General features: G+C 37.4%; 1 protein-coding gene and 3 non-coding genes across 5 annotated transcripts; all 4 read right to left on the bottom strand.

Annotated features, from left to right (window-relative positions):
- Window positions 1-17,512: 17,512 nt before the first annotated feature.
- On the bottom strand, window positions 17,513-62,169 carry WDR43 (WD repeat domain 43). Of its 2 annotated transcripts, XM_063078239.1 has the most exons (18): window positions 61,916-62,169; window positions 54,626-54,763; window positions 50,764-50,885; window positions 45,857-45,977; window positions 44,806-44,945; window positions 41,257-41,359; window positions 38,693-38,757; window positions 36,539-36,710; window positions 35,105-35,191; window positions 34,067-34,198; window positions 32,490-32,618; window positions 26,453-26,539; window positions 25,665-25,696; window positions 24,673-24,736; window positions 22,732-22,845; window positions 22,150-22,219; window positions 18,037-18,086; window positions 17,513-17,934 (listed from the first exon to the last, which is right to left on the bottom strand). In XM_063078239.1, the coding sequence occupies exons 1-18, from the start codon at window positions 62,138-62,140 to the stop codon at window positions 17,743-17,745; spliced, it is 2,043 nt and encodes a 680-aa protein (XP_062934309.1). In that variant the 5' UTR covers window positions 62,141-62,169; the 3' UTR covers window positions 17,513-17,742. The 2 variants fall into 2 exon arrangements, with proteins under 2 accessions (XP_062934309.1, XP_062934310.1); XM_063078240.1 differs by lacking the exon at window positions 35,105-35,191.
- LOC134363466 (small nucleolar RNA SNORD53/SNORD92) lies at window positions 33,686-33,763 on the bottom strand. Its single transcript, XR_010021721.1, has one exon. It is a non-coding gene; the product is annotated as a small nucleolar RNA SNORD53/SNORD92 (small nucleolar RNA).
- On the bottom strand, window positions 34,506-34,582 carry LOC134363465 (small nucleolar RNA SNORD53/SNORD92). Its single transcript, XR_010021720.1, has one exon. It is a non-coding gene; the product is annotated as a small nucleolar RNA SNORD53/SNORD92 (small nucleolar RNA).
- LOC134363467 (small nucleolar RNA SNORD53/SNORD92) lies at window positions 45,273-45,358 on the bottom strand. The gene has a single exon (XR_010021722.1). It is a non-coding gene; the product is annotated as a small nucleolar RNA SNORD53/SNORD92 (small nucleolar RNA).
- Window positions 62,170-64,768: the final 2,599 nt, after the last annotated feature.

Here is a 64,768-nt window from a genome sequence, read left to right as displayed (position 1 = left end):
AACAGTAAGGAACTTATGAGGAAAGTAAGGTGTCAAAGACTTTGTAGTCAGGAAGCCTAAAAGTCTGTCCAACAGAGGTCTGTCTAGTTCTAAAACTTCGGTGTTTTTTGAACAATTTGTACTCCAAGATGTTATTGTACAAAAATGAATGAACGACCCATTGGCGTTAATGTACTAAGTCCCCTTGGGCCTGCTGTCTTCTGGAATCCTCATTAGTCCCACCAGCATGGGCATGTCCTGCCTCACTGGTCACACTTGGGCGAGGTGCCGCCCTGGACCAAAGCCCCTGCCTCGGATCTGCTGTAGCACCATCTGCTGCTGTCCCACACCCTGCCAGGCAGTTACATGCTATGTGGCCTTAGGTAAAGCCCCTGACTCCTCGCACACCAATAATGTCATATTTAAATGGGGCTAAGGGCAGAACTGAAGATCTTCATGGCAAATGTTAATCCCCCAGTGGTGGCCTGTAATACAAACCCCGCAGAGCTCCTGAAGCAGCCCAGCTAGAATCCTCCCAAAACCCCTCTGTGCACAGGTTATCCTGACACTTCATCATAAGACACAGATGGACACCCGTCGTTCTCTCTATGAACAATGGAAGGATGGTGCAGTCTGCTGGTGAACCAAAGAGCAAATACCCCGTATTCCTCTCATCTGATCTCCCTGGAGCTCCAAGGCTGCCTGCAAATGGCCTCACCCATCCTAGAATCACGGGAGCTGCTTCTGAGATACTGACTGTGACCATGGCAGAAGGGATGGCTCTTTAGGGACTGTTGAAGGGCAACAGAGGGGAGCTCTTCCCCCAGAAGCACGTTCAGCAAGCACAGTGTTTTTAGGGTGCATATGGGTGGGAGGAGAAGGACAAAGGTATAAAGGACCAGGATGGCCTCAGAGCAACCAAATAGGGCACACTCAGACTGGGGGGAGGGTTAGCGGGGGAGGAGGAGAGACAGACAGAAGGAGAATCTCTCACAAGAGCAGATCACATCTGTGAGACTACAAGCCAAGACAGCCAAGTCTAGAATTTGCTGTTATGTGGGGGGAAAATAACAATTTAACTTTTAAAAAGAGAATCTCTAGCTGAGAAATAGATGAGGACAGAGGAAATAAATGTACTTAGGATTGGAAGAAGAAATGATGCTGTACTCGATGCTCTACTGGATCTATGGTCATAAGCTAGTCTGATAACATCTCTGAAGTTATGTACCGAACACGTGTGGTGCCGGTCCCTGGACACATTACAAACTATTTTATTTCGTCTTCACAGCCAACCCCAAGTTGTTCTTTTCTTCATACTTTAGACAAGGAAATTGTCCCTAGCAGAAGGTAAGTGCTTGCCAAAGGTCACAGAGTAAGCCCTGGAAGCTGGATCCTCACCACTCTAACTCCAAAGCTTCTGCGAGACTCAATTTCTCTACAGGGAAAGCCACACTCGGTCAGCCTAGGGCCACCTCTGCTAGGGCCAGTGGAGGACATCTCATGGTAAGCGCTACAGAGCTTCAATGTGTATGTTTTTTAGTAGAGTGGCCTATTGATTTTTGTTGCCTTTTTTTTAATTTTAAAAACTCCAAATAAACAGTCGAGGCTTGGGCAATTTCTTGAAATCTGATAATCTATAAAAAAAAAGTTTTCTGTTTTTAAGCATTCACTTAAACAATGCATTTGATGAGAAGCACCTTGGGGGCCTAAAGATGTAATGTCAAAGCTACTGCTTTTCCTTTGTGTGTGTGTGTGTATAAGTAAAATAAAATTCTTCCTCTTGCAAACTTTCACATTTGCAGACTTGCAGACTTTTAAAAATAAAGCAAATATGGCTTTCTTTTACACATGAAGTTTCTCAAGTCCAGAGTCTTACAAATGTCTTTGAAATGCATTAGACTCCCCTGTGAAACTCATGAGCTGTCATAATGCAGACGAAAAATGGGTGCCATTTCTCCTGCACTCTTGGGGAGCAGGCAGCCCTTACATTACAAACCATCATTGTGGTGGATAGGTGTGTGACCTTATTTTTATATTTATAGATACATATGCACATAGGAAAGTCTGCAAGGTTATATGCTAAACCATTAATTTTGCTTACTTCAGGATGAAGAAGGTTTTGGGCGATTTTTACTTCAATTGGTATTTCAAGGTTTTCTACTGTGAACATGGATTATTTATACACATTCTTAAATTATTATAGTAAAGACTATGTAGTCATATAAACAAGATAGTCTATTAATATAATAATAATAAGTTAAGTAAGACTTCTCCTTCTGACATGATGGAATAACATGGACCAGAATTTACCTTCCCACCAGAAACAATTAGAAAAGACAGGATAAAATATATGAAACAATTATTTTCAGACACTGGACAAGAAGCAGCACTGTGATTCCTGAGAGAAGGGTAACAGACGAAGTGAGGCCCACAGGAGTCCTAGCTTTCTGCATGGAGACAGATTCCAGACCACAGAACAGAGAAGGGGAATCCTAAGCTAGCTGTGTTTAGGAGACAGAAGTTGGAGTTCAGAGAAGGTTAGGCAGCTGGAAGTCACAGGGCAGAGTTCTGGAGAAGAAAGAGGTAAGCAGAAAAACTGCTCCAAAAAAAAAAATCAGCACAGAAGTCCCCCAAAGTCTTTACTGAACAACAAGATGTATGCGAGTAGGGTGAAATTCCAGGAGGGCAGACAAAGAGCTAAAGAGAAACAGAGAGCTGAATGGCTCACAAAGCTTATATAGCATTTCAGTTCCAACTAATCAGAAAGAGGAGTCCTTGTTGATAACTCAGGGCATTCATTAGGGAACTCAGAGGGCCATGCATATTGTGAGGCATACTGTAAGCTCTAGAGCCATTAAAAAAAAAAAAAAAGAAGTAGAGCTAAAAAGCCAATGGTGGAGATACAGTGGAATTTTTAAAATAATCCAGAAGTCACAAAGAAAGGGGGTAAAGGGGGAACAAAGAACAGATGAGACAAGCAAAAAAGAATTAGCAAAATGGTACACTTAACTTCAATCATACTGATAATTACATTAAATATAAACAGTCTAAACATTCCAATCAAAAGGAAGAGAGATTAGATAAAAAGCAAGACCCAATTATGCGCTGCTTACAAGAAAAACACTTTGAAATTAAAAACACAGATAAAGACTAAAAGGATGAAAAAGGAAGATATATACAAACTATCGGGCCTTAAAAAGTAACTCCACCTTAAGTGACATTACAAGCGGTGCCATTATGGGCCCACAAGGGCATATTACGGGAGGAAGTAGGGTGGGAGTATCCGCAGGAACCTTGCCTTAGCCCTTATTGGCCAAACACGCGCTTCCGCGCTCCTGAACACTGCGTGATCGCAATAGCTAGGCACTGAGACAGGATGCATGCTCTCGTAACCTTTAAGCTGATTGGAGGATGTAAAAACCTCCCTTCCCCATTTGCCTTTAAAAGCAAGTGCTTGTGTGATAATAAATGGAACTGCTCGACAGAACCCCCGCCGCGTCTGAGTGTCCTTTAACCGGGCTGGTTGGGGCCGGCGGCTGTGCTCACCTCTCTTCATGGCTCTCTTCCCCTGTCTCCTTCCAAAGGGAACCGGAGGGAAAGAGAAATCCGGGCCATTCGCTTGCCCACCGAAAGAAACGAGGCTAGGGCTGTTCGGGTTGGCCCGCGGCGGACCTGACACAAACAATAAGCAACTCCAGAAAACTGGAGTGGCTCTATTAATAGTAAAGACAAAGTAGACATTACAACAAGAAATATTACCAGGTATAGAGACATTTCACAATGACAAAAGGGTCCATTCATCAAGAAGATTTAACCATCTTAATGCGTACATACCCTTTAGCAAAGCTTAATATACATGCAGCAAAAACTGGCAGAACTGAAGGAAAAACAGACAAATCCACATTTATATTGGAATACTTCAATAGACCTCTTTCAGTAATTAATCAGGTAAGTAGAAACGAAAAGTAGAAAACCAGTACAACACTATCAATTTGATCTGATTAATATTTATAGACCACTCCACCCAACAGCAGCAGATACACATTCTTTTCAAGTGCATAAGAAATATTCACCAAGATAGATCATATACCAAGCCATAAAACAAGTCTCAATAAATATAAAGGATTAAATCATAGAAAGTATGTTCTCTTACCACAACAGAATTAAATCAGAAATGTCAGAAAGATACTTGGAAAATCCCCAAATATTTGGAAATTAATAATCACATTTCTAAATAATCCATGATGTGTCAAAGGACAAATCACAAAAGAAAAGAGACATTGAGAATATTTTGAACTGATTGAAAATGAAAACATAGCATATCAAAATTTGTGGGGTGTAGCTAAAACCGTGCTTACAGGGAAGGTCTATCCTTCAGTGATAAACTGGAACAATCCAAATGTCCATGAAAAGAAGAAATAAATTGTTGCATATCCATACAATTGAAAGCCATTTGACAAAAAAAAGAACAAACTATCGATACATGCAACATCATCAATGAATCATCTCAAAAACAGAGTATCCTTCATTGGAAACCCAAAATCAAAAGTATATTTAGAAATATCCACAAATTCCCCAACTGTGAGACTTCACTCCCACCTTACATGTCCCAAAAAGATGGATACAAATCTTCCTCTTCCTTATCTTAATGATGATACTTTTTTTCAATTTGGGGGGGGAAAAAAAAAAAAACAGGCGCATCTTCCCTCTGACTGCAGTCATATTAAACAAACAGATCACATCAATGACACATATCACTACTGGAAACACTAGTTGACCCTTGAACAACACAAGGGTTAGGGGTGCCAACCCCTGCACAGTTGAAAATCCACACATACCCCTTGACTGCCCCCAAACTTAACTACTTAAGTACTATTTAGTTGCACACTTTCCCCGGGGTCACAGCCATGCCATATTGTGCACCACAAGCATATTAGGGGAGGGTGCCTCTTAATTTAAGTACTTAACTATGTAACTACTAAAAGTCTACTGTTAGGTCGGCTACTTAACTGTTTGGCTAAGTAGGTCATGCATTCATGCAATCAAAAATTTTCCAATTTTTTTTGAAATTTTATTGAAAAAAAAGTGGGTATAAATGAACCAGCACAGTTCAAACCCATGTTGTTCACAGGTTTATTGCACTTAACTTGTAAGGAAATTCATTTCAGAGATTAAAAATAATTGTGGTTGGAAAGGAAAGAAGTATATTTATATGATGTTATCTATGTGACACTCTAGGAAAGACACATATTCCATAGTGATAGGAAGCATGTCATTGGTTGCCTCAGACTCGTGGAGAGGGGGATTGTCTGGGGTTCACTGGGAAGGCACACAAGGGAAACTTTGGGGGTGATGGGAATTGTCTATATCCAGATTATGCAGTGACTATACAGGTTTATACATTTGTTGAAATTCATTAACATGTACATTTCAAGTGTGTTTTTTATCAATTATAAATTATACCTCAAAGTTTTTTAAAAACTTTTTTTTAAAAAAAACATCATTAATACAGGGACAATTTGTCATTATCTTGCCTCGATGTCTTGTCCAAACTGTTTAACCTAAATCTAATCAAGCCTTAAGATCTGTGCTGTTCCACACCACAGCCACCAGCCATACGTGGCTATTTAAATGTAAATTAATGAAAATGACACAAAATGAAAAATTCAGTTACTCAGGCATACTGGTACATTTTAAGTCCCATGTGGCCAGTGACTACTGTACTACACAGCACAGAGAACATGTCCATCATGACAGAAAGTTCTGTTAAATAGTGCTGAGATACAACTTCCAGTTTATAGAAAATACAGAGGACAGAGGAATGAGTTAAACCATGATAGGGAAACCATCAAATCCAGCATGTGGCTCATTCTACAACTGATCCGGTCTCCTCAGTGTGTCACTGTCACAGAAAAAACTAAGAGGGAGGGGAGAGAGAAGAGACTGAGAACAAAAGGAACTAAAGACTTAGTAACCAAATCCAGCAAGTAAACGTTGACTAGATCCTGATTTGACAGAAAAAAAAGCCAGCTATACAAGGCATTTTGGGAACAACTGGGAAAAATTGAATATGAACTGGATATTAGATGATATTAGATGATTATTACTGTTTGATTTTTTTTTTTTTTTTTGGTGTAATAATGGTATTGTGGTTATGTAAGAGGTCATAATTTTTAGGAACTTCACACTGAAGTATTTAAGAGTAAAGTGTCATTACATCTCCAATTTCCTTTCTGATAGATCAGCAAAAATAAATACACGCACACAAATACGGATGAAGTAAAATATTAACAATGGTTTACTCTAAGTGGTACGCGTACAGATGATTACACTACTAACTTCTCTGTATATTTGAAATTTTCATAAGTTGGGAAAAGAAGTGAAAAGCAAAATTCTACTGCCACCACCCCACCCCAAGTATCAGTGACACAATATAAAATCTTGGTTCTTATGGACAAAGTCTACAGGGAAAATGAATGCAGTTGGTGTATGGTGTGAGTGATTTTTCTCTTATTTTGGCTTTATTATCATTACTTCATTTTTTAAGAAAACAGGGAGGGGAAATATCCATTCAAGCTTCCTATGCTCAGCAACCGTTACAGACTAAAGAGCTGCTGCTGCTTTGTCTGCCAGGTGGTTAGTGTTTGCAGTCCAGTGGGGAGGGTGGCCAGTTCCAGGAAGGGTGTAGACAGACCAGCTGCCTGCTCGGAGGGTGGCTGGGGAATGGCCCAAATCAGTGAAGCTGGAGGTGTAGCCCACTACCTAGAGACTCAGTCTCCTCCAAATCAGGATTCACTCTGGGTCTCTCTCATGATGCACGCTGCTGCACTAGAGTCATTCAGGCTCTGCTTCAGGATCTGGACACCAGAAAAGAAAGGGTTGGAAGCACTCTGGAGTTTCTCTGAGCTGGTGTGCAGAAAATTCACATCCCCAATCTCCGTGGGACTTCACTCAGAAAGAGGTCAGAACCAGCAACTTTTCCCGAAGGCCCCTGGTTTTGGATAAGAAATTTGCACAAAGCAAGGCTGCCACCTAGTGGTTATTTTTTATATTGACATTTATACTTCTAACCAGAAAAAGTCACCAGGACAATCTGAATAGGCCTGGAGAGGATGAGAGAAAATGCAGCCGCAGCACCCTGGTTCGAAGTACTTCCACTAACATCAACAAATCCAGACAATAGCAGTGATCAACATGCACGTGCACACTCTAAAATCCAAACACAGAGTGTCTAGTGAAGGAATAAAGACCACCTGAGCATGCCTGAGAGAATTTTGCCATAGGCTTCTCCACTCGTCAAAACTCATTTTGGTTTCTTAAAACTAGATAATCTCCCACATTTAACCAAATCAAGGACCTCAGTTCTAAAATGTTCAAGTTGCAAGGTTTTTTGTGTGTGTTTGTGTTTGTTTGTTTTGCTTTTTGCAGCTGGCGGGTACAAGGATCTGAACACTTGACCTTGGTGTTGTGACAAAGTTGCAAGTTTTTAGAATGCACCTAGAAGCATCTATTTGTCCCTCCTTTTCACCGTTCTTGCTTTCTAGAAAGCCCTTCCTCAAGTCCTAAATTCATTCTGATCTCTGGTTGAAAGTAAATCAATCTCCTTTCTCATGGCTTCCACAGTACTTTGCTTGTAAAAGTTAATGACATTTACTTCTTCATATTGTAATTAGCTGATTGTATGGTTATGCTAATTGTCTGGGTAAGGCTATGGCTAAGGGCAATTGTCAGAATCCTACCAACATAGCCTATTGTATTGTCGGGCTAAAGCTAGGGCTGACAGACCCTTCAAACCCATTGTACAGGATGGGTCACCAGACCCCTCATATGCCTGGCTCAGTCACCAGACCCCTCACATGCAGGTCCATGAGCTAGGGAATTGGGAAAGATCCTGGGAGCCATTGGCAGATGACATGAACTCAGTCCTCAGCTTCCTCAGCAACGGCAGCAGCAGCGCGGTGACCTCTCGGAGGGTCCCAGGGGCAGCAAAAGCTTGCAGCAACAGCCTCCAGCAGCAGTAGTGGCCTCCCTGTGGCTCCCCCAGGGCATCCCGTGGGGTGGGGGGAGGAAGCGGCTGTGGTCAGAGCCACTTGTCCTTTATACTCAAGTCTTATAACCCAGGACACCTGGGTGTGAGTCACACAACCTGGGAAATCTGGGTGCACATGCACAATTACATTAGACAATAACCAAGGAACACCCAGGCACACGTGCATATTTACATCAAATGCTCAGCAAGATTCTGAACATCTAAGGGAGCCCTGACCATTGTCCTATATTTTCTCTACACTGCTCAACTGTATCTCCCTACTCATCCCCATGCCTAAATTATAAGTGCCACATCCCACTCGGGAACATTCCAATGCTGTGTTCAAATGCAATCAGCTATATACAGGGCACTGAGTATCCAGCTGTGAGAAGAGTGGCAATAATAATAATAATAATAAAAACCTTCCCACTGAAGAGATTCCCACCTACGTGGACCCCCAGTCCCTTCCCTATCCTATTGAACTGAAGTTCAAAATAAACACACAAAATCATTAATTCATGAGGCAGGAGCTTGGTAAATACTATGTGAAAGAATCTTTTCAGCTTTGCCTAAACTGGGCTATTCAGAAACACACACTCCTAAAGGAGCAAATAGGTCATTTCTTCCAACATAATTACCCCAGCCTGAGGAGACAGAAGCAAGAGATATAATTTCCCAATTAAAAAAAAATAATAATCATTATATTCCTATCAAACAAGAAAAGTAAATGTTAATGTTATAATATTCCATGATGAGATCAATTCTCATAAATTAACCTGATGGCTTATCACAAACCCAAGCAAAATTCCCATAGAGCTGGCTGTTTAGCTCGGTTGGTTAGAGCGCAGAACTGAGAACACCAAGGTCCAGGGTTGGATCCCTGCACCGGCAGCCGCCAAAGTATCTTTAACGTGGGGGAAAAATTATGTGAAAGTTCATCTGTAAATTGTGACGGCTGTACTGAGGGCAATTTGACAAAAATCTATTAAAATTTAAAGTACACGTAACCTGTGACCAGTTTTCCACCTCCAGATACCCACCTAGATTGATCTGACATGGGAGGACAAGCAGCAGAGACAAGATCACCGCAACTTTACTTCACTGAGAAACTGGAATATCCCAAATGTCTATTGATCCAGGAATGATTCAACAACCTAAAGCTGCGGCAGTGGTTCTCAAAAGTGTGGACGTAAAACAGCATCAACATCGCCTAGAGACTTGTTAGAAATGAATTCTCTGGCCTCACCCAGACTGAATCAGAAACTACCCCTGTGAAGAGGACAGCTTCATGCCAAAAGCCAGGACTGACCTACTGCCTGCCTACAAAGCAGTCTGTTTGAACCAGCCCTCCAGCTGATCCTGACACAGAATAATGAGGTAGTTCTGTATTATTAAGTTGGAAAGTTCTCCAAAATATATTGGGTTTAAAGAGAAAAAGAAAAAAAAAAGTTCAAGCTGCAGAATGTTGTATACAGTATGATACCAGCTGTGGGGGTGGAGGGAGACACTTATTTCTAAGAACACATCTGTATATATGTGAATTCATAGAAAAGATTTGGAAGAACCAAACTCTAAAATAATAGTGTTCATCTCAGCATATAATCATTGCAAGCTGGGAGAAAGGGGATCACAGGTGGGGAGCAATGAGTTAAGCCTTATCTGTAATGTTTTCATGCTTTTTTATAAAAATGTATTTCTATATTACTTGTCGAATTAAGATATATGTTCTAATGCGGTACCTAGAGTAGTCAAAGTCATAGAGACAGAAAATAGAAGTGGTTGCCGGGGGCTGGAGGAAGGGAAGAATGAGGAGTTGTTTAATGGGTCCGGAGTTTCAGTTTGGGAGGATGAAAAAGTTCTGGAGATGGATCAAAGTGACGGTTACACAACAACATGAATGTACTTACTGCCACTGAAGTGCATACTTAAAAAATAGTTAAAGTAGTAATTTTATATTATGTGTGTTTTACAACTTTAAAAAAGAAAAATAAATGCATTTTAAAATGCTTAAGCTACCCTGAGTTAGACACTAGCTCAGTCCACAATGAACCCAACTTTTGGCGTGAAGAATCCCCTCTTCACAGGGGTAGGCTCCTGGAAGTCACCAGTGTGGTGTGACCCTGCCCCAGGCATGGGTGATTTGACTAGGGTGGACACCTGAACCAAACTGCAGCCAGTCTCTCTCAGGAATTTGGAATTTGGATGGCCCAGACTCCAGCAGGAAACAGATGACACTTTCAAAGAGGCTATCAAAGATTTTCATAAAAGGACTACTTATGAAGGTGTGGATGGAGTTAAGGGAACCAACAGGGTGGCAGGAAAGAGAACAGTGACAAAGGGGAAGGAATTGTTACTGGACCCCAGCTAGAGATAATGCACAGGCAGAGGACCATGGCAGCCCCTGCCAAACCACAGCCTGGCAGAGCTCACCAGGGGAATGCAGACTCTGGCCTCCCACACTCCAATCTCTTGCAAGGAAGCTGGGCTGATGCCCTTGGTGGAACTCAACCTCCAAGGCACGGAGCAGATGGAGAAAGGTAGAAGGTGTATCTAAAGGGGCAGAGAATATTCAGCTTCTCTGAGAATCAGCAAGTCGCTGGATTATAACATCGTAACTTCAGGGACAGTAAGGCAGCCAAAGGACACCAAGAACTAGGAGGCAGCAGATAAGGGACCACATGAAGGGCCTAATGGTTTGCCCCCCTCCATGTAATCCCTCCCCTGCTGTCCATGCCTGGGTTCCCTGAGAGTCTTTGAAATTGTAATACACTTGTTTTGCTTAAGCTGCTTCCAGTTAGTTATTGTTTCTTACAACCAAAGGATCTTTACTTAATAATGTGGAAGAATGAAAAGGCAGAAAAATACTTAAGAAAATATTTCAGAGGTATAAAGACCCCCAACAATAAAAATGAATTCTGAAGCTACAAAAGTTTTAAAATGTTGTACTGGCACAAGAGAGATCAGTGGAACAGAATGGGTGGTGCTGAGACAGACTATACATAGGAACCGGCCACGACAAAGCAAGCATACATCTATAGGACAGAAGAGTACTCAACTGGCTATTTGTGGGCAGGGACCCCCAAGTTACAACTTCATGTCATAGATACACCGACAAGAATTTCATATGGATTAGAAGGGTGGCTTTCAACTTCCTTACCCACAACACACTTTGCAACCTAGTGTATATGCCCCTAAATCAAGTTACTCGTAACCATATGCAATGCACTATGTTCTATCTTAATCACTTCTTCTTCCCTAAAAACTGGTGGCTGCAACCCACTTGATTTCACAAGGCACTGGCAAATCACAACCATTTACTAGAGAATTACATGTGAAATATGTATATATACTCAAATATATATAAAATGACTGGAACAAAATGCAAGGAATACCTGCCTAGTTTCAGAAAGGGGGAGTACATAGGCTTAGAAGAAAAATGTAAAGAAAAATAGCATCATGAAAAAAATGTAAACTGTGGAAAACATTGGTGGCATATAGCTTGGCTAAGAATGAACATCTTTCCTAAAAAGACTTTACTGGTAAATAAGACAATCCCTTTAAGCATGGACAAGGATCTGAATCCACCATAGGTTAAAGATATGCCATACAAATGGCAATGAAATGGAAATACGAACATTGTGGAACTGAAAATTGATACAACCCTTCGGGAAAGGGATTTTGGCATATTTCTTAAGTCTTAAGAGAGCACTCATGTCATTTTACTCAGTAATACTACTAGAAATATCTCATTTTAAGAAAAATACAAAAAGTATCTTAAGAATGTTCACTGTAGCATTATTTGTAACAAATTAAAACAAGAGAATGGTTAAAGCATAACATGGGTGGAATACTAAGAACCACATTATTTCAAAGGATAATTAACAAAATATTATGTGAAAGGAGATAAAAAGAATAGATTATTCTAATTTTTCAAGAAAAATGTGTATTCATTAAAAAAGATTAAAGGGATCAATAACAAAACATTATAAATGGTTGTCTATGGTTTTATTTTCCCTCCTTATGCCACTATTTTCCAAAACTTCCTCAATGAACATGTCATTACTTTCAAAAACAGATTTTTAAAAACAGATTTTTAAAAAAGGAAAATTAAGTTCACTTGTTCACCTTTGGAAAAGGGGGACTGTGTCCACCATAAGATTGTCTACATTTCTTTAAAATGTGAGAGACAAAAAGGAATTTCCTTTAGAATTTATACCCCATCTCCCTTTCCCATATTGGAAAATTGTGTAGCAACCAATTGATCTGAAAATAATCCCTCAGCTAGGTGCTCTCCTCTGATACTCAAAGTATTCCCAGATACTGCTCCATTTGGTTCTTACAGCATCCATGAGACAGATGGCACTGTTGTCACTCTCCTGTCACACACTGGAAAAAGGAAGTAATTAAGTAGATTTATCATTGCCACACTGGGGTGTGGACCCAGAACTGGTGCTCAAGCTTCTGGTCCTAAATTTAGTCTCTCCCCACAACAGACTGAATTGTACTCCTGTTTGCCCTCCTTTTATTTCCTGTACTCAGTCTATCACAAAAGTCACCAATTCACTCTGCCAGTTGCACAATGTGACTGTACTTAATGACACAGAACAGTACACCTAAAAATGGTTAAAATGATAAATTTTATGTTATATACATTTTACTACAATGAAAAAAGAGGGAAACTTTGCCAGACTAAAAATAATTAACAAGGTCAATGTTTGGCTGAACCTATCAAGTTTGTTTCTTAGGTGTAACCATACTGTTGTGTACCTACGGTCACACCAGCAAGCTATCCCCTAAATGATTACAACACATCCTAAAAGCAGCATCAAATGGGTGCCTGAGGAGACTCATAACACCCAAATTCCAATCGGTCAGTGTGAAGTAAGAGGACCTAAGGCAGCACGCAGTGAAGGCAGGCACCCAGCCTCCATCAGTACAGACAGTCCACACACTGTCCACATCAGCCAAGAAAACCATCCGATTCACTTCTTACTCCAATTCCACGCTCTGGTTCAAAAGCAATCTTGCAATCATAAAACTGGCTCATTGTGCTACTTTCCTGCACAGAAAGATATGTGAACAACCAACATGAACATTCTACTCCACTTGAGAGGCATATTCCTCGCTTTAAATAAACACACCACATAAATACAATTTCTCTTGGAAGCCTGGTTAATGATTCGACTATGTGAAATCGCATCAGCTTTAGAGACAAAGACAAAATTAAGTTTCTAATTTTGCAAAGCTCTGGCCCAGCTTTGGAATATAATGACCACACAACACAAAGTCCTGTCTCTGCCTTCATGGCTGCATGTGCCAGGCAACAACACTTCTTGCACATTTTCCCCCACCAGCTCGGGATGCGGGAAGAGTTCAAGTTAAACTACAACAGGGCCACTGGTGAGCCTAAGACAAAATTCCTTCATCCCTATTGATTTCTATTAGAAACTCGTTTTTAAACTTTAGCACCCAGAAAGTACAGTACTTCCTCCCCTTTTGAGCCATTATTACCTGGAACATGCCAGGCAATTTTTAAAGTGGTAATTTTCAACTCCGGGATTTTGCTCTGACTTCCCTCACCTCCTAAAGAGCGATGAACAGACCGTATCCAAGCAAACCTCACTTTGCACCACCCTCTATACAATGATTTATAGTCATTTTGCCTCTCAGAAATATCGTCACATTAAAAATTACCCACACATGTATAAAAATCAATTGTAGTATTATGAATATAGCCAATCTAGTGTCCTCACACCCAGTCAGCACCATATAAAGACTGATATGTTCAAAGACCACCTCTCCTGTGCTTCTTCCACACCGTGTCACCTCGGTTTGAGTGGTGCCTACGAATCCCTTTACACTGCTGGGGCCCCTCATTCTGCCACTGCTTTGTGATCCAGTGCACAATTCTGTCAGCACGACGGATAGTGCTGAGGTGCCACAAAAGTCAAGACCACTACACTAGATTAAAAGAAAATCTAATTTTATGCCTGAGCTGCTATCAAAGAAAGGATCAACAAATGGTCACATGAAGGGCATCACAGAAGCCACTGCTGCCTGAATAGTCACCAGTAAGCATTACCAGTTACAGCTGAAAAAAACCATGGCTGAGAAATTCATGAATCCTCATCTGAAGAGGATGGAAGAACAAACGTCAATTCCTCCTACCTCATTGTCACTCTTCCTTGCTGTCCCGAGGTTTCTCCTCCTTTCCAGTGCTGAAGCACCAGGCATGGCTGCTCTTCTCTATTTATATCACCTCCTTGGGAAGCTCACCTCGTCTTCCGGCTTTAATGTCACATTCATGTCAATACCAAATTATTACCTCCACCCCGACCTCTCCCTGAGTGAACTGGGTACGTTTCTGCATGCCCGACATCCGAAACTCGACGTGTCCCAAACTCAATTCCTGATCTCCCCTCACAAAGCTGCTCCACCCATAGCAGCGTCCAGGTGCTCAAGCAAAAAACACCTGGGAACCGTACCTGACTCCTCCCTCTCACACCTTACAGGAAATCTCATTAGCTCTAACTTCAAAACAATGCCAGAAACCAACCAATTCTCACTAACTCCATTACTACCACCCTGGTCAAAAGCACCATCTCTCCCTTGGATTACTGCAAAAGCATCCTATCACTTTCTGCCTAATAAGAAACAGTCCTTCAGTCTGTTCTCAACACAGCAGCCAGTGTGATACTGAACTCTCAAGGCACAAAGCAGACCATGTCACTCCTCCCTATTTCAGTCGCATCATAGGCCAGTCCTTACAATGGTCTACAGGGCCCTATCCTGCTGCCCATTACCTTTCTGATCTAATCTCTTGATGCACTCTCCCTCTCACTCTGTTTGTAACACTGACCTCCTCTTGGTGTTTCTTCCACATGCCAGGCACATGCTGGCCTTAGGCCTTTGCTCAAGCTGTTCCAACTTCTGCCCAGAAGACTCTTCCCCAGATACCCACTTAGCGCACTCTCTCACCTCCTCCTAGTCTATGTTCAAATTTCTCGTTCTCAATAAACCCTACCCAACCATATACTTAATTCTGCACCTGCACCCTCCTACTCCATCTCCCAACCTCCTTACTTTTCCCCCCTAAAAGTTACCATCTTCTAACGCACTGTATAGAATTTACTTACTCATTATTCATTGCTTATTGCCATTACCTCCCTGTAGAATGCCAGCTCCTCGAAGGCATGTATCTTTTTTTGCTGTTGTTTAGTGATGTATATCAAGCAACTAAATAATCCCTGACACAGTAAGCAATCAAATCAGTATTTCTTAAATGAATGAACACCGAATGTTGGAATTACCTCTACAGGAATTGTAACCTTAGATATGTCAATGCACCCAATACTCCTATCAAGAATCCCATTCCTGACCTTCAACCACTCCACAGCACTAAGGCTTCAAAAACCCCAAGTCTAAAGCCTGATATCTACTTACATCAAAACTCATATATTCAGTATACTCATCTTACCCAAAGAATTCACTTTTACAAATTCATCTCAAATACCATCACCTATTAGTATTCTTGCCAAAATTTAAACCGGCATCTAATCATAAGGAAACAATCAGATAAATCCAGAGTGTGGGACATTCTTCAAAAAAACTTACGTGGATTCATTCAAATATCAACATCAAGATACACACAAGATGAGAGAAAATATTGTAGATGAATAGAGCAATATGACAACCAAAATATGACATATGATCATTGACCTGATCACAGTCAGAGTTGAAATTTTTCAACATAAGTTTGGAAGAAAAATTAATCTCAAAAAAGAAAACACACACACACAGACAAACCTTTGTGGTCTGGATTAGGAATGGTGCAAAATGGCAAAATATGCCCTAAAACTGGAAAATTGTTTTTGTAACAAGCCTAATTTAACTCTGGATTTTTCCAAACCAAGAAAATAATTAGTAAGAAATTACCACATAGGTGTCGTCATTTGCTTCCTTAAGTAGAGTCAGGTGCAGGGGAAATCTGAATCATAAACCGGTTGTTGGTTGCCATAACAGCATCTAATACATCAGCATACGTCTCTTCCTTACTGTCACTACAACCTTGGGTTGTGGTGTCACAACCCAGGCAAATGGCACTGCATCAAGAAACAACCAGCTAGAAATGACACTAGATTTAGACAAAATTCTTGGTTCTTTCACTTTGTTACAAATTCTAGGTTATCCAACTAGCCTTGGAAAGATTTACCTATTAATGCTAACGGAGCAAAATCACTTTTTACGAACCTTCACACCACAAGCCCAAACATCCTCTACACATACCACAAGACAAGCACTGGGTAAAGATGAATATTTATTCACTTTACAAAGAGAATGGTATTAAATTGCCATAAACAGCTCCATTTATAGACAAATATAACTGTACAATACCCCAGCAGGTGGCTCAAACTTGCCTTCCTAAGATGCTCATAGGGCTCCTGCTCTATTAGCTGAGCAAAGAAATCTCTGTTCTGCCACTAACGTTAAAAAGTCCCTCAGAGATAATGGTTTTGTTTTACATATTCACAGGTGGGAAAAAATAAATTCATCTGCCCAGCCCTTTCTTAGAGGTGAGCTTTCATCTGCATGCTCCCTAGTGAGCACAAAGCAAACACTGGCTCATTCTTTAAAAAAAAAAAATTACTGATAATTTGAAAAGGCTTTTGTGGGGCTCCAAAATACATATTTATACATACATAAAAAATCTTGTCAGATTTATTATTTTAAAGGTAAACAGATACCCTAACATTGCCAAGAGTGGGTAATGAAAAGGAAGGAAAACATTAAATTACTGAATTATAAAAATACTTTCTTTGGAAAAAAATTCCAACAAGGTTATTAATATCTAAAACCAAAGAGAAAAAATAAGCAATTGTTCTTTGATTCATTAGTAATTTAAATAAAAATGAAACCTCTTCAAAAGCAGCTATAACTGAATTTTTTTAAAAGTTGCAAGTAACGAGCACTTCTAAATCTATACACTGATGATTCTTTACAGGCAATTAGCAGTCAGGAAAAATCCTTAATAGAGCTAATTCTTTAGTTTTTTAATTACCATCATTTTTTTTGTTTTAAAAAAATATTTCACATGACAGCTTAAAAAATAAGTGGTTCTTTTTGGGAAGCACTCCAAATATTCAATCTGACTCAATGCAGATTACCACAGCTAAAAAGCTAGGGGCCACTGGTGATTTTTCTTTTTAAATCACAATCATTTTTACTTGTTTTTAGTTATCCCTTCATATTTTATGAAAATTTACCAAATTAAATGTACCAAATTCAAAAAACTGTCACTAGTGCTGCTCTGCATCTGGATTTGATGAAAGATACCAACCTGAGGTAAGAGCTGACTCCTTCACAAAAGTCCGGTTCTTGAACCCCTATGAGAAAGGTCTTTATCTTCGCTTAAGTCAATTCTTGATATAACCAATCATACTAGGATATTATATTATAAAAATATACCATATATTGGACACTCATGTTGGTACACTGCAGAAAATGTTGTCTATTTACTGTGTAAAGTTTATTAACATTTGAATGAAACACTCTTATTTACACAGTTAAGTCTGGGGTGCTCAGGACAGCAAGGTGGCATGGGCACCGCCTCTGAGAACTGGAAATGTGTAGCGTCCTTGGCATCCTGGCACAGAGACAACCCTCTGCAGGAGAACTCGGCAGCACTGGGCAAGGTGAGCCGGAGGTCACAGTCTGACTGGCTGGCTCTTCTGTCTTCATTCTTCCTCACTTTCATTTTCAGGATCTAAATCAGAATCGCCATTTAGTTCTTTTTCACTTGCTACGTCTCTGTCCTCACCATTTTCTTCATCTTTTTCTTCAGCTTTCTCATCTTCCTCTTCATTCTCTTCATCAACAACTTCTTCTTTTTCACTTTCTTTCTCTTCCTCATCTTCATCCCAATTATCCTGGTAGAAAAATCAAGCACAGAAAGCATTCGTGAAGGCCTTGTTCTTATTCAGTATGAGGATATAAAGGCAGATTTATGTACCAGGAAATAAATCACTCACATCAGAATCCATATCTGCTATTTCATCGTCAGACTCCTCTTCAGAAGACTCTGTAGGGGCATAAAAGAAATCCAGCCTTAATTCTGTGAACAAAGCAGAGGGCATAGCCCTGAAAACTAAACAGAACCAGACGCCTATGTTTACTAACAAATATTAACAACTGATATGTTAGATGTATGGATGTGGGAACAAAACATTCAAATGTAAAAGTAACATAGCTAGATTATTTTCTAAGCATTACGGGGAATCTATTTTACAATGAAGAGGAAAGACTGTTCACCGACCTTAGTTATCATTAAAGGATGAATGAGCAAAATGTGGCTGTTGCTGTGATGCAACATGAAAACCCATCATGGATACACAACTCCCACAAAAGTGTCTGACAAATTCTAACAAGCCTTTAGACATCACGTCCAGTTTAAAGTAATTACAGAATTTATAGGAACAAACTAAATGACACCAACAGAAGTGAATCCATGACCACAAAGTGGGGCATTTTATGAAAGAAACTGTCCAGTCTCTTCAGCAAGTCAATGTCATGAAAAGGGGAGTTTTTAAAGGCTATAAAGAGAAAACACAGCAAATAGATTCAATACCATAGTCCAAGACAGGAGCCTAGTTTGGATAAAACAATTTTAAAGAACATTTTAGAGGGGCTGGCCAGTTAGCTCAGTTGGTTATAACACCAAGGTCATGGGTTCAGATCCCTAAACAGGCCAGTCACAAAATTTTTTAAAAAAGAACATTTTAGGATTAACTGGGGAAAGAGAAAGGTGAGCTAAACTCTGGATAAAATTAAGGAATTAATTTTATTATTAGGTGTGCTCATGTTATCCAATAATATATAATAGTGTTCCCATTTTTTAGGATACTCTAACATTCTTTCTATATTTACTTTTTCTTAATAAGTAATTATGTACAGATGAAGTCTTCTTGCATGCTCATGTCCCTAAGTCCATTCCCCAAAATAAACCACTATGCTAAGCTTATCATTCCCTTGTATGCTGTTATACAATTATAATATGTATAGTCATATGTACCCATGAATTATACATGTACATATTCATGAAAAATACACTACTGTTTTGTGGGGTTTCAAACTTTTTTATGTGTGTACAAATACCTATATACAATTATATGGTACTATACAGAAGATATCTTGTGACTTAAGTTTGCCATCAAACTTACCCATGTTGATAATTTATACTTCTACTTCATGCACTCTCACTGATATATAGTGAGTGAAATGCTGAGAGAATAAGCCATTTTAAACACTGCTCCCACTAATAAAGGAATATGTTTACAAGTACTTTTTAAAATTATAAACAAGGTTACAATGAACTTACACAATTCTCCTTGCATATATGTTTAAAGCCATAGCTCTCAAAGCTTTTTGGTCTTAAAACCCTTTTACATTCTTAAAAATTTGAGGGCCCCAAGAAACTTTTGTTTATGTGTAGTAAGTTTATCAATATTTATTGTATTAAAAATTAAAATTTAATTTTAAAATATTTAACTCATTTACAAATAACAATGCCAACCCCATTACACGTTAATACAAATATGTTTTAATTTTTTAAATATTTTAATATTTTAATTTTAAAATATTTTTTTCCCCAAAACAAAAAAAATTTACTGTCAGTGTTTTACACTTTTACAAAATTTCTCATACTGCATTCAACTTTTTGGGTATGTTGTTTTATTTGAACTGTATGAAGAAAATATTCTCTCACACAGATGGTTAGAAAACGGAAGACGTCATACACCTCTGAAAGGGATCCCCACAAGTCCACTGGCCACACTTTGAGGAGTGCTGGTCACTAGGGTACACACCTAGAAGCACCCCTGATGAATGAATGGAAGGACATGCAAATTTTCAAATCTGCTTGGGATTAAGAAAGTTGTTCTCTGAAAAGAATACACACATACTCCCACAACAGCGTGAGTTTCCATTTCTCCAAATCCTCGCCAATACCTATTTTTAACATCTTTAAAATTTATCAACTTATCTTAGTATGAAATTTTATCTCACTGAGGTTTTAATCTGCATTTCCCTAAAGCAGTTACATTTTCATGTTTATTAGTCATTTGTATCCTCCCAGAAAATCATCTATAGATCCTATTGTTCATTTTACTGTTACTTTACTTTAAAAATAAAATTTTCCTTAAATATATAGAGATGTAAAAAGAAAACAAGGATGTGCAATGTGATACAGGCACAATTCTTTGTTTCATAGGAATTATCAGTTTTTCTAGCAGTTTAATGAACAGGCTACATTTACCACACAGATATAAAACATGCTATCAGTGTGGTAATATAAAAAGATTCCACAGATCTACGGGGTTTTAATGAGTAACTATGCCAGTCTATCGTTCTTGCGCTTCAATGTCTACTCTTGCGCTTCAATGTTTTAATTCTTGATACATAGTAGGGCAAGTTTCCCACCTTGTTCATCTAAATCACAGATATCCTGGGTTCTTTGTTCTCCCTAATAAACAAAATTCTAAATTTACAGAATAATTTGAAGATGACTGGCAACTTTATAATATGGAATTTTCCCTTTCATAATCACTGGCTTACCTTTCAATTTATTCAAGTATGCTTTTGTGTCCTTCAGTTATGTTTTACAATTTTCTCTATAGGAATTTTGTTTCATACTTTAGATGTATTCCAAAGTATTCACAGTTTTGATTGATGCTGTGAATGAGCACTTTTTTCCTGTGTATTTTCTGATTAGTTATTACAGATATATAATAATGCTACTGATTCCTTTTTGTTTATTTTGGTATCCAGCATACTTGCTTATTTACACAGCATCAATTATAATAGTGTGACTATAGATTCTATTGTATTTTCTATGTGAAGGATAGTATTTGCAAAGTCCAATGTTCTAGAATTTACTTCTTTCATACAGTAGTAGGCAAGATATCCAGAAGCAATAAAAAGTACATTACTATCTTATTCCTGACTTTAATAAGTATGCTTTTAAAGTTCCACTGTTATTTATAATGTATGATGTAGGTTTTTGAAATTAAGGAAATTCTCTTAACCTCCTTGGTTGCTTGTATTATTTGAGACTAAATACTAATAAATAATTTTTCTGTACTTAAGATATTATATAGTGTTCCCCAGTTAATCTGTTAATGTAGTGACATTAATAGATTTCTTGGTGCTAAATCACTTTAATCTTTAAATAAACTTTACTTGGTAATGGCATATTATTTTACTTACACACGTCTATAATTGATTTGCTACGTAGGATATTTGAGGATGGTCTAAGATGTTCTTTTTTTACTGTCCTAGTCTGGTTTTGTTAACAAGGTTATAAGATGGTTATATAACAAGGTTGACTCATAAAATGCTTAAATTGTTTGTATATGACAAAAATAATTACTTGATCTTTAGAGGCTTGACAAAATCACCTACAAAACCTCTGGGCCTGGTATCTTGTAAGAAGTTTTCATTAAGTCAATTTTAAAGCTTTTTCAAGTTTCCTATTTCTTTTTACATCAATTTTGGTCATTAAAAGTTTCCTAAGGGCCGACCCCGTGGCGCACTCGGGAGAGTGCGGCGCTGGGAGCGCAGCAGTGCTCCCGCCGCAGGTTCGGATCCTATATAAGGATGGCCGATGCGCTCACTGGCTGAGCGGTGGTGCAGCCGGTCCCCCCCACCCCCCAAAAAAAGTTTCCTAAGAAGTTACCTGTATCACCTAGATTTTTAAATGTATTAGCATACAGTCTGTTCATAGCTTTCTTCTATTTAAATCTCTTCCATACCTAATGCCCCTTTTAAAAAAAAAAAAAAAAAAATGACCAGTAAGGGGATCTTAATCCTTGACTTGGTGTTGTCAGCACCAGGCTCTCCCAAGTGAGCCAGAGGCCAGCCCTCCTAATGCCCTTTTTGTTACTGTATTACACTTGTGTCTTCTGTTTTCTTACTTGATCATGGTTATCTTATTTGCTTATTTTTGCCACAGGCCTGCCTATTTATTACAGGAGGCGTGCCAAAGCAAGATCTTACATTACTGTTTTACAAAATAAGATAACAAAACTGAGTCACTGTGAAAAACTGTATGTTCCAATTCTAGACTCTACCCCAACCCGAATCTTTACCTTCTTCATATACCAACTTTGCCTTCTGTCCAGGAGAAGTCATTCCCTTTGTTTTCTCTGAAGCTGTAACCTGAAAAATTATAAAGTGCTACTATGAAGTGGAGGACAAGCATATTCCAAGCATCACAACCACCACCACACCCACCCTTCCCCATCACTGGCAAACTCACCCTCCACCACTATTATGGATCACCTTAATAGAGTGTGGATCAAATATAGGGCAAATAAATTCTTCAAATACAATAAGGAAAGAATTACTCTATAAAAGTTGACAAATCCTCTGAGATGATTAGAATATCTTTCTGTGCCAACATTTTAACTGTATAAACCTGTAATTTGTTGTTCACAGTAACATGCCCAACCTAAATGTGTTAAGAACTGAACTATAAGGGTGAGAAAGAGTTTCAGTAGAAGTTGGAAGAAGCACAACTAAGCTTTCTTACAGAGAAACAGATATTTCCAAGTTCAAGACTGGATCCTAACATCAATTTCTTACTGAAAAAGGGAGCTCTCAATGCTCAGGTAAATAATCCTTATTCCTCACACCCAAAAGTTTTAGCCAAAACAATTTGACTTACTCACCTGTGTGATTAGAAGAATAAGTTTTCCATGAAGATGTGAGAGTTTCTGAAAAGTTTTGACTCTGCTTTCCATTAACTGGTAGAGTGTCCCCAGCTGGGCTACCAGATCAGGCAGCTAGGGGGGAAAAAAAACGATCATTTGATACTATTATCACATTACAGATGACAAACATACGAGTCACACTCATCTATGCCTCAGTAATTAGCCAGCACACCACAAGCATCTGCTCATAAGTACTTTCTGTGGCAGTAACTGCTTGAGACACAGCCTAGCAACATCACAAATTTTCACAGAAGGCCCTCAATGTCCTAAGAGGAAAAAATAACTTTTTAAAAACAATGATACAAGGTCAGGAAGGAGAAACTGCAAAGTAAGACATACTGCAGGGTGGGACTTCTTTGTATTGATTCAATTATTTCAGATTAGGTCAATATAAAGTAGACAATAAATAAAAAAAAATCCCTACCATATATCTCCAGGCTAAAAAGGGCTTTCCACTGACTCTTACCCTCTGATAACACATTATCTACCTTTACAATAAGGCCCCAGCCAGATAGAGGAAGCTTTTCCTAGCTCCCACAGATCAACAGGACAGAGTAACAAAGTACAAAGCTTACCTTATAGCATTTTAAACATACTCTGTTAATGAATCCTCTGAACCATGACCATGAAAGCAGGAAAGTCTTTTATTTGTCCCTCTAGAGCTACAAAAAAAGGGATCCAACTCTTTGCCCTGTGATTAGCTATAAGTGCCCTCCTATTTCTGATACTTTAGTGTAAATAAGTTTCATTCAAATGTTAATAAACTTTGAACACCAGATAGACACAAAAATGAATAAAATGAGGTTTAATGTAATTGCATTTTGATTTATCATCATCTCCTTTCATGTGTCCCCATTCAGACTGTGAGCTCCAAGATGGGGATCACAGTGCTCATGTGTCACCGAACCCCCACACATACCATAGCCCATGGCTTAGAAATGGCACTTAAAGATATCTGCTAAGGAAGGAAGAAATGAAGGAAAAGAGAGAGGAAAAGCACAAAGAACAAACTGTTGACCTCAAAGCAGGTCATCCAATAGTTTTCCCTATTTCAAACCATGAAAGGCAAAAGGAGCCTGAGACAGAGAACTAGGGACAGTGACAAGGTAGAAGTTGAGTGTAATCATTAAAAAAGGAAGAGCTGTTGTTTAAAAAGCAATTAAGCATTTTTTTTAAAACTATACATTAAAATCTTTTAAGAAAACATTGTAAAGTGTCAGACAAATAAAAGAAAAAAAGCTGTATAATTTTATTTCAAGCTTAAAATATAACTGATATAACGATATAGCAAAAAACATGACTCTCATATTGTGACATATAAAATTTTTTTCTCATGTTGCTTTACAATTTTATGCTCCCTCTCTTCCATTTGCATAAATAATCAAGAGCTGACAGCAGCCCCAGCAAAATGTAGGGGAATTAAATATTTATGCCAGCTTTATCATAAGCTGCTTTTCACCCTCCAGGGACAAGGTAAGACAGACATGTTAACATATACAAAAACTTTAAAATCCTGTTAAGGTTTCTAAAATGAAAGGTAAGGAAACATATGATATTAACACAATTTGCTGAGAAAGTTATTGTATTAAAAAAATCTGAAGGCTAACATCAGTATAACTTTTCTCCTTTCTGTATTTCTCAAAGTTCTCAATAAGATACATACTACTTTTAAAACCCAGGAGAAAAAAAAAAGATCAATTTATAAACAGCCACATAGTGACATTATGAAAGGGCTTATGTCACAGCACCTGGGGGAAAACTAAATCTCTAAAGGAAGTATCCAATGGTTGGCAGATGGGTGGAGAAAGGATGGTTCTGTTCAGCCATTCTTATCATAGTTTATAATCCTTATCAAAGTCAAACTATTCATACTCAGTAACTGTAGCTGAAAAGACTTACTGTGGATAGGTATGATGCATGGACCGTTAACACACACTTTAGCCACTGAACCATTATAACAGCACTGAAAGAAAAGAGAAAAAAATCCAAGTGAACTAATGTTCATAAACTCAAAACTAATACAAAAGTTATAAAATTAGAAAAATCCAGATAAGCAAGTGATCTATAAATTGTGCTCTGTGAAGAAGACTGTAGTAGTAAATCACTGTTAAGTATCACAGTCCTTTCATTCTTTTTCCTGAGATCAGTGTAATATACTAATCTCCTGGGGAGGGGAGAGGGACTGGAAAACAGGACAAAGATCCCTTCCTCCACACCTCATGATTAACTGATACCAGAAGAGTACTCTTCATTCAGACTGAGTTCAATGGACTTGCATGTGATGTTCATGGTATTTGCACCCATCTATTCACCGTCAGGAACAAACAACAAAGTCTTCCACACCAACATTAAAAGGCAAATACAGACCCAAAGGCAAGTCCTAAAGTTAATAAATTCTTTAGCTTTCCTCTTTTGTGAGCTCCAAAGGCTAAAGAAGTCTATAAGGAAAGAAAAACTATATATTGTAGATAGTGATAATATCATACCATAAACTTAGGATCTTCGAGATACAAACTTCCTATTTAAATGCTGAATCAAATTATCAAAGAAAAAAGATCCATAGAATTTAGTCTTTTAGCTAAAATATTTCTTAGTGTCTTAATCAGCTACCAGAGGTTGAGCAAGTTCTATAAATGGCAATTTCGTGATTAAGACTAAATCATTAAATAAGAGTAACTCATTAAATCACCTAATAATAAAACTGAAATACCTATATAGGAGTTTTCTAAAAGAAAAGAAAACTGTAATAAAGTATTAAGAAAAAGAATCATTCAACGTAAGGGGGAGGCGAATATTTGATACTTAAAGAGGTTTATTAGTTAGAATTTGGGGCTAATATCTAATTTCATACTGTCAAACATCGCTGTTTGTAAGTAACCTAAATGTCTTACCTATTAGGATGTCCTTGCAACCTCTTTGTGAGCTAAGGGGGAGAAAAGCACTATTAGCAACAGCACTACAGAGGCAACCAATCTCCATCAACTCCCACAATACGATGACTATATTAGGAAATCATTATTCCATTCAGTAGTCTATTTTCAACCAACATGGTATATCCTATGAATATATTCCCATAATAAGAGTTTCTTAACAATGTTATACAGAATTACTTAAGCACAAACAGGACGTCCACATGTCAGAAACAGTGAACGTTACTCTTGTACAGGTGAGAAGCTGGACTACTGCTAGATAATCTGAATACCCTCCACAATTCCATACTGCCAGGCATATAGATTAACAGCCCATCTGAAATAAAAAAAAAAACCAAAATGTTTAAAAATAGTTTCAATGTTAGGTTAGGGTACCTCACAAGACATAATGGGAAAAACCAAAATGAGAATTTGGGAGCTTTATGTTGAGGTTTCCACAACAATCATCCTCATGTAGATGACATCCTATACATAGAACATTCTATGGTTCTAAATGCCTTCCAGATAAATAGACACAAACTTGCCATTAGTGGAATAAAGGCAAAAATGCCAATGAAACTTCCTTTCATTGCCTCAGGAATTCATCAATTTTACTTTTTCTGTCTAAAGTACTTTCCTCCTATTCATCTATTATTCACTCTCTAAATGCCATGCATCCTTACATATTACAAATCTTTTTCTTTAAAATGCTGAATTTTCCCTTTAATTCAGAGCATCAGGACCTTGAAATGAAAAGAGCAGTCAGTTACCTCTTGCAACAATGGAATAACAGCATGCAGGGGCATCCTTAACACAGTCTTCTTTATTAAGTTTAAATTTCTAGTTTGAAGTACTTTCTGTGAGAAAATAAAATGATTATTAAGATAAGCATACTTATAAGCTAAGGACATTACAGGAAAAACTGTCTGTAAAAATGACTTTTAAAAGACCAAGGCAATGAACTGAATTTAGCAAATAAAGGTTGGAGGGATTATATGGAGATAACTTTTATCTTGAGGCTACCAGACAAATATGGTCTTCAGGAAATTTCCTTCATTAAACAGGTTTTTTTCTTACCAATTTTTTGTATAAAGCACAAAAGAACATCTCTACACATTTAAATACAGATATATACCATGTCAGAGAGGTCTCCAAACCTCCACTTTATGAAATTACAGCTGTATCCACATAAGAGTGAGCAAAACATAATAAAATCATACTTAGAAAGCAAGAGATCTTTTTAAATTGTCAACCTTTTGATAAAATTTTAAACCAATCAAAAGATCATCTAATTAGTGCTTGATCAAAACCCTTCAAGGGTAGATCTATGAGAGACCTGGTCTCCATCTTGGGTTACAGAGCAGGTAAACAGGGTAGATCAGTCTGGGTCCCGGCCCTAGAAGCTGCATCCTCTCGGGCAGGCCATTCAACCTCTCCAAGCTGCTTTATGTAAGCAGAGTATGGGAAAAAAAGAGTCCTTTCAGGTCTCTTGATTCTCCCTTCCTTTTGAACACTTTTAAATACTGTTTCTTTCAAAAGGGTTTACTCCTAGAGGATCTTCACTGATGGTGTATATATGTTCTGGTGCTTGTTGTTGCTATAAAAGTGATGCTTGGAATATAAACAGCAGAGGTACCAAAGTGCAAAAATACAGAAAAGAAGTTTCTGATCTATTTAACAGTTCCTAACATATCCTTTTAGAATTCCCTGTGGATTTTACTTGCTTGTAAAACTACCTTTACACCAAACCCTTCTAAATCTATCAAGTACTGTTTAAAAACCATCACTTACATAATTACACATAGTTTCTTATACAAAAGAAATAAAACATTTTATACATCATTACTGGGGAGCTGAGGATGGACTGTCCTAATTTAATAGTCTCCAATTAACCAAAATTTTCATTTTCAAGTAAGTGGAATACAGGATTCCAAGCAAAATATACTGATCAAAACTAACAATAATTCAGAAGGTGCTTGATGATACTAAATATTCCTCAAATCACCTCTTTATTATCACAAAATTCCAGTGATCTGGAAGCTACAGGAAATATTCTGTTTGAACTAGTCCACAAATTATTTTTTGAGATATGACATGCTTTTATTAAGGTCTTTAATTTTCACAAGATGTTCACCCAAACCACCAGGCTTCAACATCTTAAATAGCCAAGTTGGGCAGCAGCTCTTCAGATCAAGGAATAAGATCCTGAACTTGTTGTTCCTCACGCTCATTATTTACACCAAAAGCCTGGTTAAGAAGCATAATGCAGTACTAAGAACATAATGGAGGAATGAAAGATATGTGGTTTGTGAGATCCATTAGTGCTCTAAATATACAGTGATCATACAATTTGTTGTCCAAACTGGGACACTTCTGCGAATGAATGGAAAGAGTCACTATTAATAATTACACCAAGATACAAGGTGTAAACGAGAACCGTCAAAAAGGTATGGTCTAGCTATCTAGAAGCCTATACTATTGTCTAGCATGGCAAAATAGTATGGTCTAGCTATCTACAAGTTACCCAAACTGCTGGGCAGAAGAATTTTTAACAAACTCTTTGATGCTTCTTATGCCCACTAAAGACAGAGGCTCCGTGGCAACAATTTTCAAATTTAAAATAAGCAAATAAGTATGTTATTCCAAACCAAGTGAAATGATGAGTCAGCATCATTAACTTCTATGAAGGATGTACTTAAAGAAACAACCTATAAACCACACTTACAACTACCAAGATGATGATGTTGAAGATGAGATTTTTCTTTAACAACTTTACTACAGCACAACTGAAGCACAATAAACAGCACATATGTAAAGTGCATTTTTTGATCACTATGACATACACATTTATCCACGAAACAAACTGTGATAAAACTAAAACATTCCATTATCCTCAATTCTCCTTGAGCCCCTTTACAATGCATCCCTCCTTCTATCCCCATTCCCCAGGCAGCTACTGAACTATATACATTATCAGTCTGCATTTTCCAGAATTCTTATATAAATGGAATCATACTTTAGTACTTTTGGTTTGGCTTCTTTCTCACAGCGTAAGTTTGAGGTTCATCCATGTTGTTTGTCTATCAATAACACATTCCTTATATTGCTATGAACAATGTGTTTATCCATACATCTTTTGAGGGACACATGAGTTCCTTCCAGTTTGGGGCTATTACAAATAAAGTGGCTGTGAACACTTATGTACAAGTCTTTGTATGAACATATGTGTGTTATTCTCTTGGTAAATATCTAGGACTATGATGGCTGGGTCATATGGCAGATGTATCCTTAATTTTTAATAAACTGCCCAACTATTTTCAAAGTAGTTGTGCCACTTTACATTCCCACCAGCAAGACATGAGTTTCAGCTGCTCCTCATCCTCACCAACACATGGTACTATCTTCTTAATTTTAATGTACCATAGTGTTATCTCATTGTCGTTTTAATATGCATTTCTGTGATGATTAGTGATGTATAATAATACCATTACATGCACTTATCGGCCATTAGAATTCTTTTGTGAAGTATCTGTTCAAACCTTTACCAATGATTCTTTTATTTGAGTGAAAAGAGTTCTTTACATATTCTGGATACAAATTCTGTCTGATATTTAAGTTGCAAATATTTTTTACCAGTCTGCAGCTTGTCTTTTCATGCTCCTAACATTGTTTTTTCAAAAGCAGAAGTTTCTAATTTTGATGAAGTTCAAATAACCAATTATTCTTTAAATATTTCATGCTTTTTATGATGTATCTAAGAAACCTTTCCCCAGTCTTGTTCACATAGTTTTCTACTGTCTTCTAGAAGTCTTGTACTTTTAGATTTTATCTTTAGGTCTACTGTCTATTTTGCATTGATTTTTATATAAGGTCTAAGGTAAAACTGAGATTCATTTTTTTCTAATTATGTGTGGTCTATTTCTGAACTCTATTTTTGGTCCTTTAATCTGTATTTATTTTTTCACCAATAATGAACTATCCTGATTGCTATAGCTTTATCTTCAAATCAGGTAAAGTAATTCCACCAACTTGCTCTTTATTTTATAATTGCTATGGTTATTCCATGTCCTTTGCATTTCCATATAAATTTTAGGATCAGATTATCAATTTCTACAAAGGTGGTTGGTGGCAGCTGTTCGAATTTTAATTGGGAAAGGGTTGAACATAGATTAATTAGGGGACAATTCCTCATCTAAACAATACTGAATATTCTAATCCATAGATATGGTTTAGATCTCCATTTACTTAAGTCTTTGTTAATTTCTCTCAAGTATTATAATTTTTAATGTACAGATGTAGTCATCTTTTTTAGATTTATCCTAGGTATTTTTTGGCACTACTATAAATGGAACTTTTTAAAAAATTTAATTTAAATAAATTTTTACTTCTGTGGTTACCATGAATTACATACATAACTAGGCTTTTCTTTTTGCATAAGCTATAGACAATTTCATTGGATTACATTCCCACCTTCCTAAAAGCCATAAATTTTAATGTCAAGTTCACTATGACAAATTCTTAAACTCTTAGAAGGTCCCATGTTGTATCCCTTTCATTGCTCACTTTCTTCTTTCCCTCCTATTTTTAATGTCCTCCAAACAATGTATCATGTACCCTCATAAGGCAGCTTTTGGGAATGGTGAAGACTTTTTTAGGGGGCAAAAAAATGTATGTTTTTTACTTGCCTCTTTCTTTTTAGAGTAGAGGGCAGAACATGAAAATATGTAATCTACTACGTAATAAACTATGGGAACATTTCCATACTTTAAATTTTTTTTAAAAGGGTTAGTTTAAGCCTTTCACTGTAACTTTTACAGTTCTGTTTTAGCATACAATTTTTCATCATTCAACTACTTTACAATTATTTCTACCTAAGTAATATAAACCTTAACAATTTAAGAAGTAGTTTCATAAACAGCATTTCATTAGTCCTTCCAACAACCCTACGACAACTGATAAAAATTATACATTAATACATTTAAAGTGTTCTTGACAAAAAAAAGAGTATAAACATCTCTTCAAGCTTCTAGACCTAACTATCAGAATGCAGAATACAAACTGGACAGAGGAACATGTTAAATGTCACCAAAGAAATGCAGTAGGCAAAATCCGGATTGTGGGACTCTCTATTGGGCAAATAACCTAGCTTCTACAAAAAATAAATTGCAAGAGAGACGGAAGGGGTATTATTAACAAAATATAATATAGATTCTACTGCAATATTGTTTTGAAGAAAGCAAAAATAAAAACTTAAAAAGTTTATGAGATAATCAGGGAAATGTAAACACTAATGACATTTGATAATTTTAAAGAATTATTGTTTACTTTTTTAGGTGTGATTATGAATTGTGGGTGTTTTTTAAAGGAGGTATTAAGTTGAATAGGGATATGTTTATGGGTGAAATGATATCTGATCATTTCTGAGATCTGCTTCACCATAACCTGGGGAGACAAGTGGGCAAATAGATGAATTAATGATAGACTAGCTAGTGCTATTAATTTTTGAAACTGGGTGATGGGTTCATGGTGGTCCACTGTACTATTCTAAATGTTTTAAATGTTTCTTAATAAGAAAGAAAAAAAGAAAAAATTGGTACCTGCTTCACTTGTACCTACCAAGGAAGGTTTCAAAGCATAGGGCAGGTAAGTGACATTACATTTCAAAAACATTGTCAATTGTTTCCTACAGCTTCTTCTCACCTAGGTTTCTATGCCATGGTAAACTAATATTCACCTTCCTAAATACATACATTCAAAAACTATTTTAAAAGAAATTTGGAGAAAAAATATTTTAAATAAAGTAAAAAGGAAAAAAAAAAGTAATTTGGGGTTTTCAGACCTGGTCTCCTCTCTCATTTTGCAAAATCACCTTTGACACAAATATAAGATATAAAACAAGAGGGATGCTATTCATAGGTTACAGATCAAAGTTACATTTATGCTAACCAAAAACACAGTACATGGGCCGGCCCGTGGCTCACTCGGGAGAGTGCAGTGCTGATAACACCAAGGCCACGGGTTCAGATCCCATATAGGGATGGCCGGTTGCTCACTGGGTGAGCGTGGTGCTGACAAAAACACAGTACTGCTATGAGTCATTAAGAATAAATGCACTTAAATTTAAATTGCTTTACTCTGATAAGGCAGTGCTTAAATCCAGTTGCTTTTAACACTTAAATTTTCTATACTGACCACTGTCAAACTGTGGAATTTAAGAGGACCAAATTGAGTAACTTCATACAAGCAGTCACCAACTTACACAGAAATCATAAATGTCTCCCTTTATACAAAGTTTCTAGTACTTTTATCTCTAAATATTTTATAACATAACCCCCAACCCTCTTGAATTTTTTACCCCAAACCTCCTACCCATTGCCAAGGTTCCACCTCACTGCCCCCTCTCACGGCCAGGGGGTAATAAGTTCCTGGAATCCAGAGTAAAAACTCAGGAACGCATTTTCCTACAGAAAAAAATATAAATTGTGATCTAGAATGCCGAGTATTACGGTTCAGCTACACTATGTTTATAAAGGCTTTGGTGAACTAAAGCCTAAGAACCCAACAATTCAGAACATATTTCTATGAGAAAATGCATTCCAGGTTCAAAATAATTCAACACAATCCCTTTGTAGGTTGGTGACTGCCTGTATAACACCACCAAGAGATATGTACTTGACTTGTCTCAAAAAATATTAAATTTCAAACAGTTCTATAACATGACTATCCACTCTGAGAATGTGCTATGTCAGTCACTTTCTAAGAAAAATTAACCATCTTAATTCATTTAAAAACTGCTATCATACTTACATTTAGCATTTCAAAATCATTACTTTCTAAACCCTGTGCAAGAAGAACTGGAAAGCTATTTGTCTGTAGGTCATCCTTTCCTTTTTTTTGGTCTATATCCATTGCCCCCAGGCGTTCTTCAATGCTAACCTACAGAACAAAAATGATCCGTTAAAAGAAGTTTGGAGACAAAAAACACTGGTTGATTCACACCTCAATCCTGAAAAACACAATAGAATCTCAGTTCCATAATGTCTATGCTGGAGACAAGTGAAATGTTAGCAATCTAAGTTTCCAGATCCTGGTGAATAAAACACTGCCCAAGAAACACATGGTTTACAAATGTAATTCATAAAAATCCCTCTATATGAAGATCCAGAAAAGGCAAGGACATGGCATCTGAATACTAAAGCATTAGAAAAGAACTATTATCACAGAAGCTTCTTCCACTATAACAATCCCTTAGCATCAACCTCAGATCTGCAAAAGTAAACAAAATATTATCAAAAACACAGACAGTTATGTTCCCCCAAATTTTTTTTTCTATTTTTCTATTTTTTCTCCCTATTTTTTTTTTAATTAGTGAGCTCCAAATGACGGTTTATTACCTATGACAACCAAGCGTTCTTGATAAATATTTAAAATTTAAGTGTAAATAAACATGATGCAATTTGCTATACAAAAATTCATTTGTATTCAACTGATCCCTGTTTAAAATGAGCCAACAAACTATGTTCTGCCAGCCCCTTGGTAACTAAGTCAACATATAAATTTGTCCTATGACTAACAGAGCAACTGAAGTGCTCTGGTAAAGCCCCCTGCTACCCTAACATGAAAAACTAAAAAAAGGTAGGAGTAAATTCAAGAGTTGAATCTAGGCCAAGCTAAAGAAAGGTGGCACTTTATTTTAAAGTCAGATATCACATTATCAAGAAATAATTTTTATGAACAGCTATGTTATCCCCAACCTCCCAACCAATAAAGAAAGATATGTAAAATCAGCTAATGAAACAATCTTTCTTTAAGGATAAAACAGCTAAAAGTCTAGATTACTTAGACAAGAGTGAAAAATAAGAATGGAAGAAGAGAAAGAGGACTCTGCATAGACAAGTACAGTAACCACAGGAGGGTTTGAGGAGTTGGGGGGATAAATGAGCACCTTAAGCAGTTATAACAACGATCACTTTAAAGACCAACTGGCATTACATCAGCGAGGACTGCTCAGACAGCCAAGAGAAAAGAGGCATCACTGGAACTCAGCAACATGCGAAACCCAAAAAAAATCATCACAGCAAGTCCTGGCTTAATTTATTCAATTTTTTGTTATCCAGCTAACTATTATCAAATGGCCCAGACATCACCTCCTTTAGTTAATAGAAGTTTCATCCTCTCTATTTAACAGTGGCCAAATAAGTCTTACAAGGGTGACAATCTAGAATGTTGGGACCTATAATGCTGGGGAGAAAAGAGAGGGTAACAGCAACAATCTCACTAAATTTCTAAGGCTTCAACTTTGGCTCTCTCCAATATACATGTTAGAATCTCCCAAGCAATCCCTTATCTTAAACTCAAATACATGGTCCAAGTAGTTGCATTACCTCATTTCCCCCTAATTTCCTCTTGCTCTCTACTCCCTCAGTTTGTGGAGGAGCAGGCTTGATAGCTGCATGATGACCAGGAATCCCAGGCACCAGAACTTTTACTTCAGAATTCATCACTGGTGTTCTCACCTGTTTAACAGGAATAGCAGGGGTATGAAAAAGGAAATTACACCTTAGTCTTTATGTATCCTCAATGAGAAAAAGAAGCCTTTTAAAAGGCTTTTTTATTGGAAAACACAGTATAATTAACTTGATATAAATTAAAGATAAATTTTAATTGAATGTTGGCAAATAAGTTTTTACATGTTAATTTGAAAGTTCATGGTTTTAAAGCTTGTAATACCACATAAGAGTAAAAACCAGGAAAAACAAAATCTACAGATTACACAAGGACGGGTGATTTATGATTATCTCCAGAATTTGATCTTTGCCAGAAATGCTCAGACAGCCAAGAGAAGGTGTCATCTCTGAAACTCAGCCAGAAGCGAAACCATATGGATGTCATCATAGCATGTCTTGGCTTTTCTCTTCTCATGAAGCAGCCAAACATATGATATATACATGTGGACACCGAGTTATTTTCAAAATAAAGCACCACATGATGCTCTTTTATGTAGTATTAAATCCCAGCCCCAACATGGTTTTAGTTCACCCTGAAATACAGAATTCCTCTCAACAAAGTTATGCCCTTTTAAATACCAAGACTGATATCATTTATTGATAAATTTGATACTAATATTTATTCCTACAACTTCCTTGCCCACATGATCATGCATGGTGGGCAGGGAAGAACTAAATCCAAGGTCTTAACTGCCAGTCATCTATTCACACAATATTTCAACATACCAAGAGTACAGAAACGAAGAAAGTTTTAGACTCAATATATAAAATTATAATTGCACAAAATTTATGACAAAAATCATAAAGAGGATATAAGGAATAAAAAGATAAATGAAGTCAGTCTAAACATAATACTATATAATTCAATTCATCTAAGTCTCTCTTCTCTTAACTTCAAATTTGTAATGTGCTCACCTTTGTTATGGCTGTTTCTACTTTTGGGGCCCAGCAGTTTGAAATATCTCTTACTAAACACATATGAGTTTCTTTGGAGTTTAAAGCCTGGGAATATATTTTTAAAAGGGAGATGGGAGAGGGAAGAAAAAGAGAAAGTGTCAAACACAGCAACTGGGAATAAGAATAAAAAATAACTATTTGTGCATTTTTATAAACTGTTAGCCATGATCACCACTCGAACTGATGGCAGTTAAGGAAAATGGGTAAAACCTGAAGACTGGACACAATGTTCAAGCTCCTCAGTTATGAACTGCTTGAATTTTTTAAAAGTCATCAGATTTTTTAAATATAACTTATTTTAAAGAAAACATATCAGTTCATCAGCCTTGTAAAGAATAATCTGTGCTCAAAAATAAATGGTCCTACCCTAACATCTCCTACTGTTATTCATTCCACAAGCAAATCAAAGATAGCACTGCTGATTAATAAAACTCTCTGAAGTGGATCTATTTGTCCTGACATGATATTAAATGGGGGAAGGGGAAGTCAGATGCAGCAAATTACATAGGTGCCAAAAAGGTTTACGGTTATATAAAATTCTATATACTCATATGAGCAATTAATATCTGGAAGGGCACAAAACAAACAGGTAACAGTGGTTACATCCGGAGAGGGGGGGATTCACATATGACAAGGAGACACATTTACAGCTTAACGTTTCTCTTCTTTTTTTATTAAACCACTTGCATGTATTATATTTTAAAAAGTAGTTTTTAGGAAGCCCAACAAGAGCTTGCCTGGGCACATAATATTCCACTCATAGCCTTACTAAGTTAAAGTATTATAAATGCAAACTTAAGAAATCACCTATTAGACATGATCATAGTAACTTCACCAGAAGTCTTCAAAGAAGCTTCTGTAGTAAAAAATGTTAAGTCATTGCACTACCCATAACATTTCCACTTAGAAAACTCAATGAGTACTATTAATAAGGTCTCTTATTAAGATTTATGTTTTGTGTAACTGTTTTGTGTAAAATTCAACAGAAGTCATACCTGTCCTGACCAAAAGAGTAGTCACTAGAAACATGCAACTACCGAGCACTTGAAATGTGGCTAGTCCAAACTGAGATGGACTGTAAGTGTAAAATGCACACCACATTTCCAAAACATAATACCAAAAAAGGGAGTGGGCGTGATATTAAATATCTCAAACAATGTTTTATATCAACCAGGTACTAAAATGGCATTTTGAATATGCCAGGTTTAGTAAAACATAGAGTTCTCATAAATTAAAATAAACCATCCAGTGAATAGTCCTTTAATTAAAGGAAAATATATTACTTCTTTTTAAGTATTACAACAAGTAGACCAATGTATCATTTTTAAAATCATTCTTTTCCATGGACATGTTGGTGCTATACTATTTTACTCTAGGGCAGCATCTACGTACCACTCGCTCAATGGTAGGCTGAAACCAATTGCCATATACAAGCAACAATGACATTTTGTCTGAGCAAAAACCAGCTGCTAGAATAGGGATGGGTTTTGGTGTTGATTTCTTGCCTTTCCCGGGTGTTGCTATCTGAACTGTGCAGTTTGAAGTCAAAGGCTTCTTGCAGAATCTACAAATGAGAGGAAAATCAAATTAAAAGACGTGAAATAACATCTCATACTAATTCTTCAAAGATGGCACCAAGTCATTAAATGCAACCTTCCTCTAGCCTCCACACTACCATCAGGAGTGACCAGGGTCCCCAGAACTTGAGTGCTCCTTTCAAGACCTCACCCAATAACCCTCAAAACCTCACCACCAAAATCAGCTTTGACCCCCAACTGCCCCTTTCTCCCATTTTGTCAAACACCAAAAAGAGGCCCTATGCTCCTAAACGATCTCTCCCCACCCTAAGCTTCAGCCCTCACATGGCTCTGTATGTGCCCTATGCCAACCAGTTCCATCTCCAGCACTCCCAACCCCCCAAAACCTCACAGTCCCAGAAGCAAAATTATGCCCTCAATGTCTTCTTTAAGGGCTCTCTTCACCTTCTTGCTCTACCCTGGCTCATCCTTACAATTCTCCCAAGTTATAGTTGTTTTCTCTCCCACACCTTTTGTACCAGGGGTCTTGGACATGACTTCAGTGTGCACCTTGTTCTTTGCTAACACAATATTCTCTCCCTCTTTCGTCCCTAAAATCTTTGAAATTGTTGTCACCAAATACCAGCTACCTCTCCCACCTGCCACCATCCAATAATGTGGGTCATTCCCCCACAATTATTAAAGATTTTACTGGCCTGCTATCATTCTTTACAACACTACTCTTAAAAAATTCCTTTCTTAGTGGTTTCCATATCCAGTATCCAGGCAGATGATCCTTTTTCACTCTGGTCCCTCGGTTCCTACCTCCAATGACCATTCCCCCCACTATATCTCAGCCACACACTCCTTACACCCTAGACAACATATTACCACACATCCCCAGTAAGTACACACCCTCCATAATCTCAATTTTAAATATCCCACTATCCCTGTTTTTCCAACTCACCCCCCTTCTAGTATCCTGACTCCACAACTATCTCTAGACCCAGGATTTTTGGCCTTTACCCCTCTACAGTCTATTCTCAACATATCAGACAGAACGACTATCTTAAAACTTAGGTGAAATCCCATCATTCCTCTGCTTAAAATCCTTCAATTGCTTACCACTGCCCAAGAGAAATGCCCAAGTCCTCATCACGGCCCACTACTTCTATGCTCCTACTTCCTCTGGGCCTCAATTATACATTCCATGTATACACATCACTATGTCAATAAAAGTGTTACACACTAAAATGTTAACAGTTATCTCCAGGAACAGAACTCAGTGGAGGAAGACTCAGATTTTGTAATCAATTGTTTCTGCAATGTAATTAGTTTATACTTAAATAAACTGCTATACTAGTATTTTAAAAGAAGAGTATCAACTGACAATAAAAGATTGAAACCATTTTAAACTTTAACATAACTGTACACATAATTGAGTCTGAGACCATGTTTAAAGTATACAACAAGGTTTGGCAATAACTCTTCTATAAAGGGCTAGACAGCAAATAATTTCAAGTTTTTCAGGCCACATATAATCTCTACTGGATTTGGCCTACAGGCCATAGTTTGCTGACCCCCTGGTCTATGACTACTACACAACCTACAAACACTCCCCTTTCTGTCTACCAAACAAGAGCACTGCCACACTTTACTGATCTGTATGTGTATGGCAAGGGGAAGTAAAGCACTAGCCAAGACAAAAATTAAGGCCTCACCAAAGTTCAGAAGTAAATCTCTCTAACTGAGCCACTTTCTCTTAAGATTTATCATTGGAACAAGCAACATTTACTTAACATACATAATAAAAAGTCACTCTCCTAATCACAAATATACCTATGAAGAAATGATCCATGACTTCAAAAACTTGAGTTCTCACTGGGAATGTATGTAGTTATATGCATAAAGAAAAACGCTCCCACGACAATCTCAATGAATAGTAATATTATGCAAAGAACAATGAAATGGGAGTATTAAAAAGTAACAAGTCAGGGAAAGAGGAATTTCTTTCTTGAAAAATCCTTACCCATTTAATATGTGTTCAAAAAGATGAACTTGACCATCTCTGCAAACAACAGCTAACTTGACAGGCTAAAAGAAAAATGCAACTGATTAACTCTTATGGATAACACATTTCAGTCCCCCACTTAACTTATGAAAACTCCACTCTCCTCCCCACCCCTTTAAATAACCAGAAATAAAGATAGAAGAGCAAAGATACACTTAAAAATAATTATCTCTGTCAAAATAACAATTAGTGTTGTTGTTTTCATGATTCTAAAGAAATGCTTAGGCCAAGAAGATAACACAGTCAAGGAAAATGCAGACTGCAAGTTAGATGAACAAAGTTATTACCAAGTGTGGAGGCTGGCAACACAAAACTGACATGCCCCACCTGTCAGAGCAGTCACAATGGATGAAAATGCCATCTTGCAGCGATGGCTGGGAAGGGGTGGGGATGGAGTTCTCAGCCCTCACCACCTCTCTTCCTCCTCCGTCGACTGTCAATCTAGCAACCTAGCTGTCTGAACGCTCCTACTTCACCACACCCTTGATATCAGCCTCCTAACCCAAAGATTCTTACAGCGCATTTTTTTAAAGTTCTGAAACTTAGTTAAGAAAAGATTAAATGAATACTTATCACTTCCAAGAATTTGCTATCTCTATTCTAGTTATAAATGTAATGGAAGAATTCAGGCAGTAGCCAAAATATTGAAAGAAACAAATATATAAAAACGTTTTAAGACTTTCATTATGAAAGCACTTTGACTCTTTTAAAAGATATGTACTAGTGTTTTTAAAAGATAAGGAATCTCAGAAAGGAAAGATGTTACTAAAGAAAATTTAATTCTTTTTGAGGTTTAGTAGCACATGAAAATTGCCAGGGAAGAGATCATTTCTCCCACATCAAATCTTCTAGCTCACCGTTCCACAACTCCTACTGATGTAGATCCAAATCTAATCCTAAACTGTCTAGAGAGTTTGGTAACTTCTTAAGAAAACATAAGCAATACTATAATCAAGGTTTTGTTTTGGAATTTTAATTTTCAATTATTACTTTAACTACAATTTTATATCAAGTGCCAGAATTAGAACTTGGCTTCCTGATCCATCACTCTCACTTTATACCTTAAAAACAGCTTTTTTTAAAAAGTCCTCCTTTCTCCCTCCTTTATTTGATTATTGATAATTTTAAATATAATGCCAATATTATTCCAAGATAAACTCTAAATTAATTCTAAAATTAAATCTAAAGCAATAGAATTCAGTCATAAAAAGAGAAAGCAAAAAACTCAATCCATTCTCTATATAGATTAGGGGTAAGTTTTGCCAAGGCAAATGATTTTCCTTACACATATTACTTGCATTTAAACAACCTACCTCTAAAAATCATACATACACCAATAATAAAAGTTAAAAACTTTACAGAAAGCACTTAAAGTTAAATCAACCTCTTTGTTCAATAGTTATGGGGACAAACAACAAAGTGTTTCTCATTTAATCGGTTTCCTATAATCAGAACTTCAGATCATCATGAGACGATCAGTACACATCACACTGAATACACAAGCTTACTCAAAAATGATTTACTTTATAAAGCATTAAAGCATTATTGTGGCGAGTGTAGGATTCCTACTAGAGTTTTCTAAAAATACTAACTGATGGATCTCATTACTACTTGAACTTGATGCCTTAAGAAACAAAAATCCTTACAGGAAGTTAGCGATCTAATCATTATCACCCCCATCCCACACCCACTGCACATTAGAAAGCCATGTTGCTAGCAGCAGAATCAATATTTAAACCAGAATCTGAACTGGCTCAGCTGGTTAGAGCAGGGTGTATCTATCTATACCAGCCAGCCACCAAAAAACAAGCCGAAAAAAAACCCAGAATCTTTTAATTTTTAACATTAAAAGATTAAATGCTCTTTCCACTACAACACTTTTCAAAATTAAAACACAACGAAAATCTTCTAAGTCATCTCTAAATCCCAGTTAGAGGTTTATGCAACACATGCATTTCAAAACGTAGACTGTTAAAAGTGAAACATCCTTAGTTTTCATTGAAAAAGTAGGATTCTGTCACAATCAAAATCCTACATAGCCTTAGTCAAACAGAAACACTAATATAAAGTAATTCAATAACATCAGATTTATTTAAAGTTGAACATCTTATAATCATCAATCCCCAATACAGGAAAAATCATAAGAATTCTAAAATAAACAAACAAACAAGGAGACGTCACTCTTACAGCAAAATATACCCACAAGACCTACAAGAGAAAGATTTTATAATAAATGCACCCAATAGTATGTTTATATGATTCCTCTTCTTAACAAAACCCATCTCAATAACTGATTAATTCATGTGGTGAATTCTCAAATGCACTGCCTTATATACAAAATCTTCACTTCCTCTCATAAGAGCTTATCACAGTGATTTAATAGTTACTTCAGTTTAAGGTTGTTACATTTGTTGTTTCTCCTTCATGTCCCCTTACCCAAATCACTAAATCATCAAAATCCTGACTCTAAAACTAACGTTTGTGAAATGCAAAAACAAATTCTCAATAAACAAGCCATTTACCTCTTCTTTGTTTTCTGACAAAGTCAAGTCAATATAGACAGGTTCGTCTGTAACTGTAAAAGACATCACTGCAGTCTTTTCTTTATTTTCTGACCGGATCTGCCTAAATAACAAAACCAGCAATTAGATAAGACAGATTTAAAATAAAAATAAATAATAAAGGCAAACACCTAAAGCATTAAGATGCCCAATAGCTTTTTTATCTATTGAAAACTTAATAAGGTGACTAAAGATCAAAATAAAGGGAACATCTATGTCACTACCGTCTAATATGGCTGCTAGGGAAAAGAGAAAGCATTAACACATTAGTGGCAGATTTAAGCAATGAGTAACATTCTCTATTCTTTTTCATTGATCTATCTGCCTATTATGATACCAATACACACGTCTTAATTACTGTAGCTTGATAATAAGTCTTGAAATTGATGTTAGCCTTCCAGCTTTTTTCTTCCTCAAAATTATTTTGGCTATTCCATGTCTTTTCCGTTTCCATTTGAATTTTAGAATAAGTTTGTCAATTTCTACAAAAAAGCCTGCTGGGATTTTAACTGGGTTTGCACCGAATCTATCGATCAATGTGGAGAGAATTAACATCCTAATATTATCGAGAAAACAGGGTCCAGAAATAGACCTATATAAATGCATACATATGAGCACACAATAATCATCGTTGTTCACAGATTCTATGTTTACAAATTTGCCTACTTGCTAAAATGTATTTGTAACACCCAAATCACTGCTCATGGAATTTTCATGCTCAGTCAGTCATGCAGACCAGTGAAAAATTTGAGTTATGCACCATATAATGTTCCCAGCTAAGGTCAAACAAGGCTATGCTCTGCCTTATTTCAGTTCTCACACTATAAATAAGTGGTCTGTTTGGTGTCATTTTGTTGCATTTGCTTTTTGTTGGTGGTTTCACTGTTTAAAAGTGTTCCCAAGTATAGTGCTAAAGTTCTGTATAATGTTCCAAGTGCAAGAAGGCTGTGATGTGCCTTATGGCAAAAACGTGTTAGATAAGCTTCATTCAGGCATGAGTTATAGTGCTGTGAGTTCAAAATTAATGAATCAAAAATACATATATCAAAAATATACATATGAAATGAGGTGTCTTTAAACAGAAACACATAAAAGAAGGTTATGTATTGATTTAGATGACAAAAATGTTATGGCCAAAGACTCAAAGGAACCTAGCCCTGTATTTTCCCAAGGAATAATGGTTCAGTATTCACTAAATCAGTGTTCATGGGGACTTCACAGAACATAACAACAAATAACAAGAATCAACTGTGTGCAAAACTAATTAAGTGGACACAGTCTTTTCAACAAGTGGTACTGTGGGATCACTGGATACCCATACAAAAACATGAATCTCAACATCACAAGCCATTAGGGAAATGCACTCTAACTCAACAATGAGATACCACTACCCACCTACCAGAATGGCTAAAATTAAATGCCATACCAAGTTTTGGTGAGGATGTGAAGGAACTGGCACTATCATACAGTGCTGGTAGGAATGTAAAATGGTACAACCACTTTGAAAAAAATTTGGTGATGTCTTAAAAAGTTAAATGTACACCTGTCATATGATCCAGGCATTCCACTCCTAGGTTTTAATCCAAGAAAAATGAAATCTTATGTCTGTACAAAGACTTGTACACAAATAGCAACTTTATTTACAATGTTCTAAAGTTGGAAGGGGGACTACAAAAAGACATGAGGAAACTTTTGGAAGAAATGCACATGTTCATTATCTCAATTGTGGTGAAGGTTTCACAACATATACTTATAAATTTCTACACTCCAAATAAATGCAGTTTACATTACATCAATTACACTTCAATAGAGCTGTTTTTTAAAATTTAGGTACAAATTAAAAGATACATAAATAAGCAACAAAAGTGATTTACAAACTTGATTCAAAATCAGCCTATTTTTATCAACCAGTGAGACTTTATATATTTACCAATAAAAAATATTTCAATATTTTTGAGACCAGAAGAAAATTAAGAGTTGGTTTAATAAACTCTAAATGCTTTGATGCACAAATTCGTAATAAAATAACATTCATGACTTCTAACATTAAGTCATTCATACTATACACATTCAAAATCTCTGCCATCAGACCGCTATATATATAGAAAGAGAGAGAGGAAACTGCTATTTTAATCCATCAACAGGAGATAGCACTATCTCCTATAGTAACAAAAAAGGGGTTTTGTTTTTTTATTCAATCTTGATTCAGCAGCAAGAAGCCTTCAAATGTTATCTCCTTACAGAAATGTGTCCTTCAAAGGTAATTATAAGGGAACCATAAGCTTGCTTTATCTAGGAACACACAAAGTTCACAGAGCTTGTTGGGCAACCTTTTAATATGTGTTTTAATGATTTTCTTTTATTTGGTGAACTTTAAGTTCACTCTCCCATTATCAGGAAGCCCCCATATAAAACAGACACTATTTTCAGAATCTTAAGATATCAGCGATCAACTTTTCTTTTACAGAAGAAATTTTATAGCTGGGACTCCTAGGTACTAAGAAGCCAAAGAGGTCGAAGCACTTAAGACTGAAGCACTGCAGTAATGTCAAAGAGACTTTGGTGGCAGATCTTAACTTTTTGGCATTACAAATTTCTTACATGTTAGACCCTCTAAAACTGAAAGAATTTATCTCTAACGGCTCTCCTCAAAAAAATCAAACACAAAACAGAAAACCACCTCAATTTGATTATGAAAGACATAATTAGGAATTATGGTTTTGCTAATGGTCTTGAAGGTGAAAAGACGCCACATTTTGCCTTATAAAACTTTCCCCACACAACTACTTTTTAAAGGAATACATATTTGATGGGTCCCACTTCTAAATAAGTATTATTTTAAATAAAGTCTTAGTAACTTTATATGGTCAAAAGCATGTTTAACTAATTATTACCAGGATGAGAAACTACTTTCATTTTTTAAATCTCTATTTTGTCCATGAACAGCAGATTCAAAAAAAAAAGGTCAACTTTACCATCAGATGCTGCCATAAAATCCAAGATATTTCTTAAATTTCTTAAAATTTAAAACCTCTTTGATGGCTCTATAACACCAAAATAATTTTTACTTTTAAAAGTAGTTTCAAAGGGAATTACACAGCAACTACCACAAAAAATGGCTACTGAAAATTCTTAGACACAACCAAAAAATTTTGTCCGCTGGAAACCATCAGTAAATAGACATTACTGCATTAACCTAGTGGCTCCATCTAATTCAACAAAACCAAAGGTTTCCCTAAAAAAATTTTTTAAGTTATGTTTAAATTGCCCAGCTACAAAAAGATTCAGTCCACTGCACCTCTAAACAAGCACAGAGGGAGCTCTATTATGTAACGCTCTTAAATTTTTCTCATAAAGATCTGTTTTTCAGGCAGGCTCAATTCTTCATTACAAGTCAATGGAAGTCCAACATTATAGTAAAACAAGTCTCATACTCATCATTTACATTAACCACAAAAGCTGTGACAGATTCTTTCAAAGCTAACTGCCAAATCCAAAAAAACTACGTACCAGACATTAAGTAACCGGTCATGTACTGCTCCAGATAAGAAATAAAGACCTGTAATTCCATCAAAAGGTTGACTCTCATTTGGCGGTCTGATAGTAGTGAACAGAAGTGACGAAACTGGTGTTGCATGTCCGGTGAAGTGCTAGAGAAAGTGAAATCTCAGTTAGAAGAGGATAGCTCCAAAGCAGTAACAAAAACTAAGAGTCCAAACATATCGTAAACAAGCCATATGTGATACATATCTGAAAACAGAGCTCCCCAATGAAGTCAAAGTTACTTTTAATTCTAAATACTAAGGTTCTTTCTGCTATAATCCTCTCACTCCTTAAAAAAAAAAAAATACCAACTGAAAATAATGAAAATTAAGATGTCCCTTCTAACTCCCAAGACCCAACCCCACAATCTTTATTTCTTCCACTTTTTAATTAAAGTTTCATTTAAATCTATCCATTTTTAAAGGGGTAATTGGGTGCTCAGACACAGCCAAGGAATTGTAGGTCTTCATTTTACTCTCAGTTGAGTCGAAACCACAATCTTAAGGCATCATCACGGCACCAAATATTCAGTAACCTCTGAGTGCAATGGCTTTTGCCTCCTCAAAAAACATAAAAAATATCCAGTTAAATACTGCAAATGGACCAAATGCTAGATACAAGCTAGAAATCAAAATTACCATAATCGTTGCAAAGCGCGGTGAAAGATTTTTTATTCAAATTCCATTTATTTGTTCTATTTGCTTTTCCAATACATGTGAAGTGGACATATCTGAACTATTCAACATCAACAAATCAGATTTGGAGGCTAATTTTGGTCTATTAATTCTACTATTTGATGTGCTTGAAAATAAAGAATTTATATGCTTAAAACAATATTCTGGGCTGGCCAGTTAGCTCACTTGGGAGAGCATGGTGTTGGCAACATTAAGGTCACAGGTTCAGATCCCAGTACTGGCCAGCCATCAAAAAAAAACAATTTTCTACAGCTCAAACTTCTACCTTTCTCCATACTTATTCTATATGAGTGCTATGCTTACAAATAATTTGATTCACTCACTCTGTAGACTTCTTTGGTCTCCAAAACCCATAGTTTGATTGTTCGACCAGCTGAAAGCAACATCTTTCCATCTGGGCTGATACACAAGGAACTGACACTGCTATTGTCACCTTTCCATTTGCTGTATTGTGAAAAGAAACAAAAGCATCTCAATGACTGGGGAAAAATTTTAGTCTGAGCAGAAAATAACAAAAAACAAATCAGGCATTAAAAATACCACCTAAGGTCCTATGCCAATTGCACTTCCTAAAAAGCTTGTGCCAGGTAACTAATCCTGGACATATCCCTACAGTGAAGACTCCCTGACGGGATCCTCTTAACACAGAATGATCTTGCTTTGGCAGGCACAGGATAGAGATTCTCAAGACGTATCAGGAAGGTGGGTAAGAATTATAAGAATGTAAAATAGGTAGTTGTATATCCTGTAACCCATGAGATGAATTTTGTTAATCCCCAGGAAAGTACCAAACTGGCTGGACCTCCACAAGTCCATCCTGTCCCCACCACAGTTCCTGCTTTCTCTGGAAGGTTGACCTTTAATTCCCTTAGCAACACAAATGATTTCTCAAGCTGCAGCCCAAAAAGGTTATTTCTATCCTAAATCCACAAGGATAAATCCCCATCTGATAGGTAAAATTAGGTGCAGATGATACCTTTCTAATACCTCAAATATGATTAGAAGTATGAGTCTTTGCATTTTGTTGCACACATTAATGCTATCATAGGCAACAGGGAACCTGGCTATTCACTCATAAAATCAAGAAATAATAGTAGGAATCTTAATACTAAAAGAGGCTAATTGTAAAGTAGACGAAAATGTATTGTCCTGCCAGTCACACTGGAGTATGTCAAATTAGTCATATGGAAAAAGAAAATCAGATTACTAAGTTACACCATACACACACAAAAATTACTACTTAATTAAAAAGTATTAAAAGAAAATATGAGAATGCTTTTATGATCTTGGGTTTAAGAAAGACCTTCCAAAGCAATTATAAACCAGAAATCATAACAAAGAAAATGACCTAACTACATAAAACTTCTGTACTACAAAATAAGTCATGAAATTAAAATACAAGTAAAAGGTTAAGAGAAAATATCAAAAATATACATTATAGACCAAGGGTTAATACTCAGAATACATAAATAGCTCCTTTATATCAATAAGCACAAAAACTCAAAAAGACAAAAGATATAAACAGGCAATTCAGAGGAGAAATACAAACAGTTGTTAAACATGAAACACTCAACCTCACTAGTAATCAAGAAAATGCAGCAATAACGTACAAGAGAACTTTTCCCTTTACCCTCACCGGCTTCTAATATTTTTGCCAATTTCTCATCAATTTCCACAGCTTCAACACTCATTTATATGCATTATTCACCATATATTCACTAAGTTGATACATATGAAAAAGATTTGATCACCACCCTGCCTTGAGGAAGCTGAAAAGCTTCCTGAATCTACTCTCTCACTCAACACTGAAAATGCCAGAGGAGGTTAATGTCATCTCTATACCCCCCACAACCCCACCCTCTTAAGAGCCTAGAGACTCAAAGTATAATCCTCCTATATCAGCATCATCCAAGAACTTAGAATTACAGACTCCCAAACCCCAACCTAGCTAGACCTACTAAATCAGATCTGTATACACAAGTAATATATATGCACATTAAAATTTAAAAAGCAATAGAATAGATAAGATTACTCTCTGGGAAATGTGACTGGTTCCAGTGGAACAACATACACACGCTGACATTTGAAAGCCTCCCAATCACTCTACAATTGAAGCCCAGCAAATGAAGAGCTGCAAACCACCCACGCCTTCTAATCAATTTTTAAATGCTTCATTTTCAAAAAGCAACATGCAGACAAGGATCTCCAGTAATTTGAAGAATGCCTTCAACATCAAAGAGAGCAATTACATCAAACAAACAAATAAAAACACACTCTCAATAGTGATGACGTAAAGAACAAAAAAATTAAATCCTATATTTATTATCTTAGAGAATTAGGAAGAAATGTGATGCAATAAAGAAAGAAGTAGAGAACAAAAAAATGGCTTCTGGAAGTTAAAAATACAGTGAGAGAAATTTAAAAGTTTGGAAAACGAAATTGAAAAAAATCTCAGAGATAAAGGAAGGAAAAAACAAAATGGGAAATAAAAGAGAAAAAAATCCAGAAATTTAAAGGCTCGGTCCAGAAGATGCAAGATGTAGGTAACAGTATGTAGTACTACAGAAAGATCAGAAAAAACAGAGGAGAAAGGTATCAAATAAACAGGACAATGAAGAACACAGATTTCCAGGCTAAACAGTTCTATCAAATACCAACGTAATTCATTAAAAAAAAAAAAAAAAAAGAAAAGAAAGAAAGAATGCCTTCAAATCCTGAGGGAAAATTATTTACAGTCTAAAACTGTGTATCCTCAAACTATCAATCAACTGTGAGGGCAGAATTAAAGACACTGTTGGGCCGACCCTGTGGCGCACTCGGGAGAGTGCGGCGCTGGGAGCGCAGCAGTGCTCCTGCCGCAGGTTCGGATCCTTTATAAGGATGGCCGGTGCGCTCACTGGCTGAGCGCGGTGCAGCCGGTCACAAAAATGACAAAAAAAAAAAAAAAAAAGAATTAAAGACACTGTTGGGCAAGCAAAATCTTAAAAAGTTTACCACCCAGGCACCCTTTTCTCTCAGGAACCTACCAACTGATGTGCCCCACTAGAATGGAAATGAAACAAAGGGGAAAATGGGACGTAGGAAACAGAGACTCCATCTGACAAGAGAAAATTTTCAGCATGGTGGCAAAAGGAAATCCTAGGATAATAGCTGTTCAGAAGACATTGGAAGACAGAGAAGTCCTCCAAGAAATAAAACTGATTACTGATGTATCTAAAAATAACTGAGAAGATTCACACTACTATAGGAGTTGAGAATGAACTAATGATAGGTATATACAAAACTAAGCAAATGCCAAATAAAGCAATTACTAACCCAAGAAAAGCAAAACTTTGTACCAAAAACAAAATATAAACTTAGGACAACCTAAGGCTCAGCTATAGAAATATTTAAGTAGTCTTAACATAAACAACAAATACTGCTTAATTAAAAACTGTGATTAACAATATTGAGAGAATAAGGGAAGAGGGAGGATGAGAGTTACATCCTCATCTTCCATAACAGGAAATCAATAAATAGTATCTAAAATGGAAGACAAATTCAATTAGCAGTATAAGAATGACAAGGATAAAGCTGGAAACAATTATTCTATGAGACAGCATAGTTTAGTGGATGAGAGGTGGGGCTGTTATTTAACCTATTTCACAACTGTAACATAGGAAAAGAGCCCACCCTGCAGCATTACAATTAAATATGATGTGTATAAAATGTGCTCAGCAGTGCCTTGAACATTACTAGTCCCTATGTGAAGGACCTGACTTTGTGAACTCTCATCCACCAGGATACAGTAACAAGAGCGCCCCCCGCCCCCCCCCCCCAGACCTATTGTAGCAAAGTATCTGCAGGTATTTCTGACAGGTTACCATTGTAGAAACTCCTGTGTTTGCTGCAGGTAAATTGAGCACAGATACTTACTGAAACTCTACCCAGATGACTTACTTATACTCACCTTTAGCCCCAAACGTTCCCTTAAATTCTAAGCTTCTACCACCACCTAGTCTACTGGGTCCTGTCTTCCACATAATGTCTAATTCAACTTGTCTAAAAACCCCAAAACCATTTCCCTCTTCTGACTATAATTTCTATTAACTGGAGGATGTTTCTATACTCTACCATGCATTATCTCCTAGTATATCCCTCTTCTAAATTAGTTTACTCACCTGATAAGTTAACAAGGCTGAAAACTTAGTAATTACCTTAAATTTAACTCCTTTCTGTCATTCAACACCCCTTTTCCATCCCACCCAAGTGATTCTTCGTGACTGGTATTGTTTCCATTCTTCTCACTCTTACCATTCTACAACCACATTACAATAACAATCTCCTACGTGGTTTCTCTGCCTTTAGACTAGCTCCTTCCCCTAAACTCTGCACATTGCTGACAGATTACGTTTTCGTAAAGCATTATTGTGGTTATTCTTATTCCCAAGCCACTGAAGGTCTCTTTTGCTTACCACATAGAAATTAAAACCCCAACAAAGTAGTTTTAGTACAGTAGAAAAACACTGTACCAGAATTCAAAAGAGCAAGATTGGAATCCCTTCTCTGCCATTTATTAGCTGTAGGTCCATGGACATCATTATCCTTTTTAGGGTCCTCATCTACATAATAAGTTGAGCTATATTCAAGAGTCCATATCTACTGAGCATCTACTATACAGCCAATCACAGAATTAGGTGACTGAACTGTAACAGTTGTCTATAATTTTTATCTATGACACTTAAGATAAGGCTCTAAAGACACTCTGGCCCATACCCTCTACCATCCATTACGCCCTAGTATGCCCCTCCTCTAAATTAGTTTACTCAATACCAAGTAAGTCCTTCACTTTCCTGACACCTAGCCTTTGCTCTGGCCATCTCCCCACCTTCCTTTCCCCACCCTTAAAAGGATTCTCCCACCCTCCTGTATCCAAATCTTATCTTAGAAGGTCCAACTGAAATCCTATCACTTCCCCCAGGCCTTCCCAACACTACCCCACTCATCTGACAAGTAATCACATGCTACCTTATAATACCTCTCATATAGTTATTTTACTCTTGCACCACTTTTAGTTTTTATGTATTAAAATCTTCCATGCCCAATTGATTGGAAATTGAGAAAATGGGCTCTATAACCTTATTAATGTCTACATTTCCCACTGTGTCCAGCATGCTTTGTCAAACTCTAACACATTCCAACAGTAACCGAGTCACCCCTCCAGTATTACAGAGCCATCAGTGTTACTCACCACTTAACTTTGCACGTCTGTACATTCCATTCCACAATATGTTTATCATCTGAACAACTATATAAACAGCCACTGTCTTGATGCCACTGTATGCAATTGACTCTGTTGTCATGTCCACCACTCTGCAGATTAAAAAAAAGATTAAAGAAAAGAAAAATAAAACTCATCTTATATAATATGATAATGAAAACCATGGAGTCATTACCAAACAGTTAACTAAAATGTTAGGGCTTAACCTAACTAAGCCTTAACCTACATCTATCCATTTTAGTTTCCCAGTGTCAAAAATGAGATAACCCAGCTAGAACTTAATCAAAATGTTAACTTCCCTTCTCCTTTATTAGAAAATTCTAGTTCCTGGGCCGGCCCGTGGCTCACTCGGTAGAGTGCGGTGCTGATAACACCAAGGCCACGGGTTCGGATCCTATATAGGGATGGCCGGTTTGCTCACTGGCTGAGCATGGTGCTGAGAAAATTCTAGTTCCATGTCCTAAGTCAAAGGATATTAGTCCTAAATGCCATTTGCTTTTGCCAGGAATGCCAGTTCTAAGCATGACAAAATACTCTATGAACAGTGGCAAAAAGCTTATAACACTTGAATGACCTAGTAAAATCAAATCAGAGTCCAAAATCAACCCTTAATAGTAAAAATAAAATCTAATCAAAAATATCCTTGAAAAACCCTTTTTAAAAATGTTCCAAACCTACCTCTCAAAAGAGAAATCACTGTTACTTCAGGAAACACTAAATGTTTCCTTGTGTTATGGACCATACCACATAAACAATACTTTAAACATACAGAGCATACATTGCAAGATGCTCGCTCACTTGGAGGCATATAGGAATAGAGACATTAAATGGGGAAGAGCTAATTCAAGTCTTTCATCTGATTCACATTCTAGGACAAACTCACTCAGCAGAATGAGGTGCTAAACCACCTACGTAATTTTCACTTTCCACCTGAATTCACATAAGGTAAATACACATGCAACAAAACACCACTATATACTAAGAAACTATGTATCTAAACTTAGAATAAAAGTAATCATTCAAAATCACTGAAGTTTCTTCCAAATAAGCTAACACCAAAGTCTGAGGTCCATCCCTGTAACTGCCAGTGAAAAACAAGATAAACAAATAAGACTGCTCCCACTTTGAAAGAAAAATATTTTTAAATGCTAAGTTACTAACCTCCCCTCTTATCAGCTGTCTACTCAAAGACCTAAGTCTTATACATACACAAAGAATTAAACAAAGGATATGAACAGATAAATTCCACAGAAATAATTCAGTAAGAAAACATATTAAAATATTCAATCTTGTTAGTAATCAAAGAAATACAAATCAAAACAAACTGGCATTCAGTCTGTTCATTTAGCAATTTGCTTAGCATTATAATGCCCGTGTTGGTGAGGTTATAGGAAAAATGGCACTATAATATAGTGCTAGGGGCACTGAAAATTAGCATAGCCTTTTGGAAAGCAATCTGGCAATGTGTCTGCTCACTTGACAAACATTCACTAAATACCAATTACGTGCCAGGCACTTTCAATATAATATCACAAAGTCTGAACAAAGTCATGCAGGGTAGGTTGGATATACCTATTTAAAAGAATGAGAAGTTAAATTACTTATCCATGATCACATAACTAGTAAAATTCAACCTCAGGACAGACTAGCTCTAAAGCCTGCTCCCTTTCTACGTCACCATAGACTAGCTCTAAAGCCTGCTCCCTTTCTACGTCACCATACCATCCCAGCATCCCTCACCCTGACGTTTTGGTTCCTTTTTGATAAATTCATCCCTATCAAACACGTTTTTACAACCCTGTGGGGTACCAAAATGATTTGAAAAGGAGTTCCAAGCTCTATCAGCATCATGCCTGCAACCGCAGAAGCTGAATAAAGCAAATATCACACTGCACAGGACGCTAGGTACTTGCTGACCTCAAAAGACTGATCAAATCAGGCGATGGGCTTCCATCTACACTGGGGGTAGCAGCCCACCTGAGGACCAGACTTGACTTAAAATAGAAGACAGAAGAATAAAGGGAGAATACCTTCTTGCTATACAGCTCTCTGAATGCTTTAAATTTTTTTTACAGTTATGTTATTTTCATAATCTTTAATATAAAAACAAGTAATATATTTCTAAATGCGGATTTAAAGTCAGATAAAATTTTTCATTTACCAAATTAGCTATTTTTTTGTTACTGTTGTTGTTGCTAATGGGATATTCAGTGGTGGCAATGACACTGTTGAAATACAGGTACAGTTGTCCCCAGTTGATTCTGGAACCTCTGGCAGATACCTAAATCAATGGATGCTCTAGTTCCTTATATAAATGGCATAGTACAGTACCATCCTTCCATTGATGATTTAAGTACAAATTGGAAAACTCTTTCAGAAAATATTATTATACTATGTATACAGCCTTTAACGTTCAAAACCTTTGACTCACTACAGGTTAGTAATTCTGGAATCACTGTTTACAACAACAAAAAAAACTGGAAACTCCCAAATGGTCAATAATAGTTAAACAACAAATGCACTATCCAATTTAGTGGGATTCTAGGCAGTCATTAAAAATGTTCTTGAAACCTTGGGAGAGTGTGGTGCTGCTAACACCAAGGCCATGGGTTCAGATCCCTATATAGGGATGGCCGGTTAGCTCACTTGGGAGAGCGTGGTGCTGACAACACCAAGTCAAGGGTTAAGATCCCCTTACCGGTCGTCTTTTAAAAAAAAAAAAAAAATGTTCTTGACAAGTATGAAAATTGTGTATGCTGTAATTTAATAAAAAAAAAAAATCAGGATATAAAATAGATGAGCAGACAGAAGCCAACTATATTTGTTAAATACATGCATAAGTGAAGAAATATATAAACTATTAACAGTGGATCTCTTGGTAATAGATTTAGGCATAATTTTTTTCCTTCTTCAACTTTACAAATCCTGTGTATGGATGTTACTTAAAACAGAAAATTAAATTGTTTTATTCATACATACAGAAAGCATTCATACATACAGGAGTCCAGTGAACAACAAAACACAGTATAATACTGTCTTAAACAAATTATACCAGTTAAGTTAATGTTTTCCAGCATCACACCCACCCGTCTATACTCTGCTGTGTGATGTTGGGGCTGGGACTCCACAAATCACATTTCTGCTTTGCCAGCTGGATCCACAGGCTCTGCCAATAGGGGGTGCTAGAGGGAGACATGGCTGTAGAGTGAACAGAGACTTGTTGCTGTCTCCTTGTTTGCATTATCCCAACAGTTGGTTTCTTCACCACGGTGCTGGCAATTCCCTCCAGCAGCAGGTGAACCCAATATGCAATTTTTCCAACCCAGGGAGAACCAGTCTCCAACTCCCTTCAAAGACACCAGCACCAGGCAGCCAGAGCACCCTAGTCAGCTTGAGGTCTGGACCCATGCCCTTGTGGCCATTCCTCAAGAAACAGCAACACCAACAGAGAGACACCTGATCCTAGAAGGTCTCAGATTCAGCAATAATTCCAACTGCCTCCTTTGTTCCCCTAGCCCAAGAGGTGGTGAGCCGCTTCCTGCAGTGGCTACCTACGATACCTTAGAGTTCTCCTGACCCTTCCCTATTTTAAATCTAGTCGATGATTCCTCACACTCTGACCCACAATAAAGATTATGTTACCTATTATACAGCTTTTATCAAATATTACTATTCAGTTATTTAAATGCAGAAAGTAAACTGTCCACACAGCTCAGATCTCATTGTATATCTTGAAGTGGTCTGTTTTCAAATATCTCTAATAATCAGTTTCCCTGTAATATCTTTTATATAAAATATACATACACACACACACACACACACACAAACTTACTATTAATTTACTGTGTAATTCTCCTTTAACTGTACTGTATAATAAAATGCTACCAACTGCTGTACCAAGAGCCAACAAGTCAACCTGGTCACTCGTTCCTACAGCTTCTGACTTCCTTTTTTTCCTCTGGGGACTTTCCTGGAAAAAAGAAAAACAAATGTTTTTATTTAGTATTTCAAACACTGAAACATCGTTAATGTATAAATACAAATGCCACTAGCCCACAAAAGATGCTTTTAAAAAAGCCAGGGGTCGGGGGCACTCTCAGGTGATTTCTTTCTCACTATTAAAAAAAAAAAAAAAATCAGGACTTAGCTCTGTTGGTTAAAACAGAGCTTTATAACACCAAGGTCAAGGGCTCAATCCCCTTACCAGCCAGCTGCCAAAAAAAATTTTTTTAAATCACTTCAAAGGGAAGAGAACCTCTTAATTCTGTCCCGTTTCCTACCCTTCTGAAAGGATGGCAGCAAATAGGATAATTTGGTATGTTCTTCATACTCTTTTAACTGGTCCAAGCAGACTTCATACTGCTTCTACTCAGAAATGGACCACCCCTCTCCTGAAAGGTCCAAGTGAAGCCTCCACTGCCCAAGCAAAGAGACCCATACCAGAGGATCCATTTGAATCCACAGATTCAAATTTAAGTTTCCAACTCTTCCCTTTTTTCCGCTAATCTTTCCTCAAATTCTAACTTAGTTGTCAGGAAGGGGGACCCAAACATTTTTATATGTATAAACATGCATTAACTTCAATTTGAGTCAACAAATAGTTATAACTAGTAGAGCAGCGCACAACACACACTAGAAAAGTTGCTGCACTGACTGATCAAGAGCTAGTCTGGGAGTTCAATGCTGGCTCAGTGATTCCAACTACTTAAGAGGCATAAGTTTCAATCTAGTGGTGAATGCCACAAGACTTATTTCAAAAGTGATGCTAACAGCTCGTGTCTGCCTATCAAAAAGACAATCAATGATCATAACTTAAGAATACTACGTCATCCACCCACTGCAAAATTTGAGTGGCTTAAAAAAAGAATGTAACAGTTTATAATGCTGAAAATTTATTTGATTTCAGAACTTCTCTTCCATGTGTTTTTTTTTAAACTTGCATGTTTTAGCATAAAGAAGCTCTGAGAAATTCATTCTTTTAGTGTAAAACAGACCAATACCATAGAAAAGAGAACATTTTCTTAAGAGTCCAGGATCTTTGTTCTACAGCACACACACAAAAAGGAAGCCCAGAATACACAAAAATCTGCTCAATCCGAAAACCACCAATGACAACTACAATGATACCAGTGCATAAAGAACATCAGGGAGTAGATTTATAAAGGATTTTCCATTTTTTTATTTTAGTTATCTCAGGAGGTGTTACATTTGAAGAATTTGATTCATTGGACACACTTAAACAAAAAGCAAAAGATTTAACCAAAAAAATCGAACTTTTTACTTACAGAAAAAAATACACGTTTTGCAAATCCTCTGAAATGTATCTATATTAATAAACCCAAAAGAGAAGTTACAACTAAAAGCCAAAGTATAAAGTCTGATGGTGTCATCAGTAACATTTAACTTGCTTGAAACATTGAAACCTTAGCATTAGGAATGTCCTAGTTCTCACCTTCAGTTACATGAATTTCTAAAGCTACCTTTGAATGATACAAGACGGCAATTGTGATTTCTGCATACGATTATGAACACAAACACCTATTTTAGGCAACGACGGTGGGGGGAAGTAGATTAAGGTACCACTATACCACGACAGTTCAAAAAGTTCATGGATACGAATCTTTTCATGAATTTTTTGAGGACCTCTCATACTATCTCATCAGAAAACGCTAAAAGATTCCAGAAAATATTTCTAATACTCTTGGTTTACCTAAATCAAATCAAAATTATCTACGCTGAGGTTTCTCAATGTATGAAACAAAGGCTGATCCAAATATGTATATGCTTTATAGCAAATTTGAATTTGCATATAACAGCACAAAGAAATTTTAGAAATTAAATGGTAACACACCCAAAGCCCTAATTTCTCTATCTGCAAAATACATATTTTTGGTAGAAGCAAGCAGATGGAAGGAGTATCCACAGGATTCATGCCCAACTTTGAGGATCACTGGTATAAATCTAAATAATAACCCAATTAATTAATGTAATCTCAAAGAACTATTGACTGGAATATTTTTCAGGGCTGGATGATATATATTTATTTATTCATTTTTTGTGGCAGATGGCTGGTGCGGGGACCCAACATAAGTTGGGGGGGGTTTTTTTGGGGGGGGGTTGTTTTGTTTCATTTTGTTTTGTTTTGTTTGGCAGCTGGCTGGTACAGGGATCCGAACCCTGGATATCTTTTAAAAACTAACTTCTCATATGGGAGGATGAGCATGTCCAAACAGGTAACACATCAACCAGATCAAAAGTTTATATAACCAATGTGCATTTTAGTGAAATCTAATATTTAAAGAATTACCCCATACTAAATATTTCTGAAATCAAGAGTTTAGTACTACTGATGATTGTAGATTATGACAGACCTTTACTGGCATTTACTATCTGAATATATTACTCCTGTGATAAAAAAAACTTCAACGACTACCCAGAGAAGAATAAATCAATATAAACAAGTCTATGGCATTCAAAAGTATCCACAATTTGCCTTCAACTCAGCTTTTCCGACCTCATTTCCAATTCCGCCCTTACATCACACTCCCTAAACACGCACACACTTTCCCCGTTTTGCTTTTGCTTTTCCCCACTCACCTCAATTTTTCACTGGTTAAAAATCCTACCCATGCTTCAAGGCCCACCTCAAATAGTCTCCTCCACAGAAACCTCTTCTTTCTCTTAAGGCACAAGTCATACTTGCATTCGACGTGGTAAATCTGAATTATCTTTATTTCTTCTTTCACACCTTAGTCATACTCAGTTTTTTTCCTCTAAAGTGCCTAGCACAATGCCGTGTGCACATTGATTACATATGTAACTATATAAAGTAATGAAAAAGGTAGGCTAAAAATTTAGTTCATATATTTTGTATTTGGAAAATCTCAGTTCCTGAAGACACCAGGAGTAAAGACTAAAAGAAGGTGATCTCTTAAAACTGAGGAGTCTTTCCCAACATGAAGAACAGACTGAACTAAGCAATAAATATCAAAACCAGTCTGATGAAAGCTTGTCAACATTTGATCCAGAAAGCAATCAGAAGGGTGAGGGAGAGTCTGAATGGTACACGGGGATGGTTTATAAAAGAAAGGAGTAGTACAGACAAGGTAAAGACAAAGAGAAAACAACGCACATCCAGGTGATGAGAAGACTTAAGATCCCAGAGTAAGAAGAGTTTACACGGAGAGCCAGTACACACACTCAAAAAAAACTATACATATATAACCGAAACAAGTTTCACAGAAAAACATCCTCACCATGGATAATACTCTGATATTTTCCATCTTATTTCATTTTGTTAATGCTGTCACAACCCAATATATCTATTTCACAATCCACTAACGGATCAAAACCTACTTCTGAAAAATACTGACTTGTAGACACTGAAAATTATGTCCAAGATTTAAGTCTGTCTGCAATTAGTCTCCTATTCCATTGCTTTGCCTACCTTACTATCACTCTGGCATGTGTGTACGTTTCATGAATAAGTGAACAAAATGCAAATCATATACAGTATTTATAACAAAACAAATCCTAATACAGAAACTTCTATTTCAGACAATCAGATCTAATCTGCAACTTTTACCTTCTTTTGAAGTTTAAATATTGGGGAGACCTCAAAAACAGAGCACTGTACAGGAACACTTCCGAATAGTGCTACATATCCAAGGGGTGGCAATGGGGATACTCAGTTCAGATTTTTCCTGGAAACATCCTTAATGCTACCATGCTTGTCCTGTCCAATGTCTGAAATGCCACATGCTTCATTCAATAAGTACAGTACAGGTCATCTTAAGTGCAGTGGCAGCAAAGCAGCATAAATACATTTACTGTGATAGCCAATAGTAGAGAAGGTCTGTTCCTCCAAGGCTCAACAACAGTTAAGGAAGAAAAAGTACAAGTTTGGGAAAAATAAAGGGGCAGTTCAACAGCAGGGTCAGTTCCTAGGTGCTCAGCCACTTATACCCATGGCTTTGGCATGTAATGTAACATCTCAGCCTCAATTTACACATATAAACCTGATGAGCTCTAAAAATAGCATCCATCCAGAGCCCATCAATCTGTTTCCTTGTCATCATTAGAGGCCCCCTTCCCCAGGCTCCATCAACCAAATGGAATAATCAGCTATATACTATGTATAAAAACCCTCTAAAAACTATTGTGGCATAAATTCAAACTATTGTAATCATTCTGTGCCCAAGAACAAACAGCAGAAAAAAAAAAGAAGAATGTAATTTCTTTAAACATTTATGAACCACTACCTTAACCCATTACTCAAGAAATCCAGCACGAACTCATTTTTTTCCATTGATAAAAGTATCATAACCATGCTTTGTCCTCAGGTGGCAAATTGCCAATTACTAAACTAAACTCAAGATACTCCTACAAACTGATTTGCTTTGGGGAATACAGCATTAAATGATAAAATAAGTCCAGACAGAACACTCACTGATTCGTTCAATAATAACTAACATTAATTGAGCACTTATTACATGCCAGTCCATACTACACCAGTCATATACACAGCCTCATTTAATTCTGAGGACCCGCTATTTCATGTTTGAAAGTATGTCACGTTTGAGTATGTCATATGTCAGGACCTTAACAAAATGAGGAGAACATGGGCTTCTGAATAACATCCTTTTCATGCCTCATACTCTTAGCCTCAAAGATGTAAATAAAAGAGTTTAATAAGATGAGAGAATCTTAAAACTTAAGTGGCAAGGAACATGGTCTGGGAGCAGAGGTTAAAGTAGTTGCTACAAATGACTTCTTTTTTAATTCTACACCATAATAGATGTGCAAATTTTTTGTCTTAATACAAGAAAACTGCCTCTCTTCCTAATTTTCAAGTAAAATTGATGATCCAGGGGCACACATCTCCAAGATGATGGTGGCTGAATGTCTCTACTCTCTCTGAATGTCCTCCCTGCTCTCAGTTCTGTGACAAAGTAAACATTGGACCAGAAGCCAGAGTACCCTGACTCTAATAGCCACAACTTTATTGGTTATTAAGTCTTTGATCAAGTCAATTACCTCTCTTACCTCTGATTCTCAGTTTTTTAAAATGCAATAATTTTAGGGCATTTCACAGTTGTGTGGCTAAAATGAGTGTGCAGGTGAGAGAATACTGAAACCTATAAAAACTTTTTTTATTAACGTAGTCCAAATCTCATTTTTCAATGGGGCTCTCAGAATCAAAGCAACTTGCTCTATATGACAAAAATAAGTTTGAGTTGAGACCTGGTTATGACACTGAATCTAGTTACTTTTCTACTGTATCACAGTGTTCTATATAATCCCAAACTATTACTTCTAATTTGAAGACTAGGAAAAAGTTTCATTCCTGGACGTACAATATGATTGGAAGTCAACAGAAAAGCAAAGTGAGTAACAAGTTTTTGCCAACCTAATATTAACTAACTGTCGCAGATAACCAAAAATTGAGCTCTAAAGACCTGAGTTCTAGTCGTGATTCCATTTCTGGCTTTATGCAAGTTGCTTAGTTTTCCGGAGCCTCAGTTTCTTCTCCCCAAACAAGACAAAAAATTCCTTCCTTATCTACTTTTCAGAACTAACCATACAACTACAAGATATTAATAACAATAATTAAACTTAAAACTTATAACACACACCAAGAACTAGTCAAAGTGCTTCCTGCATTATTAAAGACATTAAACTTCACAACCACTCTATGAAGTAGATACTCTATTAGCCCCATTTTATAAATGGGGAACTAGAAGCACAATTACTACTATGAAGCAGAGTTTGGATTCAAACATAGGCCGTATAGCTTGGGTCCATGCATCTACCTAACCATTGCTCCATACTTCTCTCAGCATTATTATTACTTTAGAGGGCTGTTAAAACACAAACACAGAAAAAAATTTTGAAAAGGAAAAATATGCAGAGTGCTGTAGTTTTAACAATGACAACTATGATTTTTTTTTACAAGTCCAAGTTTTGTGCTTGACTTATAAACCCTGATAGGTTTCTTTTATTAGTGAACAAGAAAAACCATGAAAATGTAGCTTAAAATCTGAAAAATATCTAAACATACACACCCATAGTATAGCAAGTTAGAAGTATCCCTATTTCCAACCCAAATATTTAGCAGAAGTTTCCCCAGGTAGTGAGATGGGAGTAAGATCTATCCTAAATACGCGCTTTTGCAGTTTTACACATACGTACAGCTAAACGCCGCACACCTCACGGTACCTTAAGCTTCCAAATCACGCTGGAGTGATTCGGTTTGGCTTCTCTATAACTGCAGTAACCACGTGCGTGTGACTTAGAGCATATGTAGTCGAGTGACTCAACAGTGAATGGCATTTACCTGAGACAGGTCCCTAACAATGAAAAGCCTCCCCTAACTCAGCAGTTTTCCATGTGGGAGAAACTTCACCTGGACTCATACCACAATGATGAAGTCAAGTTACTACTTCGTTTTACCTCCACATCTTAACGCAGACTTTAAGGCCTGGGGGCGGGGGAGTGGCTAGAAAGGGGGAGCCAAGCAGATTTTAAAAACAAAAAAACAAGAAGGCTGAGAATGAGAAGTACTCTGGGAAAGTCAGAGTTTCAAGAGTGAGAGTCCCGCGACCTGGACGTGAAAGAGAACACGTGGTGAGCCTGTACCCAAGGCGGGGGGGCGGGGGGGGGGTATGTCCGGAAGCTAGAAAAAAGGCTTGTTCACTCCAATCGCCCAGAGCAAAGCCAATGAGCTGGGTCAGGGACGGAGAAAAGAAAAGCAATAGAGGTCCAAGATGGGGCTCTGCCAAAAATCAGTGCTCAGATGAGCGCATGATGATAAGCGAGGCCGGGCAGAAGGAAGACGACCCTGGGGGTCCGGGGGTTCAGCGAACGTGGCAGCAGTCCGACAGTGGGACGCAGACTGCACGCGGGCCGCCGGATCCAGCCGCGCCCTCTCTCACTGTCCTCCGGACAGGCCGCACACGGGACTGGCGGCGTGGGCCCAGTGCGCGCCGCCGCCGCGCTCCGTTCCTCCTCGTCCCGGGCTGCCGAGAGCCACGCGCGATGCCGGACCACGCGCTCCCCGGCCGGGGGTCGCCGAGGCCGAGCCCGGGCGGACGCCCGCCCAGCGCAGTACCGCTCGCTTTACCTTGGCCTGCAGCCGCGCTGGCGCCCAGGCCAGACAGGTGCAGGTACCGCTGAGGTGCGCGGAAGGCACGTATTCCTGGTGCAGCCTGTTGTTGGCTGTCTCCCACACTCGCAGGTGACCGTCAGTAGAGGCCAAAGCAAAGTAGGCCTGGCTCTGAGGGGAGAAGGCGCAGGGGACCCCCGCCCGAACCAGGGGGTCGCAGCTAGCGCCGCCGCCCGCCGCCATTGCTGCTCTGGCTCCGCGGCAGCCACGTGTTCGCCCGTGCGCAGGCGCACCGGGGCGGGGCGGGGCCTGGAGGTAGGAAGTGGGGCGGAGGGAGCGCAGGGAGCCGAGGGCGTGGCTCTTCTGGACGCAGGCTCGCGTTGGGCGGATCCCCCCCTGTGGACGGTGGCCTGGAGGGGCCTATTTCTGTCTTGTTTTGGGAGATAGAAGACGCGTGGGGGAACGTAGCTGTAGAACTGAGAGCAAGGCCCGTTCTTTTCAAAAAAAAAAAAAGAAGAAAACTTTGTATAACATGATTGAAAAAAATATTTAAAAGAAATAGTCGCTTAAAACTCCATGATTTTAACGTTTGCATTTTTCCTATTCACTTTCAAGCTGTAACCATGTACACACATGACAATTTATTCAGTCATAATAGTGTAAAAGTAATGGTAGGAGTGTCAATTCCGTCTTATTTCGTCGAGATTCATTCCATGTTGCTACATCAAATAGACATTTTTTAATGTCTCAATATTTCACCAAATAGATGCATTCTAATTCAAGAAATGCCAGGCAATGTTCAGTCCACACAGAATTTATTGCCTAGCAGGAAATATATATATATATATTTTTTTTTTAAAAGCACACCCTCAAGGTTATGGGGAGACTCAAGCTTGAAGCTTGCAGCTTAGCTACAGAATGTCTTGGTAAGATTTGCATTTCAGAAAGATTATTCGGAAGCAGCGTGATGAACGTATTAGAAGGGAACTAAGGGAGGCTTGAAGTCCCACATGCAGATGATGGTAAGAGTATTAGAGAAATGGTGTGGATGAACAGTTTCAGGAGATGTTTATTAAGAACAATGAACAGGATCTCAAGTGCCTAGTGAGGGAAGAGAAGGGCCAAGGGTTACTCCTTCAGCTTTTACAGCAAGGGACTGGTTGGTGACAGGATAGGAATGCTTAGGAGAGTGAATGCTGGAAGAATAGCTGATTTGTGGAAGAGGATGGTGGTGTCTTTAGTCAGGGAATACTGAATTTGAGACATCTAGATGGCACTTGGATTCATTCGGTCTCTTAAAAAAATTGAATGCCTGCTATGTGCCAGTCATTGTTCTAGGTAACAGGAATACGTCCGTGATCATGAGAAACAAGATTCCTGCTCTCATGAAGCTTACATTCTAGACAGGGAGACAGGTAATAAACACGTATACAAATAAAGCTCTATTGCAGGTAGTGCAAACTGCTGTAAAGAGACATAATAAACCAGAGGAAGGGAAAAGAGCGTTTACATGTTGGAGGTAAAGGATTTTTCTTAAGCAGATCCTCTCTCAGATCATGCATGGCCAGAAAGAAGAGCAGTCAATGTACAGAGAACAGCAAGTGCAAAGGCTCTGAGGCAACAAAAACCTTGACAGATTGAAAGAAAAGGGTTTGGAGAAGCACAGGGCAGAATCAAAAGTGCTAGCCACGTTCAAAAGGAGCCAGATTATGCAGACCCTTGTAAACCACAGAAAAGTATGATATTTATTAAAAGTGTGATAGAAATAAACCATTGGAGAGTTTTGAGCATTGGAATGACATGAACTTGTCCATATTTTTTAAAGACCTCCTCACTACTAGAAGGAGTAGGTAGAGGGCTAAGAATGAAAGCAGAGAGACGAGGTAAAACGTTTTGACTAGTAGTCAGGACAAAGGACAGCGGTAAGAAGAACTCTGATGAAAGCAATGAATGTGGTGAGAAGTGGTCAGATTCCAGACATAATCTGAAGTTAAAGCCAATTGGACTTGCTAAATGGATTGGTTGTGAATGGTGAAGAAACGAGATGAGTGAAGAATGACTCTAATGCCTGAGCAGTAAGTGAATGGTGGTATCATTAGCCAAATTGGGGGAACAGGTTTGGGTGGAGTGGAAATCAAGAGCTTCATTTTGGACAGTAAAGTTTGAGATACCTATTACATATTCAAATAGAGTCGTTCAGTAGGAAGTTGGATATGAGTTGGAACTTGGAGAAAAGATCACATTTAGAGATATAAATTTTGGATGCATTAGCATACAGATGCTAGGACTGGAAAGATCATGCTGTGTGAGTAAATATAGAGAAAAGAACTTAGTTGCAAGCTGTGCCAATCTTTAGAGGTCAGGAAGAGGAAGAGGATCCAGCAAAGAAGTTTGAGAAGGGATAACAGTGAGACGGAATGAAAGCCCAGGAGAATGAGATGCCCTGAAAACCAAATTTTCATAACAATTTCAGTAGCAAGACATGAGAAAGCCATGTCAAATGCTGCAAGATGAAGACTAGGAATTAACTAGTGGACCTGGCAAGGACAAGGTCATTGGTGACTTTTCAAAAGCATTTTTAGTAAAGAGGGAAGGGGTGACTTTATTGTAGAGAGTAGAGGAGAAAAAGGGAGTTGAGAAAGTGCAGACAAGTACGAGGCTAGTTCAGAAAGTTCGTGGAAAAATTCATATTATCTTTTAAATCTACTTTTCTATGACCTTTATGAAGCACCCTTGTATAGACAAAGATTTTTGTTATAAAAATTTTGTTTTATGTGTATTAATTCATTTAGTTCTCACAACAGTCCTATAATGTAGAAATTATCAATAGCTCAATTTTCACACAAGAAAATGGAGAGAGAGAGCTAGAAA

Source organism: Cynocephalus volans, chromosome 14 (genome assembly GCF_027409185.1).
Source record: "Cynocephalus volans isolate mCynVol1 chromosome 14, mCynVol1.pri, whole genome shotgun sequence".
NCBI lineage: Eukaryota > Metazoa > Chordata > Mammalia > Dermoptera > Cynocephalidae > Cynocephalus > Cynocephalus volans.
The sequence above is the reverse complement of the archived record's forward strand: the minus strand, read 5'-3'. Positions and strand labels throughout refer to the sequence as shown.

What these genes read in the sequence shown, in the direction of transcription:
- WDR43 (XM_063078239.1), bottom strand. Translation starts at nt 62,140, where the DNA reads ATGGCGGCGGGCGGCGGCGCTAGCTGCGACCCCCTGGTTCGGGCGGGG. An exon ending in GACCGGTTACTTAATGTCTG is followed by an intron (nt 41,360 to 44,805) that starts GTACGTAGTTTT and finishes TTTGTTATTTAG; the next exon opens with GCAGATCCGGTCAGAAAATA. An exon ending in ATGCATCATACCTATCCACA is followed by an intron (nt 22,846 to 24,672) that starts GTAAGTCTTTTC and finishes TTTCCCCCCTAG; the next exon opens with CTGCCTGATCTGGTAGCCCA.